This window comes from Protopterus annectens, chromosome 1.part0 (assembly GCF_019279795.1).
Source record: "Protopterus annectens isolate FY-2018-M chromosome 1.part0, PAN1.0, whole genome shotgun sequence".
Classification (NCBI taxonomy): domain Eukaryota; kingdom Metazoa; phylum Chordata; order Ceratodontiformes; family Protopteridae; genus Protopterus; species Protopterus annectens.
In genome coordinates this window covers 792,923,533-792,995,621 of record NC_056725.1, presented here as the reverse complement: position 1 = coordinate 792,995,621, position 72,089 = coordinate 792,923,533, and positions in this window count along the sequence as shown.

The window sequence follows — 72,089 nt, the reverse complement described above, 5'->3', positions numbered from 1 at the left end:
TGTGAAATCCCCATCATATCACCAGTTGGTCTTTGGAAGGTACCTGTAGCTAGTATTCTTAGGCCAACACATACCTTGGCATCCATTGGGATGGGTTCCCCTCTGTTGGTTCTGTGTGTGAGGCGTGGCCAACACAGCTCAACAATTTGCTGCATGAGGTCTCTGTCCACCCTATAGCGCTCCACTATCTCCAGCTCATGTAGCCCCTGGTAGGTTACCCTGGGTCTGTACACTCTTCTCTGTCTCCTCACTGTGGATTGCTAAGCAGCATTCACAACATTACGACCCTCAGCACCTTGCACATGTTGGTTTATGATAGCAGGAGCAGCCCCTAACATTTTGTCTGACTTAAGCTTTTTAAGCTTTCCTTCTTTGTATACTGTAGTGTTGCAGAGTTCTTGGGAAAAAACAGGGGGGGATGCTGTTTACAGAGTTTAAAGTGCTGGGCTGTGCTGGGCTAGTCTGCTGCCTGTGTAGTTGGCTGATTCTGATATATTTCAACTGGCAGCTCTGCTAGTTCTCCTTGGTTAACTTCCTACTACTTCTTTTCCTTCCTTTTGCCTTTCTGTTTCCGCCCGGGGGGAAGCGCCGCACAAACAACTGCAAATGCGCACACACGCTGTGTGCATGTTTGCAAGGAGTTTCCTATCTTTTAACATTGTGCACCTTTCGTTTGAGGTTTTCAAATAGGACAACTGTAGACACGCCTCTTGCAATCCTGAGCAATTCAGGGCAAACACAAACCACTGTGCTCCAATTAGCTTACAGCCTTTCTGACACACCCCCTCATGATGTCACCTATATTCTACTCTACTACTCACCTACTCCTACTCTTACACTCTTGGAACATGGCTCACATGCTTGGGAAAATTGGGAATCACTATCCTTATCCTCATTTGCATAGGATTGCCTACTAATGCATGGTTACTTCTCTGACACTGAGCTTTCCCCCCTTAGCAACCACTACTCAGTGGTCATGTTGTCTTCAGCATGCCATTCACCTGCATGGCAGAATAAGCTTTTTAGTGAAAATGCCTATTTTTGGCTTTTTTAAATTATTTTCTTGTTTTTATAAGCACCACATGTTTGTGTGGTGCTGTGCAATGCCTAAAAATCAGAAAAAAGTGAAAAAAAGTTTGATTTTTATATTTTTAAACATTTCTAAATGTCAATGGCCTTATATTTGGCCATTGGCATGCCTCTTCAACTGTATGCATCCTTTATTTGGAGCTGCCATAGCTCCATTTAGCTATTTGCAGAACGGTACTCCATTACCAACGGAGTACATTTCTGCAGCTAACTTTAATCTTCCACGGACAGGTTAGTGTTTCCTGGATTGCAAATTTACCTCATTTGCATAGCTTTCACCAGGAAATGAGGTGATTTGCATAACATGATACTGTCCGTGCAAGAGTAGCTTTAGCAGCTCTCGTGCACGCCCCTGCTGGCTGTTCCTGGATCGCATGGCAGACATATTGCCTGTTTGACATCATACACTACTTTACAACTCTGTACAAGCTTTTGAGAATCCGGAGGATTGTATAATAGCTTCACCTTCATGATCAAACCACGCAAACCATGACTAAATCCTGATCTACCCACACCCACTCAGGGATTATTGCTTAATTTTAGCTACTACATTGTTAGTGTCTCAGTGCATCAGACATCTTCTTGTTGCAACTGTTGTGCTACAAGTTCTTTGATCACACAAGTCATAGAAGAAGGAATAGATAATATTCTTAAATAAACAATCTTAGTCATCTTTGAGTCTTTACAATCTCAGAGGAAAAAAAATCCCCAAACAAAAAAGGCAGAAATGGAAGCAATAACATACCATTTCAGAACAGTTACATAGAAAAACTGCATAGGTACACTATAGTAAACAAACAATAGTGTATCATACAATATTTACATTAATTTCTAAAGTGGGTGTTCTCTTATTTGTTTAATTTTCAGATGACAAATTACTCACTCAACTCTGCAGACTCCAGCTTCAAGATGGCATGAGTCCTATAGGCAGTTATTCCTTCCACTCAGTTATTCAGACTGCATTTCCCATTACTGTGAATTATTTTTTCTTGTGCGGTTTCATTTCCCATTATCTCAATTTAGTGGAGTCATCGTTTAATTTTAATTTGTGCAGCCTTAACCACCTTGAAACCTTCTCCCCTTTAGCAGCCAAATTTACAGAAAATAAATATCGTCCTACAACCTGAGATATTGCTCTAGCACAACCAAACAGCAAAATACGATCCTCACATTAGCTGCAGTACTATGGCAATCTCTTCACATCCATCTAAAAGGCCTTTCCTCATTCTCTATCTTCTGGCTTCAGCTAAAACAGTGTTTCCACAAATGATCCACTTGCACCTGTCTACACAGGTGGCAGGTTACCTAGCCGGTCCCACTCTTTCTCCACCCTGTACATCAACGCCAGCCTACCTGATTTATCTTGCTTACCTTTAAACTATAATGTATATATTGTACATATGGTTATATTTCACTAGTTAGCAAAATAAGTATCAATGGTGGTGCAACGGTAGTGTTGTAGCCTCACAGCAAGAGGTTCTCCCATTCGATTCTCGGCTGGAGTGCAGGGAATGCCTTCTGTGTGGAGTCTGCATGTCCTTCCCGTGGTCAAGTGGCATTCCGAAAGACATGCGTGAATGGGCATGCCTTTGTTGAAGGTCGGGCTGGCAACTTGGCACTGTAAAAATCTACTGCCAATCATTAGCGGACCGGAGTTCTGCTGTAGTGACCCCTAACCGGGAAAGACAAACAACAACTAGTATTACTTGTGTAATTTTCTGCAATGTTTATATTTTTTCCTTTGCCGTACTTTCTGTGTAAGAGGTTGTGATACCATCATTAGGTGGTGTCTGAAATTGGTAAGTTTTTATCAGTCAGTGCTCTTCTAGCATAAACAAACAAACTAAAAAGCAAAATAAATAACAATACGTCCTCCTCAGGAACTCTGGTTAGGGGACTATGCAAGACATCTTCCTCAGTAGATTTAAATTTTTTCAGCCACTGCCATCTGCCTCATCTTCACAACATGCAGACACCCATGAGCAATGCAGACTCTGTGCTGCTGGGACTAGTGGGACGACAGCTACAGACACATTTATCACATGAAGTCTGTTTCATGCAGTTTAATGTGCCAAGCTGTTAATGAGCTGTTTCCTGTAGTCAAAAGGGGGTAAGCTAACCATTTGAAATGTCAGGACCCACTAGAGCGAGTCCTGAAACATGGAGACTGAATGGCCCAAAAAAACGGACTTACATATACGAATTCTGAGATGTCCGTTTCTTGGAATATGACCATCTTGGAGTTAGTATGTATGCATGCATAAGTATATATATATATATATATATATATATATATATATATATATATATATATATATATATGGGTCCATGTTAGATGGACGAAAAGCCACATCAACGAAGACAATTGAAAAAAGAAGAGATTGCCGACAATGGAAATGCCTGACAATGGTGAGTAGTGCGGAATGGGATGTATTCCCATTCCCACAATGTGGTGCGATCTCAGAGTTGGAATATTTAAGTTGAGGGGTGTGGGGGGTGCAGGGGGGCTTGCCCTCCTCCTATAAAGGTATTTATGATTTTGCTTTGGTGTTTTATGGAGCTGAAAGAGGTTTTATGCTGTAATTTGTTTACTTACCTTTGTCGGGCATTTCTGTTGTTGGCGATCTCATCTCGGCAGAATTGTCTTCGTTGATGTGGCTTTTCGTCCACCTAACATGGACCCATATATATATATATATATATATATATATATATATATATATATATATATATATATATATATATATATATATATCTATATCTATATCTATATCTATCTATCTATCTATATATATATATATATATATATATATATATATACTATGGAATAGACTTCCCATACATGTCAAACAGAGCACCTCACTGTCCCTTTTCAAGACAACTCTTGAGTGGATGGGAAATAGAAAATTCACCCCGGGGATCACTCCAGTGTCTCTAATCGACAGAGGCACTGGGAACTAAGGTTGGGTGGCATGATGCCAGGGTAATGGAATGGCTAGGCTTGTAAAGGCTCCAGGGCCATTAGCCTAGTACACACCTATGAACCTATATATATATATATATATATATATATATATATATATATATATATAAAATGTGTGTATATATGTGTGTGTGTGTGTGTGTGTGTGTGTGTGTGTGTGTGTGTGTGTGTGTGTGTGTGTGTGTGTGTGTGTGTGAGTGTATATGTATATATATATATATATATATATATATATATATATATATATATATATATATATATATATATATATATACATACATAGGGAGCTTTCACTCTTCACTTGGATTTTCAATCTTTTTTACATTCTGTAGACAGTCAGCATTTACAAATGCCAACATTTCAGTAGGGAGTCATCAAGAGTACAGGATTTAATTCCTTCCACCTCCATATGCTGACTCTGAGCAAGTCATTTAACCAGTGATTCTGGGTCACCCTTGAAAAGAGACTCTTGTGTCCAGTGGACTTTCCGGTTTAAAAAATGAATAAAACTAAAAGATAGACAAAAACATCTTACCACATATTTGTAGATGATCTGCCTCTTGGCCAAGAAAGTCCTATCTTTCCTAATACTGCTACCAAAATATTCAATTAGTTTCCCACATCTACGTGACTTAGCACACAAAATGGCAGTGTGCCATAGAACAATTCCAATTTATATCTCTTTGCGTAACTTGCAAGTAAATTAAGCCAGGTTGATGAACATCTATGAATCATTTCATTTAGCTCCCATGAATCTGTGACTTGATCTGCAGCTTGTTGCCTTTGTTCACCATTGACTGCTCATGGTAGAAATCATGTGTTGGAGTCATGCACAAATTCACGCATCCACACTACTTCACTGCTACACATTGTACTATGGGTGATTCAGAAATTATGTTGTTAGTATGACTCATAGGCTACCATTTCATTCCTCATGAATAAGTGCCTGGGTAAGTGACTTGCTTAGAGTCAGCAAATGGAGGAGGAAGAAACTGAACCCTGTGCTGTTGATGGCTCCCTATTAAAATATCAGCACTCATAATACTTACTACAGACAGAATGAAGAAAAAAAGATTGAAAATCTAACAGAAGAGCAAATCTCGGGCATTTCTCTTCTCCTTCTTTAAACTTCTTTTTTGCCACTACTTTCTCAGGAGAAAGGTGATAATACCGTAGCTACTGCTAGTGCCCATCAAAGATCACCTGCATGGTGCTCAAAGGAGAGCAACGTTATGTTCTATCTTCTTCAGTGGGTGTTCAGGGAGCATCTGCTGTGCCACCATGATTATTCATTCAGAAAAGTAGATACATGGTATGACCTAGGTGAAATACTGTCCTCAGCTACAGGCATCACAAGGTTATTGGTTTATAGGTAATACTTGCTGCTCCTGCAAGCCATTTTAAGCCTAGCCATTTTCTGTTTATTGTACTCAAATTATTTGGTTAGAGACTGGCCTTACCCATCCCATGGTGAATAATTATATATTACCCCTAATGAGAATAACTGGGATCATAGCATAGATAATTTGAGGGGGACCCATTCCTGGCTTAAAGCATTTAGAAGCTGCCTCTGTCCATTAGTAAGAACATTTTCTATTATTTCTCATCCATAGAGTGATATTGTGCTTAATTATGGTCAGGAATGAACTTTGTTTTATGTGGATGGGTAGTCTCTTCTGTTTATCATCCGATTCTATTCTGTACACGTTCTCATTCACTTCCTTGCTTTTATAAGCTTCTCTGTCAGTATTTGTTTCCATTTTTTACAGTTAACTCATTAAAGATAGTTAAAGTTTCTGCCTCGTATGCTCAAAGCCACACCAGAACTTCCTTGATTTAGTAAATCTTAGCCAACCTGCAGATTTTCTGAACCTCACTGGAGGCTAAAAAAAAGATACTTTTGCAATAAATATCAAAGTCATAAAACAATCGTCTACAATTACTGCACTAAAGAAAAAACATGTAGCTTTATTTTTTTTCTGGCAAGAAAGTACAATTCTGTAAGTAATCTTACCATAACAGTAGATGTTTGAACGATCACAGGGGCAAGATAACAGGGCAAGCAGCAACATGATAACCTGCTGGCCCTAAACAGTGATGATGTCTGTGCAGGCAAAGAGGTGGTTAAGTGACAGTGCCATGAAAGGGTCAGTCGACAGCATGTTTCCTTCTTTTATGGGTGAGAGTGTTCTTGCTATTAACAGGTCCTTACCTAAGACATCTTAGCAAATACTTGTTGGCTACTGTGTCATGCTTTTATATCACATAAACCAGCACTTAATGCAATATGCCAGCTTCATTTAATGTGTTTTTTTCTTTAGGGGCCTCATGATGTGGGTTTGTGCTGCACCATCTCAGTGTGCCTTCGTAGTACATTGAATGCTCCCATGTGTAACAGGGCCATATTTCTGTGTAACTAAATTAGCATATGCACGGGGGAAATACACTCGCCTACAGCCTGTTACAAAGCTAATGGGACATCTGTTTTGGACTCAGACCTGTATCTGTTATTCTGACTATTTACCTTATACCTGTTCAAGGTCCCTGATGTGACTCTTTCTCTTTCACTTTCAGGAAGAACAGAAAGACATAGAAATTGTGTCATCTATCAAAACAGGCAGAAGACACTAGCAGACAGCCAGGGTTGTTTCTAGTTACATATTATGTCATTTGCTTTAAATATAGTCAGACCATTGTCAGAACAGATTAACTTCTGAAAAACTTTCCATTGTATCTTTTCACTGGAGGTCTGGATGATAGATATGCTTAGCAGGTGGCTCCATTGTGGCCTGCCCCTGCAGTGACTGTAATGGTAATGGAGCTTGGAGTCCCTCAGTGTATGGATGACCAGGCCTCTCACTAGCTGGTAGCACTGTTAGTAGGTGCTACAGATTGTGATGAAGAGAGCAGTGGGCAGACGTGTGATCTTGATGGAGAGCTTCCTGGATGAGATATAGCAGATTTTCTCACCCAGCCAGCTATGACCACTGGTTTAGCAGGGGAGGGTGGGGACCATACTACAAGTCAGTCTCTGCATTATCTGCTAATGGATCACAGAAATGTCCCTCTTGATGAGTGTAGCAGATAATATGCACCTATCGTATCCTCAGTTAGATGTACCTACTCTCTTTTGTGTCACACTCCATATCTCTGCATTGTCTAGTCATTGTTATCAACATTTGTTTGTTCTGTTATCTCTGTTTATCACATGTCCATATCCTAATGTATGCCAATTTTAAGCTGTGCCATGTGTGTCTGTTTATCCATGCCCTCTGGTCTGCCTCTCTTTCCCATCCTGCTTTTCTTTTCACCCTTCCGCTCTTCTCTTCTGTCTGTATAAAACAAAAAATGGAGCAATACCCCCACCCAAAAATGTCACTCTGCGCCACACCTTGCGCAGTCCTATATATAGTCCTTCTGTGTGTCCTTCTGCTTGCTGCCTTCTTCCTTTTTCCTACTTTTTTCTACACCCCTTTCCTCCTCCTCCTCTTTATGCATCTGACAGGTGTCCTTGACTTCACACTTTCACTTCTTGAGAGGCGGGCACAAAATGATGTATTATCAGTTTGTGGATTCTGTCGTGTTGCTGTGTATATATTTCTCCTATGGATATGTTGGATTGCAAGTGTGCTGAAGTCCTGACTAATGCACCCTGATGCAGCTATCTGCATATGAGCACTGTTTGTTTCACTTTGCATCTATCACTACTGCATACTTTTCTGTGCAGTGCCACCAAGGTGCACCAGTCTTTCGCAGAAGTGCAGTGCATTTCTATGAAGCCTAGCCAGTACAAGGCTGTTATACTGAGCAGAATCTGAGACATATGCTAATGCTTCAGTGTTACATTTTAGTTATGGCTGCCAGTGGAAAGGAGCTACATTGCAGGGTTTTACTTAACGTGTATTGTAACACTTTCCATAGCAAATGTAAATAATCATGCCACAGTAATGGAAGTAATCTCCTTACTATATACAACATCGGATTTTATAGTGTTTGATGCAAAAAGTGTGCTATTTTTGCAATTAGCTTTGTTGATAAGTATCACCTCTTGAAAGATTACTTGAAGCTGAAAACTCCTTTCATGACATCATGAAAGACTGAAGCCACAGTTTGTGTATAAGCTACTATTTTTCCATGCTAAGTGCAGCAATAGGAGAGTCTTGCATCCTTGTAAGACAGTTTGTTAGCTATAGCAACAGGTAGAACCTTATACACTGACAGTTAACACGTGATAATCTATTCATAAAATCATAATGTAAATAATCTGTTTATCTAATGAAATATGGCAGCTATGATTACTCAGAATGTTTTTGTGGTATATGTAAACCCTTGTCAATACCTAAGCTGACATCATTATGTGGGTGTGGTCATTAGGAAAAACTGATTTAACAGTGTAGCTAAAATATCAAAAAACATGTCATAATCTTTGCTTTGTTTGCAAACTACCCGTAACTTTAACATTAGGAGTATATCCAGAAATAAAATTAACTGTAAAATACAGATGTGTGAAAAGTATAATAATGCACTTTAATTTTGACTTGCCACTGGTGTTATAACAAACAGTTCATCCGGTGAACACAAATGTTAGCATGTAACAGCGTGTTCTGTGAAAAGCAGCACAAGGGTGTACCAACAGAAAAGGCTGTACCTAGAGAAATAGTTTACAGTTAATGTAAAAGCTTAGCTAAGGCTACCATCAGAGGTACGTGTGAGTGTGAAGGCGATGTTATGTGTGCTACAGTGCAAGAGTCAGATCCCAGGTTGTGGTATGAGATTCAGGTTATGGTTTAATTTCTCCAAATCTTTTGGGTTTCTAATACAATGATGCAATCAACCCCAATCCTAAGTCAAAGTATGATTAAAATTCATGAAATTGGTATTGTTTCAACCTTTGATGTTAGCCAAAATTGCTGTTCACAGTGTGCTCAGAACTGACTCCTTCTGCATTTCATATATTACATGTGTCAGTAGAATATCTAAATACAACTGTAAATTATTTGTTTATGAGACCCATTGCTCCTACTAGAACTGTCTGCGTATCCTTATTCGACATTGTCCTCATTTTTTTGTCTGTCTGTATGAAAGACAATGTAATCATTGGGTGTACCAATTTCAAGGATCAATGTAACTTTTGTCTTCTTTTCCTGGACCACTATATGTGGTTTTCTCCCATCTGTTTTTTGAACTGTTGGTAATGGGTGATCCCATGTAATATAAACATCATCATTTTCTATGATACTTCGTGGATCATTTATCCAATGCTTCTCATCTACTTCAGTATTATTTGCAAAGTCCATGATGCAGCAGTCTTGCCACATTATTAAGGCTTTCAGTATATAGGCCCTTCTGCCATTAGTGTATCACATCCAGCAACAAGATATGCAGCTGTTTCCAGTTCTGTTTTACAGAATCTGAATTTGTCTGTTTCTCCCACACGTTCAATGGAATTTATAAACCAATGTGTATGCAGTCCATTCTCCTGGCCTGCCAATATTAACCTTTCATCTTTGGATTTAAATTCACTTTCTCCTTAACCATTCTTGCATCAACATGAGTTTGTTCCAGGAGTTTTTTGTACTTGCAAGTATATTTATGCCTTTTCCACGTTTCTTGCCTTCTAATCCGATCCTTCTCATGTTATTTATTTTGATTTCTGACAAAAAAAGCCTGATTTTTGTCTACTTCTGGTTTGATTTCCATTCCAACTTGAGATCAATATGTTTCTGCTAAACTAAGCAGGGAAGTCAGCTTAGACTTGTTCTACTCATGTTTTAAAGTCAACTGGTGAAGTCAGTAGATATGTATTCAGTCCTATGACTGCAGATACATGCATGTAATCTTGGTTTATACTCATTTTTATGTATCATCTGATAAGCATGAAGCGTGTTTCTTGTTTTCCTGTCCAGTGCATCCAGTACCTTTTGGAGCCTGTCAATCACTCCAAAAATGTAAGTTAGAACAGGATGAGCAAATTGATTTATAGCTTGGATTTTGCAGTTGTTGTGTTTTCAGCTCCTCATAAGATAAACTATACAGTTTTAATTAATTCACTAAAAGAAGATGAGAAGTCTTTGCACTTTGTTGTTATCGAGGAGCCAAATTGTAACCATGACCTAATCTGGTAAGTAGACAGCTTAATGGATTAAGGGCAAGACAACAGAGCAGCAGTGAAGAAAGATTTACCCTGGAAAATCCCCCTTTGAATTTTTATCCCACTGATAATAATTTGACCTTTAACATGGCTTAGCTGTTAAGTGGTTTGCCACTGTTTCATGGTCACTGTACTGTAATTAATCAATGTTGGATAAATTGCATACAACTATAATAGGTTCATAGGTAGGTACTAGGCTATCTGCCCGACGGCATTTATAAGCCTAGCCAGAGTGTGTCAGCTTTCGCCGCCCCATTGATTAATTAACTGAGCCTCTGTCAAGAAGAGCCAATGAAGTCATCCCAGGTGTGTATTTTCTGTTACCCATCCACTCGTCAAGGTTTCTCTTGAAGAGTGTTAGTGAGGGGCCCTGCCTAATGTAGTTAGGAATTTTGTTCCAAAGCATGGGGAGTCTCTGTGACAGGAATCTATCCCTCCAGCATGTTCTATTTATTGTTGTGGCGAGGTTTATCTCACTAGAATGAGTGGCTTGCAGTGACTTGGATTTCTTTAGGTGGAGCATGTCCATCAGTTCTGAGTTGGACATGGCTTTGTACATCAGGCAGAGATCAACTCTGAGTAAGCGATATGCGACTGAGTACAGCTGGAGTTTTTCCAGTCAGGCTGCATAGGACATATGTTTGAGGCCAGTAATCCTCTTGGTGAGGTACCTTTGTGGTCTTTCCAGCTATTGGAAGTGCCTTGTAAGGTACATCTCAAATGGAGCATTGTACTCTATGATGGATCTGATGAGTGATGCGTAGAGGGGCACTATAACCTCTTTATTTCTAGATGCGAACCCTTTAGTAATTAGAAGGGCTACATAGAAGGGTTTCCTTACTACTTTGGCAATATGATTGTCAAAGGAGAGATTACTATCTACCTGGGTTCCCAGATCTCTTATTACTTCTTCTGTATTAAGGGGGCTGCCACCTATGTGGTAATTCATGGGTGATTTGTTTTTCCCAAATGGGATGACTATGCATTGCTTGGCATTTAGCTTGAGACCATGACTTTGACACCAGGTGTCCGTCTCAGTAAGGCCCTTTTGGAGAATGTCCGTGTCAGCCAGAGAGTTAATTCTGGCTCCCAGTTTGCAGTCATCGGCGAACTTGGTTAGCCATAGTCCTCCTGTGTTTGACTGTACTTCTGAGAAGTATTTGCCGAACAGTAGGAGTCCCAGGACCGAGCCTTGTGGGATACCACTTGTGACTGGTTTAGAGTCGGACCTGGAGCCCGCTATTCTTACCGTGTGAGTTCTGTCTGTAAGCCAGTTGGCAACCCATCTTGTGATCTAGGGGTTTATGTTCAGGCTGGTGAGTTTTTCTATAATTCTCGAGTGGGGAATGCTGTCAAAAGCCTTGGTGAGGTCAAGGTAGGCTTTGTGAACTACCTTCCCCTCATCTATGGCCTTGGTGACTGTCTCGAAGAAGTCAACCAGGTTTAGTAGGCATGGTCTGCCCTTAACAAAGCCGAACTGGGTCGAGTCAAGTGTTTGTAGGTTCCCAATGTCTTTGTTAATGAGTTCCATGATGATGCGCTCCATAGCCTTGTAGACCAGGCTAGTTAGGCTTATGGGGCAATAGTTACCAGGGTCAGTTGTGGCCCCTAGTTTGTGGAGCGGAATAACCATTGCTGTGCACCATTCTATGGACAAGTAGCCTGAGGAGAGGCTGAAGTTGAACAGTGTGTTTAGGTGAGGGGTTAGTTTGTTCTGTAGTTCATGCAAGACGCAGCCTGGGACACCATTTGGCCCCATTGACAATGTGCTTTTGGCTTTTGAAAGGGCTGTTTACACCTGTGTGTCTGTGATTTCCAGGATGCTACACTTTTCTGGTATTGTTGTGGGCCCTTTTGGGGGTGAAAGGGGGGGTGAAGTTTGCACTGAATCTATCTGCCAGGATGTTGGCAATATCAGTGGGTTCAGTATATTTTGTGCTATTTTGCATTAGCTCAGAGCATATCTGCGAGTTGCCACTTAGACTCTTGACATAGCTAAAGAAGGCTTTGTGGTTATCTTTCGAATCCTTGGCTATTTTTCTTTCGAAGTTAGCCTTGGAGGATTTTATGAGGGACCTTAGTTTCTTACTGATACTGATCAGGGATGTCTTTCCTTCTTGGGATTTGCTTTTTTTCTGAACTAGTGTCCACCTTCTATTGTATAGCCTGTTTATGGCAGGGGTCCACCAGACTGGTTTCCTTCTCTTAGGGGAGTGAGTCTTGGTTTTGCTAGGGATGACATGATCCATGTATCCTTGTAGGTGCTCATAGAATGCATTTGTAAAGGTTCCTGCCTCTTGGACACTGTTATCCTTTAGCATGGGGGCTGTGAAACTTACCACTTCTGTCTTAAGTAAGGTGAAGTTTGCTATAGAAAAGTTGTTCACTGTGGTTTCCTTGGTTGGAGGTGGTGGTGTGGTGTGGACATCCAGAGTGATTAGTTTACAGTCTGATCTAACCAGTCATGGGTTGGCCTCCGGTGTGGAACACCTGTTGCCCATGGTGTTGATGACCAGGTCCAATATGTTTTTACCTCTGGTAGGGCAGTTTACCAGCTGATCCAGGGCATTTGAGTTGATAAATTCCAGGAAGCACTGTATCTGGGAGTTTGTACTTGAGTAGTTTTCCCATTTAATGGTAGGGTAATTGAAATCGCCCAATATCAGGGTGTTTGGTAGGGCCTTCATATTTTCCAGTGTCTCCAGAAAGACGGAGTGGTGGTCCTGGGTCATGGAGGATGATCTGTAGCAGGCCACAATTTGCATTGCAGATTTGCCTGATGTTAGTTGCACATGGATGATCTCAGAGGTATTATGCTGTGCCACTAACCTGGAGTTGTAGGTATCATTGATGAATATGGATACACCCCCTCCTTTTGTGTTTCTGTCCATGTTCTGTCACCGAAATGTGTAGTATGAGTTGTAGCCCGGTAGTGCTGGGGTGCTCTATGGAGCCTTGACCAGGTTTCAGTTACTAAACAGATGTTGACATTCTCCATACTGAGGAGTGCTTCGAGCATGTGCATTTTGAGATTTAAACTCCTGGCGTTGAGTAGCATAACCCTCATTGTTTTATTTGTGCTGTTTAAGGAGGTGGGTTTGACTTTTGAGCCTTGCCTAAAAAAGGCACTATGAGGGCAGCAAGAGCCTTGGCCAGTATTTGAAAGCCTAGGAGTGACAGGTGCAAGCCATCTCTTGTGAAGCAACGCAGCTTGTTGAGCATGTCGTCCCAGGCTGACAGCCACTGAATCCCCTTTGAATGACACCAGAAGCTTAGCCAATTGTTGAAATTGATCATTTTTTCTTTATACTGCGGTATCATTCTTAGTGAGGGCAGGATGCTACTCAGGGTCAGGGTCATACCCGCCTGGGCTACATGATCACAGAGCTCTTCCATGTCTCTTTTCATGTAGTCCAAGGAGGTACGTCTCAGGTCATTCACATCAACATGAACAATGACAGTCATATTTGTACTTGTTCTGGACTGACCTGAGTGCTTGTATTATGTGGTGGATTCTGGCTCCTGACAGGCAGCTAACAGTAACCTTCTCCTTGTCCAGTCTAGTGAGTGGTACATCAGTGTGTCTAACTATAGAGTTGCCTATTACTAGTGTGTTAGGTATATTATTTTGCCTTAAGGGCTGTGATTGAGTGGCACACTGATTTTGTGTTTTATGTGTTGTCTGGTTTGTGACGGGAGGTGCAGGTTTTTTGGGTGTCTGCTTTGGAGATCTGTGATGCTTTTGCAGGTTTTTATTTAGAGCCTCTGAGTATGATTTTGTGTATTTATGTGTATTTATTGGCAGTGCTGGTTTAGTATGTCTATGTGAGGCTGGAGGTGTGGTGCAAGTGTTAGCCTTCTCCTCATCACTGCCTGTTCCAGTCTTGGGTGGAGAGAGCTTAGCCTCCAATTTAACTATATAATTGCATCTCTTGCATATGTTAATGTTTTGTGGTAGGAAGAGTGGGTTGTCTGTGTACATGAGGCAGTTATAGCATTGCCTCAGGATACCCAGGTTCACCATCTGGACTGGACAGTATACCTGAAATTGCCCTTTGGTCATGCCTGAATAGTAGGGTGAGCTGCTTAGTCGCTTGGATGGTGAGGGGTGAATAATGAGCCTTGCCCTGCTGGGCAAACAAATATCGGGGTATATTAGTGCTTGCTATTAGGTCTGAGCAAGTGCTGGACTGTAGGATGCTTTTTAAGTGCTTAGGTTGAGAGTTAGACTACTTTCAAGGGAAAAACTGAAGAGGAGACTCTGTGGAGCCAGGATAAATTTAGCCCTAGCTAACTGGCGCTGCCCAAACATGCAAAACTGTGCAAACATGTTTTTTACAGCAGGGAAATGAAAGAGATAGAAATTATCCCAAAATGGCCTATAAACTACTAACTTTTGGGCTGGAACCACTCCTCCAGGGACAGATGGCTGCTCAAAGCTCCCTCTCTCACAGGTGAACAGAGAAACCTCCTTCTATCCAAGTAAGGTATGGGCAACTCAGAAAATTGTAACACAGCCCTGAATTCAGCAATAGCCTGAAAACTGGACTAAACTAGCTTAGAAAGGTGGGAAACAAGGAAACATTTTTTTTTAAAGATAAGGCAAAAACAGTAAAAAATACACTTAAAACAGCTTTAAACAACTACAAACAGTAAAAAATACACTTAAAACAGCTTTAGATGACTACAAGCAATCAGAAAAGGCTTTTAAACAAATTGCCCAATTAACCAGTAAAACAATCTCAAAACTGAGCCCTGTTCCTGTAGTCTTCAATCAGATAAGTTCTAACTGTACACTCATGCCACTGGGGTGCAGGAGAACCTTCTCCAAAAAAGAAGGCCTGGATTAGTGCTCAAGTTATACAAACAAAGCTGGATTCAGCAGGCCTGGATCTAGTCTATGCTACAGCAAACAAGGCACACCAATTTCAGTAAGAAACAGTTCAAATATGCAGGCACTATAAGCCTTTAACCAGAAATTCTCAGCTCAGAAGGGCAGAGCCCAGCCTCTCCTCCCACAAGAGTGCAGACCATGAATCTTCTTAATGTAAAATAACTGGCCTGAAGCCCAAGTGCTTAAATCAGAACTAATACACTTTTAGAATAACAGACACTGAGCCTTCAATCAGCAGTTTCTAACTTAGAAGGATTTAAGCTACCTGTCCTGCCACAACAGTGCAGACCACAAACCTTCTTAATGTAAAACAACTGGTCTGAAGCCCAAGTGCTTAAACCAAAAGGCTTAGAATGATAGCTACACTTTAATCAGGTTACTACCAAGCAGTAATAAATACAATTGAATACTTTTAAGAAGGCCTGGATTAGTGCTTAAGTTATGCAAATAAAGCCAATTTCAGCAGGCCTGGATCGAGTCTATGCTACAGCAAACAAGGTGTACCAATTTCAGTAAGAAACAGTTCAAATATGCAGGCACTATAAGCTTTTAACCAGAAATTCCCAGCTCAGAAGGGCAGAATCCAGCCTCTCCTCCCACAAGAGTCACTCCTTTATCCATGAATGTGGGATGCTATCAGATGCTTTTATGTACTCTAGCCATGCCATACTCAGATTCTTCTCCTTTTTACAGTTCTCCATTATGACTTTATTTAACAACAAATAATCCTTCGTCCCATATAATTTTCTTTTGTTGCTCTTTGTTTTATTGCCATGATCGTTTTTTCTTCTAAATGAGTATAAACTCAGTTGGCATCAGTTTCAGGATATAGTTTATACATTGCTGGCAGCCAAGTTATTGGTCTATAGTTTTTAAGATAGGTTACAGTTCACTCTTAAGAGGAGTATCATTTTTTCCTGTTGTTAATCTGGTTGGTGTCTGTTTGAGATGCACATATAAGTAGTTCTTAGTCAAGGATAAATCTTGGAATAAAGATATTAATACTGTTAGACAAAAATTGGGTACTGTATCTTGCCTGGAATTTTCCGTTTAACAGCTTTTTTTTAATTTCGATTCAATTTCTCTGGCTGCTACTTCATACCATTTCATATCACATACATTTGAACTTTGTACTATTTCTTTTATCTTTTCTATCCATTCAGGATCTTTGTCATGATGCACAGAGTCTTCAATGATTTTTCTCCACAATGTGTTGTCTTTTTTTTGGTGGTGTTTCTATTCCTTTTGATTGGCTTCACAGTCCTCTGTAAAACTTTTTTGGGTCATAAATGAATTGCTTATTTTGTACTTTTCCTTTATCCATATCTTCTAAGTTTTTCTGCCTGTGCTCATATCTTTAATTTATTATGCTATTTGTTTTTATCATATCTATTTTTCTAAATATTTTTGTTGACCTGTTCCCTCTACTGTACTCTTCTAACAGTGACATTTGTCTTAATTGCGTTACAGCTTTTTCTATTCCATGCTTCCATGGAGGCATTGGATTTTTCCCCTTCCTTTCACTTATTGCTCTGTGTTGTTGTGGTAAGACTTTATCTGGTATTAACTGAACTGCACAGTAATATATCCTATTTACTTCTGCTGTAACACCTGAATTTCTGTTAATAGTCTTGATTACTGTGTTCATCCATTTTATCACACTTCTAACATTTTGGATCTTATTGACTTTCTGTAATCTATTTCTTTCATCAGTATTAATATGTCTATCCATCTCTATTAAATCAAGCAACTCTTCCCTTAGATAATTTTCTTCTAAACAAAGGGCATATTCTTTATTCCTGTGGGCATTCTACCAAAAGTCCAAGAACATCTTCCTGTGACATATTTTCTTCAGCTGCATCTTGTGTCATCTGTTGCTCTTTCATATGGGAACTCATTGGCCTATCACTCCACAACATTGACTGTGTCAGAGTTGCTACTCGTTCCTGCTCCTTCCCTTGTTGTGCAGCTCTAACTGCAGAAGGTTCCAGAGTATCTTCATGTGGCCAGTGATCAGATGCTTCCCGTTCTGTTTCTCCTTAACTAGGAGACTCATTGTTCCATCATGTTTTGAAGTTGCCAGAAATGGATTGTCTACACAAAAGCCTTCACTTCACAGATAATCCATAACTTCAGTTTCTATTTCTTTAACTTCACCGTTAGTAATCTTGTTTTTATCCTTTGCATAAGTATTGCACCATATCTCTTTTTCTTCCCCATGTAATTTTTTTTCTCTTTTTATGCCTTTCAAAAATATCTTGGTTTTGTTTTTTTATATTTTTGTACTTCGGCTGTCAGCTCTTTTTCCCAGCAGTTCAAAGTTCCTTTGTCTATATAATATTTTCATGGATCTGTTGCATTAATGAAGACAAATTTGCAATTGAAGTTTCTTTTGACAATTTTTCTTGTGCAAGTATTTTTCTTTCCACTAATTTTGATCTTAATCTTTTTGAATATCTTCTATCTGGAAAGTCTGGGCGTCTTGTCTAATTAGGGTTACCACCTGTCCCACTTTGCGAGGGACAGTCCCTCTTTAGGCAGTTGTGTCCTGCGAATAAAATCAACAAATAGCAAATGTCCTGAGATTTCAGGACAAAAATATTTCCCAAGTTTTCTTTAATAGTTGCATAAAACAGTTATTTTATATATGAAACGTCTATATGTTATGTGAAGTAGCATAAACAATTCAAATGTTAGTAGAATAAGCTTTTATATGTGCAAAAAAGTAAAGTTCTGTACTATGCATGGCTGTAGGTATGTTTTGTCCTGGAAAATCTGACATTTCCTCAGAACATGTCCCACTGTGGGCATTTGAAAAGGTGGCAACCCTATGTCTAATACTAATAATACAACATCTCTTCCTTATCCGCAGTAGGCCACTCTATCATCTTTATAATTTATTTGTTATCCTCAATAGTTCACTCTGTCAACTGTATGGCTCTTTTTTGGCTTGTCAGTTTTTGTGGTTTTTACAGACTACTACTTCCTTCTAAAATGGGGGGGGGGGGCATCCTCACTTGATCCTGACCTAACCCCATTGTAGGAATATTTCTGTGCCATTTTTCAAGTCCTCGCACCAGTGTACACACCAGGTTTGGGCACTTTTTATCCGGGTACTTGAGCACACCTGCCTTTTTTTGCCTACTTATGTTTGTGATATTTACTATATATAATACAATCTCTATGTCAGTGTCATCTTGGTGAGATTTTGTGAAAACAAGATCCACCATGTGAAGGCACTCAGTAAGACATGAGGATGAATTAAATTCCAGAAATACTACTGTCCTTTTTCTTGCTGATTTTATCATCTCTCCATTTGGACCCCCATAGCTGATGTAACATAAGTCCTAGCTTATGCTCAGTAATAGTGAGAGATATTTATTTATGTATTTATTTATTTATTTAGTTATTTATTTATTTATTTAATTTACTTTTGTTAACCGGGAAAGTCCAACTGGACACAGGGACTTTTTCAGCGGAGGCCCGGGGAGAAAAGCTCCAGATACAGTACAAGTTAGGATTTCATTACATGTATGAATACAATCCAGCATGCAATAGTCAAATATTAACATCATGTTATCGGTACTATATACAAGTATATTATAGACTCATTTCAGCATGTGGTAGGCAGTTGTTTAGATTTTTGGTAGTTGGTTAATAAGCAGTACAATGTCAGATATTAACTTCTTGCTATTAGGACTATATACAAGTTTGTTTCAGAGTCATTTCAGCATATTGTTGGCAGAGTTTTATAACTACTGGTAGTAAGTATATCTGCTGTACATTGAGAGATTGAGAGTAGTACAGTATTGGGAAAAACAGTACAAGAGTTTTTTGTAGCAGTGGTGGATGTACGTTGTATATCCAGTTGTTTGATGGATTTGAAGTAACATGGTATCTGAGAGAAAAAGAACAAAAGGTTTTAGTAGGAGTACATTAAGAAAAAGTCTGTGTGCTTGGGGTAAGCAGGTACGATGGTAGTGTATGACTCAGTGTGTAGTTACCATCAATAAGAGATGCCAGCATAATAACACTCGGGTTATTCTCAAAACAGTGCATCACATAAGCATGACATGTTTAGAATGGTTAGATTGATATTAGTAAAAGTGAGTGGTTCAGGTTAGTGGCATCAAGAGTAAAAATGACAGTGAAAAATGTAATTACAGCTAGCATGAGCAGAGGCAAAAAGTGAGCTTAGTAGTGCAAGTCTACAACTGTTGTGCATCTCTAGTGTGCATGTCACAGTGACTACCACTGGCAGTTGCCTGGTGGTAATAGGGGGAGCAATGTCACGTTCAAGAGCTGGACAGCAATAAAAACCATCAATAACAATAAAATCTGATGGACAATGTACAGCTCATCCAGTCAGCCCTTCATCTAGTCCCTATTACAGGTTTGTAAATATTTTTTTAGTACTCTCAGTCTGCTAAGAATGTGATGAAGAGGCATTTTCATATAAAGCTATATTTTTCTGGCTGTTTGTTTATTTTATGAAGCAGTTATTTAAAATTTGAAATGCCTGTCTGCCAGTGGACTATCAGATTTGGAAGAATTTTGGTTTAGTTGCCTGTGTATTTAGAAATGTTGTAGGGTATGTACATTCACATCATTCTACCAGTTAATAATAAAAAATAAAAAAAGGTCTTGTTGACTAAACAATTACACTGATTGTTTAACACTGGCAATCTCTGAAGCTTTGCTGTTTCAAACTAAAAACCACACAGGAAAAGGAGGAAGTTATGTACATAAATCTAATCAAAATCAGCACACACAGCAAAAGTTAAAAATGAAAAATGTACTTTTGTTATAGAGACAAGAGACTTTAGAGAAGTGGTCACTGATAGGAAGTTAAAATTCAATGTGCAAGAATTTAGGATTATGCATCAGATGACAATTCTGCTTTTTCTTCTTCCTTTTCTGAAAACATGAAAAGATTACAAAACTCCAGGCTTACTTAGTTAAAGTTTGAGGTAAAAGAAACTGATGCTAGGGGCTTGTACTGCAGGACAAGGAAACAAGTTAGAAAAAGCTGCCCGAGGTTGGCACTGCTGCTGGATGAGATAATCTGTGAGAGATAACTATTATATATTAAGCAAACTGTAAACTGGTGGTGGTGGTGTATGGTATGACTGATATTTGCTTTGGGGGTGGAAGCCCTTACAGTCATATTACAATGAAGAATCTTTTAGTGCAGGGTCAGGGTACAGCTGTAAACTTGGCACACCTGCACTGCATTCAGCCACAAAACAGAAAACATTAATTCAAGTAACAGTGACATGTGCCAAAGTCTGAACGGTTGTATCCTTTTGTCTTGGAGAACTTTCTTTTAAAAACTTGGGCTATGGTTTATCTTTTCATAGAATTCACCTATGTAATGAAAAAAGACACTGCACACAAGGCAAAAGGCAAGATGTGAATTATGACAGTTGAATATACAAATCTGTCAGATAACATGCCATCCTGCATTCTCATTAGTGCTAAGTATGCACTGTCTGTTGCCTGGATGACAGCCACTGTGACTGCCTTACACAAGGTTAGTCCCTCTACAGATCAAGATAATAATAAGTCCGTCAGCCTTGTCAACCTTAAATACAAAGGCATGTAATACAGCATAGCAGAACTCATTTCTGCTGATGTAAGCAACTTAACTGATCTAGGCCTGTGTTTTTCAAGCACAGGTCCAGTCTCCTGAACCTAGTAATCATCTTTGAAAAGGTTACAGAGGCTGTGGACAGGGTTCATGCTATGCATGCTGTTTATATTGGCCTAGACAAGGATTTTGACACCATCTCCATGCTGGTATTATTGAAAAATTAGACAGACTCAATGTAAAGTACTGTATTGTCTACCATATTGCAAACTGGCTATCCAACAGATCTCAGGTTGCAAACATTGCTGGTTCATTTCTGAATATAAAACATTAACTAATGGAGTTAATCAGAGATCAGTGCCGAGCCCTGTTTTGTTTGGCATTTATTTTGCAGACATCTAAGTCAATATCCCTGAAGTGTCGTTGACCATGTTTGCTGATAACTGTAAGCTGGACACTGTTATCCACTCATCCGCTCATCCACTGATACTAAACAGCTCAACCAGGGCAGGAGTATGCTCTTACCTGATGAACTGAAAATAGTCTTAAGCTAAATACAAGCAACTGCAGCATGATAGTGTTCAGCAAAAAGGCTGCTCTTACCTCCTACGTTAAAAGTGGTACTTCTCTTCAGATATGTATGGTCATAGGAGACCTGGCTACTTATATGGATGACTATCTTTCATTCAGTCATCATGTTTCCACCATAGACAGGAAACACTTATATCTGTTCTACTTAAATTTCAAGAGAATATCGTCAAGATCCAAAAAACGTCTTCTTACCTCTGTACTCTTCTATTATTATACCCATCATTGAATACAATGCCACCTTTGATATGTACAAATCAAAGCATATGCTCAACTTGAAAGGCCTTAACAATTTTAAACAAGTACATTAACAGCCTTAAATCCTTCAACTATCCCAATCAAATAGCACAGATATCCTTATACTCAGTGGCCTGTACTGCCTTCAGCGTGGCTTGTGTCTCATTTTTTTCTAGCCATAAAAGACTCAATCCAATATGACCTCTGGTTTCTTTGTAAAACCACTGAGTCTATAAACACATTAACTTGTGACCTAAATCTACAACAACAAACAAATAAGACTCATTGGAGACACAGGTTCCTAACTCAGTGTATTCCCAGCCTATGGAATAAGTAATTTCTACAAGTCTTTTGCCTACCTTTAAGGCTAGTCTTGATAACTGGATAGGTAGACAGGTTTATAACAGGGTTGTCACCTACAAATGCTTGATTTTGGAGGTGAACTCTATTAAGTGCTTGTAAAGGCTGGTACGAACTCTGTGTGTCTAATTAAAAGTGCATATAACTTCTTTTTCTTCTTCTTTCAGCTTTTCCCGGTTAGGGGTCACCACAGCGGATCACCTGTCCACTCATGATTGGCAGTTGAGTTTTAAGGTGTTGAGTTGCTAGCCCAGCGCCCAACCTTCCACAGAAGGAAAACACAGGCATGCACTCACACCTAGGGCCAATTTAAAGTATCCAATCCACCTACAGCATGTCTTTGGGATGGGGAGGAAACTGGAGCACCTGGAAATAACCCAAGCAACAACAGGGAGGACATGCAGACTCTGCACAGAAGGCACCCCAGCCAAGGATCGAACTGGAGAACCTCTTGCTGTGAGGCGGCAATGCTAACCGCTGCACCACCGTGGCAAACCCTTAAAAGTGTATATGACAGAATCCATCCCAGTATGAAATAACACCAGGTGGCAACTTGACCTTGAACATAGGAGCATAGTTCAATACTGGACAATTTATCACAGGAACTATACGATTCATATTCACATTCATAGTTAAAAATGTATATAACTACTAGGCAAATTATCACAGGCACTATATGATTCATAGTCATATTCATAGTTAAAAGTGTATATGACTATGAATTGTATAGTTCCTGTGATAATTTGCCTAGTATTGAGCTATGCTACTATGATAAGGTCAAGTTGCCACCTGGTGTTATTTCATACTGGGCCGGATTCTGTAATATTCTTGGAGTTTGGTGCATTATGTTGATATCAGCACTAAACTTGCAGATAACGCTGTAATATGTAAATGAACCACAATAAACTTAGAATAGTGCAGAAAGGATTATCGCAGTAGCAACGTCACACTAAATCCCTCAAGTAATGAGAAATTATCAAAGCAAATTGTACATTAAAAATGTTATGAAAGATTATCACAATTCAAGCATCTGTCCAGTGAAGTTAAAGAGAACTACGGGAGTATAACTGGCTCCATTATAATACCAAAACAAAAACTATCCAAATGTGAGCTGTGTGGCATTTGTAATACACATTTTCAGAAAATTTTCCAGAAACATTACAGACAACTCTGGATATTTGGATAATTCATTCACTAACAAAATGTACTAGCTTCAAAGCTCCATGCCAATTATAATATATATCATCAGCAAGCTTTGAGTAAGCTCAGAGATAGCTATGGATATCTCTGTAAGGTATGTACAAAAAAAAATGCTTGTTTGCACTTATGAATTCAGACAGAACCCGTAAAAGTTTTAACAAATAAATTAATACAGGTGAAGTGCAATCATAGCCGAGTTGCTACAGCTAACATTTGCAAAATAAAGGGTTCAGGACTTGTGTGGGAAACACTAGCAATGCACACACAAAGAAAGTGGGAGATAGAAAAGATGTGGGGTATGAGTGAAGAAGAGGGAGACACAAGAGGGATGTTGGAAGAGGAAAATCTGAGGGAAAGCTAGAGGGGCATGGGCTAATTTTTTTTGGTGTGAATAGGCCCATTTTTTTAAGACTAGAAGAAAAGGTAAAGACACAGAAAGAGGAGAAGAAGGACATAGCAGCAGGTATACCCATAGAACAAATATCACAATACATGACAGAAAAAGGTTGGAAAAAACAGTAAGGACAGGTAAGCTACACAGATGGCACACTGTACAACACGGGCAATGGAAAGTTGTCAAACAGGATGGGGATGCATACCAGGCATAGTTAAATGCAGAAACAACATATCTTCCTATATGCTACTGCATTTTGACATGTTGCAAACTGTGTGGCAGTCATACCTGGATGTGTATGACTAACGGTAAATGTGTGTTGGAGGTAATAAATAGGGATCACAGTGTAAATAAGCACATTTCCAAATAATCTGTCAGCAGTGCAGGTGTACATCAACCAACATCACAACTGAGTAAATGCAGGTATAACAATGCTAGATAACTCCAGCAGAGGACAGAACCAAACCTACAACCATACATGTGAAAGGCAAACAACGGCACACAGTGCCAACAGAAGTCCTGCAGAAAAGCAACAAAATGTCATACACAAGTAAGTGTACACAACGCAAACAACCATTTAATAGACTGGTATATGCTATGCACATATGCCATGTCAAAGGCAGCACACAGGTGTAGATGTGTATGCATGACTGTCAGTGGCCTAAATGGAATGTGCATGAAATCAAGGTCAACATGCATGTGCACAACAATGATATATAAGAATATTTAAAAATATAACACTACAGGGTTAATAAATACAGAGGATGTGCAAGGAGTGCACACAAAGTACACTGATTAACACACAAATATAATGAGAACAAGGATGTATTGCAAGCAGTAGCCAGTGACTTGTGTGTGGATGTCCCACATCATAAAATGGCTGTACATTCAGCACATGTTCACCATGTCAAAGTAATACATGGCAATGGTTAATACTTGCAACAAAAGCAAACATATCTGTAAAATATAATTGGGAAATGTGAAGGTGGAAGGGAGCATGACAACCTGAGCCCACATCAGGGAAAAGCAGGACAGGGTAGGTTGACATACTGGCAATGCATGTGTACAGCACACAGGGTGCTGTAGAAGCCAAATCAAAATACATTTAGCTAAATGGAAACCGTATGTCACATGGGCAAAATGATTGCTGATGTCCACAGAACTGGCCATTTATAAAACACACATACACAGTAATGTGCAATCAGGTAACATCAACATGCATAGGTAAGAAAGCTAAGAATTTCAAGCTCACACACATATACTGTCATGAAAACGTTTAGTAAACAAACACAGGTGTATGTCACCTGTCCTGCTCATTAGTGAGGAAAGGACACACTGTGAGCATCGATACAGTATATCAGCAGTAAGTAAGTGAATGCTCACATGTCAAACGTACAATTGTTTGCCAGTAAGGATCCAACTATGTGCAAATACATGTACAATCATTTAATATGTGCAACTATTTATGGACGGTGTGAACTTATGTAAACAAGAAAAGGCTGTGGATATTTAAGACACAGCAAGCACAGTGTAATGTACTGTTAAAGAATAAATTATCTATAACACTGTGTATAGATTAATGCTAGATTGCAATTTGATGCAGCCAGAAAAGTAGGGTGTAGACATGATATACCTGTATATGATCCCACATGGCATCAGTATTGCCAAAGTATGGCACACAACACCACATCATGCCAGTGGGACATTATAACAACTCTCATCTAAACACATGTGGAATGTCACATATATGATATGGCAATACACAATTCCAAGCCATACCACAGTGTTATTAATGAACTATGGACAACATATGTTGTATGTTATTTGCCCCAGTAAAATACATGTTTACAGTCTATGTCTTGCAACACTAGCTGCAGCTTAACTGCCACAATGCATGGAGGAAAGTGTAATGTGTTAATGTGTTTCATGCACACATTGAAACAGAAGTAAATGCCATATGACAATGACACATGAGCATGACAGATACATGGTATGCATGCACAAGAGTGCATATACAATCCAATCAATTATATGGCATTCAGCATGTTGGGAGCATAACACAAGTGGTGCACACAGACAAAACATACGGACTGGAGGGACCAGACAGATAGGGCTGAGACTCACAAACGACGTCACAAGCTATGTCCCTGAATGAATTGCACATAGCCCTTGCCATATCTGAGAAGAATTTCCCCAGTTGTCCCTCATCTGTGTTTGGAACACATCGGTCACAACCTCCCAGATCTCCTTCTGATAGTCATCTCTATTCTGGCCTTGGCATTGGCTCCCCTGGGCTGCAGGCATGGTGTCCTGGGCTGAGGTGGGTCCAGCTTCCTGATTATCATTATCATCATTGTCTCATCACCACTGTCATCATCTGAGGTCTCTGGCAGTGGTCTGGCATGTACTTGTCATCATCGTCTGATAGGAGAACATCCACGGGTCTCACATTCTCTCAAGATTAATTACAAAACACAACAGAACAGAAAAGAAAAGCAAATGTCTACAATGCAGAACATTCCCACGAAGATCATAGCAGAACTTAGCATGAAAATAATGACAGTTTACGCAGGGACTAACACATGTCCTTTATGGACAGAGGTACCTTATACATGCCTGACCCTTCATGTCCTATTCATAAACAGGGCACCATTATTCTTTTGTGTGAAAACTTGTATAGGCCTAGCGACACCCACTCAGGTTATTAGCATTATAAAATGTATGAATGCTCAAATCTAGAGATTGTACTGACTGAATCTAAGGATTTATATGAACAGCCACCAATTGTTATTGCTAAAATGAGGAGAAAGTAATATGACAATATTGTGGATAATAGGCAAGCCATGTAACAAGCCAGGCAACATGATAATTGGCTGAACACACACATCAAGATAATGAATATAACAGTAACAAATACTTTACATGTTCAATCACCATAACCTGTGACATAAGAGAATGTCATATACGTTGTACTAACAGTTGTTGTTGTGTCTTTCGGCTTTTTCCAGTTAGGGGTCGCCACAGTGGAACTCCGGTCCGCTAATGATTGTCAGTAGAGTTTTACAAGCTGGCTTGCCGGGCTTAATGCACAACCTTCAACGAAGGAACGCCCATTCATGCATGTCGCCACACAGAAGACGGTCTAACTGAGAATTGAATGGCCAACGTCTAACTGTGAGGTGACAGTGCTACCACAGCACCACCACTGCAGTACTACCTAAAATTAGTACCAATCAGTAGCCTGTGAAAAGTAAACATCCTGATGACACTTTCTGGTTATGAACTGCTGCAAAGAAAACTGTGCTTTAACAGAAACACCCAAGGTGTTGTAGGCAGATGCAACACCAATGTTGATCTGAAGGGCATGCCACACAGTCTGCAGACACTGAAACAACAGACACCCATTCAGACTGTGAAATGGACAGCTATGCACAACAGATTAGTCACTGGAAAACACAGCCAAACATACAAATGTTCCAAATCATGCTTTATAAGCAACAGTCAAAACACTAAGACTTATATGCAAATCAGTGCATTTTTTGTAAAAAAAAGTGCGGTATGCATACATTGCATTTGGGTCACCCCCCCCAAAAAAAAAATAATTTCATGAAAAAATAAATAAATAAAATCTTCTTCTTAATAATACAGCAATTGAGGTCAGTTCTCACAGCAAATTATTAACGATGATAGTGGATAATAAATAACATTAAACACATGACATAAACCAAATAGCCAAGTTCCAGATGGTCCCTTAAGAAGACTGTATAAGAACAAACTACTTTCAAAAAATCCTTACAGGATCAGCCAAAATATTCTGCACTGCAAAAAAAATCAACAGCAGTTATACAGAAATACATATTGCAACACACCTCCACTATCTGGCTTTTGTCATCACGTTTAAGTTCTACCCCTTGAGCATTCAGCATGATCAAGGCATGGAGAAGCCTGCACTAACAAACTTAATGAAAACACAATGGCTCATTAACACAGTACCATGTACACTATGCAAAAACAACATGATGTGTCCCTGTCACTGCGAATACTACTAAATGGCAAATATTCAAAATAATCACTTACCCATGCTGGTGTCCATCAGGCGGTCAGGATACTGTCTGTACTTCTTTATCTGCTCCCAGTGTGCAGCTCATTTCCTCCTTTACAGTCCAGGTGATGATCAGTAATCAGGCAGCAATGCAGATAAAATGCTGAAATAGAGCGGCAAAAAATCATAGCGCTTTGCACAGACGTATATGAGCAAGGGAACTACTGTGTGTTGAAGGTTTGGATCCTTACATCCCACAAGGATAAAGTAATGTAGAGACAACTTCATGTGGTTCCATAGGCTGTTAATCTGAAACTCAGTGAAAATACTTCTGTGTAAGAATGTTATTGGAGTGCTTGTTAAGGTGCATAGGTTAAGGCAATACATGTTAGATGTCTTTAAGTTCGTAGAATGTCTAATGTTTTGTCTCATATGTTGGTTTGTCCCTCCTAATTGTTTTGCTTTTCTGGCAAATGCCATGTGTTTCAGTTTCAAATGTTATATCTTTTTTTTGCCACAGCCAAAGTGCCAGTACGCCATAATGATACATACCGGCACAAAATAATCCCTGATGCAAACCATCCACCTGATGATGTCTGACAGATACACCAACCCAGATATTATTGAGGTTGTGGAGTACAGTTCAAAAACTATGCTTAAATAATGTCTTAATACCACATGATAGCTCAACATGTTTGGATTTCAATCACAGTTGTAAGCACAGCTATAGTGTAATAATTTCACTTGCCTTACTGATACATGATAGGTATTCCTGCATTCTAATTAATATACATGCTATTATGAAAAATACCGGCCTGTAAAAAAGATCAGATTCATTTAATTTCTTAACACAGAAAAAATAATCAATATACCCCTCTCCCTTTACTGCTCCTGGGGTATTTCTGCTTAATATCTGAGCTTTGGCCGGTGGCTTAATATCTGAGCTGTGGCTGGTAGTGAAACTACCCCCCATTGCTAGAAAGCCTTAAACTGATACAAACCTTCTAGTTTAGAAGAGAGACTTTGGAGTGATTAAGTATCAGTTTTCTGTATTTTCTTGCTGTTCTTAACTGTTTTCCGCCTAAATGCCGATTTTCCAGCATTTATTGTGATTCAAAAGCTTGTTTTTTTTTCACATATTGTACTTATTTGACTGCCTGCACTTTTAAAAAGTAAATTTTTGCTTAAATAATTTGTTTAACTGTTGTAGGCTACACACAAAAGTGCGATAACCTTTTCTGATTGTTTGTAGTTGTTTAAAGCTGTGTATTTTTTAATGTTTTTGCCTTATCTTTTCAAAAAAAAACAAAAAATTCATTGTTTCCCACCTTTCTAAGCTAGTATAGTCCAGTTTTCAGGCTAGTGCTGAATTCAGGGCTGTGTTACAAGTTTCTGATTTGCCCATACCTTACTTGGATAGAAGGAAGTTTCTCTGTTCACCTGTGAGAAAGGGGAGCTTTGAGCAGCCTATCTGTCTCTGGAGGAGTGGTTCCAGTCCAGAAATTAATAGTTTATTGGTCTTTTGGGGCAAATTTCTATTTCTTTCATTTCCCTGCTATAAAAAATGCATTTGCATGGTTTTGCGTGCTGGACAGTGCCAGTTAGCTAGGTTTAAATTATCCCGGGCTCCACTAAGTCTCCTCTTCAGTTTTTCCTGTGAAACTAGTCTAACTCTCAACCTAAGCACTCAAAAAGCATCCTACAGCCCAGCACTTGCTCAGACCTAATAGCAAGCACTAATATACCCCAACACTTGATTGCCCAGCTAGGCAAGGCCCTTTATTCACCCCTCACCAACCAAGCGACTAAGCAGTTCAGCCTAGTATTCAGGCATGACCAAAGGGCAATTTCAGGTGTACTCTCCAGTACAGCTGGTGAATCTGGGTATCCTGAGGCAATGTTACAACTGCCTGATGTACACAGACAACCCTCTCCTCCTACCACAAAACACTAACATACACAAGAGATGCAATTATACAGCCAAACTGAAAGCTAAGTTGTCTCCACCCAAGACTGGAACAGACAGTCAAAAGGAGAAGGTTAACACTTGCACCATACCTCCAGCCACACATAGACCTACTAAACAAGCACTGGCAAAAAATACAAATAAATACACAAAATCATACTCAGAGGCTTTAAATAAAAACCTACAAAAGCATCAGAGACCTCCAAAGCAGACACCCAAACAACCTGCAACTCCCATCACAAACCAGACAACACATAAAACACAATCAGTGTGCCACACAATCACAGCCCTTAAGGCAAAATAACATAGCTAACACACTAGTGGTAGGTGACTCTATAGTCAGCACACTGACATCCCACTCACTAGGCTGGACAAGCAGAAGGTTACTGTTAACTGCCTATTGGGAGCCAGAATCTGCCACATAACACAAGGACTCAGGTCACTCCAGAACAAGTACAAATATGACTTTGTCATTGTTCATGTTCGGGTGAATGACATGAGATGTACCTCCCTGGACTACATGAAAAGAGACATGGAAGAGCTCTCTGATCATGTAGCCCAGGCTGGTATGACCCTGACCCTGAGCAGCATCCTGCCCTCACCAAGAATGATACCACAGTATAAAGAAAAAAATGATCAATTTCAACAACTGGCTAAGCTTCTGGTCTCATTCAAAGGGGATACAGTGTCTGTCAGCCTGGGGCAACATGCTCGACAAGCCTCATTGCTTCGCAAGAGATGGCTTGCACCTGTCACCCCTAGGCTTTTGAATACTGGTCAAGGCTCTTGCTGCCCCCATAATGCCTTTTTTAGGCAAGGCTCCAAAGTTAAACCCACCTCCATAAACAGCACAATTAACAAAAAACTGAGGGTTATGCTACTCAACGCCAGGAGTTTAAATCTAAAAATGCACATGCTCGAAGCACTCCTCAGTATGGAGAACGTCGACATCTGTGCAGTAACTGAAACCTGGTTCAAGGCTCCAGAGAGCACCCCAGCACTACCGAGCTTCAACTCATACCACACATTTTGGCCACAGAACATGGACCAAAACACAAAAAGAGGGGGTGTATCTATATTCATCAAGGATACCTACACCTCCAGGTTAGTGGCACAGCATGATACCTCTGAGATCATCCATGTGGAATGAACATCGGGCAAATCTGCAGTGCAAACTGTGGCCTGCTACAGATCCCTCTCCATGACCCAGGACCACCACTCCACCTTTCTGGAGACACTGTAAAACATGAAGATCCTACCAAACAACCTGATATTGGGAAATTTCAATTACCGAAACATTAACTGGGAAAACTACTTGAGTACAAACTCCCAGGCCCAGCGCTTCCTGGAATTCATCAACTCAAATGCCCTGGATCAGCTGGTAAACTCCCCTACCAGAGGTAAAAACATATTGGATCTGGTCATCACCAACATGGGTGACAGGTGTTCCACACCAGAGGTCAACCCGTCACTGGTTAGATCAGACCATAAACTAATCACTATGGATGTCCACACCCCACCACCACCCCCAACTAAGGAAACCACAGTAAAAAACTTTTCTAAAGCAAACTTCACCTTACTTAAGACAGAGGTGGTAAGTTTCACAGCCCCCGCGCTAAAGGATAATGCTGCCAAAGATGCAGAAACCTTTACACATGCACTCTATGAGCACCTACAAGGTTGCATGGATTGTGCCATCCCTAGCAAAACCAAGACTCACTCCTCTAAGAAAAGGAGACCAGTCTGGTTTACCCCTGCCATAAACAGGCTATACGATAGAAGGAGGAAACTAGTTCGGAAAGAAAGCAAATCCCAAGAAAGAAAGACATCCCTGATCAGTATCAGTAAGAAACTAAGGTTCCTCATAAAATCATCCAAGGCTAACTTTGAATGAAAAATAGCCAAGGAATCAAAAGATAACCACAAAGCCTTCTTTAGCTATGTTAAGAATCTAAGTGGCAACTCGCAGATATGCACTGAACTAGTGCAAAATAGCACAAAATATACTGAACCTACTGATATTGCCAACATCCTAGCAGATAGAAGCAGTGCAAACTTCTCCCCCTCTCACCCCAAAAAGGGCCCACAATACCAGAAAAGTGTAGTGTCCCAGAAATCACAGATGCACAGGTGAAAACAGCCCTTTCAAAAGCCAAAAACACAGCATCAGTGGGGCCAGATGGTCTCCCAGGCTGCGTCTTGCACGAACTACAGAATGAACTAACCCCCCACCTAAACACGCTGTTCAACCTCAGCCTCTCCACAGGCTACATGCCCATAGAATGGTGCACAGCAACGGTTATTCCACTCCACAAAGGAAGGGTCACAACTGACCCTGGTAACTATCGCCACATAAGTCTGACTAACCTGGTCTGCAAGGCTGTGGAGCGCATCATCATGGAACTCATTAACAAAGACATTGGGAACCTACAAACACTTGACCCAACCCAGTTCAGCTTTGTTAAGGGCAGATCATGCCTAATAAATCTGGTTGACTTCTTTGAGACAGTCACCAAGGCCATAGATGAGGGAAAGGTGGTCCACACAGCCTACCTTGACCTCGCCAAGTCTTTTGACATCATTACCCACTCGAGTATTACAGAAAATCTCACCAGCCTGAACATAAACCCCTACGTCATGAGATGGGTTGCCAACTGGCTTACAGACAGAACTCACATGGTAAGAATAGTAGGCTCCAGGTCTGACTCTAAACCAGTCACAAGTGGTGTCCCTCAAGGCTCGGTCCTGGGACCCCTACTGTTTTGCATATACTTGTCAGAAATACAGGCAAACACAGGAGGACTATGGCTAACCAAGTTCACCGATGACTGCAAACTGGGAGCCATAATTGATTCTCCGGTTGACATGGACATCCTCCAAAAGAGCCTTACTGAGATGGACACCCGGTGTCAAAGTCATGGCCTCAAGCTAAATGCCAAAAAATGCATAGTCATCCCATTTGGGAAAACAAAACACCCACAAATTATCACATTGGTGGCAGTCCCTTCATACAGAAGAGGTAATAAGAGACCCTGGTAGATAGTAATCTCTCCTTTGACAATCATAATGCCAAAGTAGTTAGGAAATCCTTCTATGTGGCCCATCTAATTACTAAAGGGTTTGCATCTAGAAATAAAGAGGTTTTAGTGCCCCTCTACTCGTCACTCATCAGACCCATCATAGAGTACAATGTCCCATTTGGGATGTACCTCACAAGAAACTTCCAACAGCTGGAAAGACAACAAAAGTACCTCACCAAGAGGATTACTGACCTCAAACATATGTCCTATGCAGCCCGACTGAAAAAACTCCAACTGCACTCAGTGACATATCGCTTACTCAGAGGTGATCTCTGCCTGACTTACAAAGCCATGTTCAACTCAGGCTTGATGGGCATGCTCCACCTAAAGAAATCAAAGTCACTGTGAGCCATGCGCTCTAGTGAGCTAAACCTCGCCACAACAATAAATAGAACATGCTGGAGGGATAGATTCCTGTCACAGAGACTCCCCATGCTTTGGAACAAAATTCCAAACTACATTAGGCAGAGCCCCTCAATAACACTCTTGACGAGTGGATGGGTAACAGAAAATACACCCCTGGGATCACTTCATTGGCTCTGCTTGACAGAGGATCAGTTAATTAATCAATGTGATGGCGAAAGTCGACACACTCTGGCTAGGCTTATAAATGCCCTCTGGCAGATAGCCTAGTACCTACCTAGGAACCTATGAACCTAAGTGTGAAGTCCATGGCAAACTTCTACTTCTCTGTATGTGTCTGTCTTCATGCCTGCAGGGAGGTGACAGTTAATATGCTATTACAGTGGTACTTAGCGAGGTATTAATTCAGTGAAATAGATGAGACTCATCACAGCTTGTCTTGTTTTATCCATATAGTATGGGCCTGCTAAGTCATGAGAAATGAAGTGAAAGCTTGGTAAATCTAATTAGACTATGCCAGTGGCCACAGTGTTTCCTAAAATTCTTACTTTAATGTACTTTAATGTATATAGTGCAATTGTGTTTTATATCATAGGAACTTGTAGAAGCTAGTTAAGATTAAAGATACTGTTACTGTTTGAATCTTAAACATACTGTTGCTGCCATCAGTATACATAACTATGGCTCAATGAGCACGTATATCAAGGAACGCTATAGAAATTACATTATATTGCATTACATTTTTTTGACTCCTGAAAAAAGATATTTAAATCAATACAGCTGAGTGCACTCCCAGGCATTTATGGCACTACTTCCTACTGGCGCCTCTAGGTGTCAAATATTGCTTGTTCATATTTGCATTAAAAATTCCAAAACCAAGCTACATACAAGGCATCAGAAGATTTCATCTTAAACCATGCATGATGGCAAACACAATCTTTCACCTCTGTCTAATGCATCTAATGAGATATTGAATATTATTTGTATACTGTTTATTTGTATTGTAACAAATGTCATATTTCTCTAAATATCTCAACATCCAGGTAACAGAAAACTACATAGTCTTACATGAAAGCTCACAGCTGTATGAAGAAGCTCCAGCTGGCAGTATGTGTTTTGCTTGAATGGTTACTGAGATATCATAAGCTGTTTATACACATTACAAAATTAATATTCACTGTCTTTATTTTGACTTATAAAATCCAGAGTAAAGTATCAAACTGAATGAACAACACTAATGTAAAGATTAATATATCCTGAATAGTTTGTCATTTACAGTTTGGTAGCTGCACTTACGTTTCCAGAGATATGAATATCTGTTTGAACTTTAGGCTGATAACTTAATTTTTTAAAAGGCTCAAGTCACACCCACTGGTAGTTGCAAGTGCGCACTCAAAACAACTGTACTGGAGGGAATGAGTTCCTAAGCTACCCTTTAAGTACATTTCACATTTTACCTCCATTCAGTTCCTACCTTACCCCTCAGCTTTTCTCCATCTGTAACATGCTAACTTTAATGGTTTTGTAAATTCAATGTCGATCATCAGTTGTGATAGTATATTACCTATGGGCTGACAGCCCTCTACATGAAGAAGTACTTTCAGAAAGCCAGGGATTAGTGAGGCCTATAATCTGCTGCTTGAATCCCCTCCTCTTTCTGTCTCATTCCTTTTCAGGATGACACCCTTAACACCTCCTTGACAAGAGTACATATTCATATCTTTTTATATTTGTTATTTTGGGACTCCATTGAAAAGATCTCCAGATCTTCTAATCACTGGTCATAGCCTTTCATCACCATCTCAGACACCTTTCTGGTGGCTTTTCTTGATCTCCTTCAGACAGTACTTGCTCAGTACTTAAGGTGTAGCTTGACCAGGGCTTGATAGAATGGAAGAATTATCATCTTGTCTCTGTAATCTGTCCAGTAAGAATACACTTCAAGATTTTACTGCCATCATGCCCCACAAAGATGATCTTGGTGATCCAAAACAACTGTGATCAACCCTTTGTACCTGCTCTGTTGTGATTAGCTCCTGTCATCCAGATGATACTTCATACTAGGCTGTGGCCCAAATAAGTCATCCGTGCTTTTCTACAATGAAATGTAAATGACAACTTTCTATCCCATTGGTCTGTGATTCCAAATTCTTCCCTAGACTCTTTCTCATCTGCTGAATTTGTTTGAATGTATTCAAGTAAAGACCAGACCAACAAATAACAAGCAGATCTTTCATAAGGACTTGTCTGTCCTTGTTTATCTGTTGGTTTATTAATTAGAGCTGTTGACCTAGATTCCATCTTCACTTGTAATACACATATGCTTTTTGTCCAAGAGTAGGTTAAGTGAAGCACATGAGATGGTTAGTACAAACTGACATCAGTATGACAAAACTATGAGGCTCTATTAATATTTGATGCATGAAAAGATTGTGCAACAATATTGGGATTATTTGTATAGATCTGAACTCAAAATTGCAGAAATTTGACAAGCATGTTTCTGTTCCTGTTTCGTGAACACATAGTTACATCAGAGTGATGTGTTCACAATGTCTGTGAATGGCCTTTTAGAAAAAGTTTTGCTGCATTTTTTTTTCTGAGATGCAGTTTATGTTACAAGGAAGGATGTTGTCATTTTGCCAAGGAAACAGAATAACTTACACTTAACTAGTTTTTGTTTTAAGCTTGTAGTCTAGCCTGTCCTAGAAGCTCTAAATCCTCTTGGAGTATTTATCCACACAGGAGTATTAGCCATTCCAGGGTACTTACATGAATACTGAAGTTTAGGCGCAAATTTTAGATGAATAAAGGAGAAATTCTGCTTGAACTCCAGCTATTTAGGTTGTGAAGACAGTTGTTGTGTCTTTTGGCTTTTCCTGGTTAGGGGTCACCACAGCAGAACTCCAGTCCGCTAATGATTGGTAGTTGATTTTTACATGCCGAGTTACCAGCCCTGATGCACAACCTTCAGTGAAGGTATGCCCATTCACGCATGTCTCCACGCAGAAGACGCTGTAGCTGAGAATCGAACCAGACAGCGTCTTACTGTGAGGCGACAATGCTACCACAGCACCACCACCGCGGATTTAGGTTGTGAAGACAGTAAGCTTTATTATATTATTGTAGACCTACTCTAGTTTGTGCATAGTGGAAATGATAGAAAAGATAAGAAGCAGGAAAGCAATTGCACATCTGAAGTAGACATTCTAGCATTACGAAAGAGGAATGCATTAGTTTATCACAGTATCCCAAATTTTCATTACTTTTCACCATTGCATTGTTTACTTATTTATCAGAGATCAATTATTTTTGTTGAAGTTACATCCTCAATAAATAAATTATCCTAGGATATAATAAAAAGACATTTATTGTGATGAGACAGAGGTACTTAGATCAATCTCTTTCTGGGATGTTTGTGTTAATACTACCTGGATCTGGTGTCTTTTTTATTGAGAGAAGTATTTATTTGATCATTTTTGGGAACTATGATGCAGTCCTATAGCTATGAGACACAGGCAAATAAACAAAATTGGGATTAGAATTGGAAGTGACTTTAAGACTTGACTAATATGCAAGATAAATTTGAGAATTATTGTACTCGACCACATTTCCATTTTTACAGAAACAGACTGTCGCATCTGTTTGTATTGCAAAAAGTAGACACAGTAGTGAATTACTAGTGTGTTTCCTTTAGACAACTAGTGAATGACTTACTAGTACTGACAAAGACACCAGAGTTACCACAGCAATGGTTTGGAACAACGAGTCCTTTTTTACCATATACTGGAAAATAGGCATTCCTTGACAAATGTATTACATAGGATTCATTACCACTAACACTGACCTGGCTTTCAAGGTTCTTATCTCTTCTCTCTCCTCTAGACAGTTAGATTTCAGAGCCTGCATATTTATGTAAATCCTGCTACTCTGTGAACTTTTTATAAGTGATTTATAGTAATATTTAAAATTGTCATCACTTTTTTGTAAAAGTTTTTTATTAGATTTTAGCTAGACAAATTGATCATGACAATAATTGTATTTAGAAATTTGTGAGCATAAAAAAAGAGCAATATGAACATCAACAAACAAGAACAACTATTTACAAGAATTTCTACTAACAATGAAGATTCTCAAAAAAATTCCTGTACATTACAATTGATATGAGTATAGCTATTTTTGTTTATTAAGCAGTTCCTTGAAATGTGTCCACGTATTATAGTAGGAGGTGATTCTGGTAGATATTGATTTAATGGTGATAACTTCCAGATGACATACTTCGGTTGCAATATTTGTGAATTCTTTGAATGAAGATGTAGCTTCATTCTTCCAATTCTTGGTTATAACTTTCCTCACCATTAATAAAATGGACCATAAAAGATCGTATTTCATTCTTTTAACACTAACAGTAATAGGGTATTAAAAATATTTAATGACTTAGATAAAACAAAATTGTCGCCAAATAAAGCCTGTAAAAAAAGATGAATGATATTCCAATAAGTTGCAAGTACAACACAATCAAAGAACATGTGTTACCAATCTGCTTTAAACTCATGTTTACATCTCCAACAAACTTACTTCTTTTTAAATGTTAATTCAATTTTAGGAGGTCTGAAGAAAGGTCTATGTAAGAATTTCCAAGTAAAAAGTTTCTATCTAAGAGAAGTCTGTCTGAAAGATAGAAAAATGGTTTGTTTATCATCTTCATCTGAAGGTCTGTTATTAATGTGAGTACAATAGTTCCATTAATTGTCATTGCAACTTTTTAGTTCTTTCATCACCGCTCTATATAATTTGGATAAGAAACCCACTCCCAGTATGTTTTGTTGTATTAATAGTATTAAAAAGTCAGTTAATTTTGAGATAAGATCTCTTACCTTGGCTGCATTAACTTAATTTTACCTTCTACATATTGTCTGCAAGATTGTACATCCCACCACATATCTTTGCTTAAATCCTATTTACTTATGATATACTCAACAGAATGCAGTTTTCACTATTCATTAATTGAAACCAGTATATCAGATTTTCTTAAGCAAACAGGGTAAGTGCTATAGACTGCAAACAAGCTGTGGATGAAAGCAGCTTGCTGTTTGCTGAACTTGAAGTCTGCTGTAGTTTCTGAATGTTGTTTGTGAGTAAACAATACATCCCTGATTTTACAGACCAACTCTGCCTCATATTTTGGTGACTACAGTCACTAAATAATGACAGACATTTAATTTTTCAGAATCCCTACACTTCAGAATATGCATGCAAAATTGCAACTTTTTAAGTATATGGCAGCAATATTTAAATCTATTGTTGATTTCTGGCTTTGTCCCGCATTAGCTGGTAGGTCTATTGCTTATTCTTGTGCTAAGAGGTTGAAAGATACTATTTTTCCATCACTGAGATTTAAATGATACCAACTGTGTTAGGTAGGTTTGAGGGTTGTTTGTAGAAGAAATGCTTTACCCTCTGGTCATTTGTGCAGTTATCCAGTTGACTTTGCAAGATTAAAGTGCATTGGTCTGAAATAAGTTGGAATACTTGTGGCTAATTATGTAAAACAAAACTTTCAACTGTCTCACATTTCATAGAATTCCCCTGAATTTGCAAATATTTTTGGTCTGTTCCTCATAAAATATGTGGCTTCTGGCAAATCATTGAGGATTGTACTCACTAAATAATTAAATGATAACAGTGATGTGAGTTTCATACTTTATCTCTTTGAGAAAATGCATGTTAATGCAAAAAAAAGTGTTATTCTAACAACCTTCTGCATCAGATTCTGGTCCTTTGTCATCATTATATTTTGGCTTTATCTCTAATTCATGTGCTAAAAAGTTGAGAGGCATCGTGTTTTATCAAAATCAGATGAGGTGTACATAGCAAAGTTCACATACGCCACCACAGTTCAGACATACCCAGTTTATGTTTTAAACACACGTTTCTAACTCTCTCATTTGCTGCCTGGATGGAAATACACACAGATGGCAGTTTATATACCCTGAATATAAGATATCCAGAAGTAGAAGGGAGGAAAGGAATTAGCCAGTATCATGAGTATTCTTAAGATTAATAAAACAGGGAAAAAAAGATACTGAGGGTATAAACAACCAACCTGAAAGGGGATTACAACCACATGAATATAAGCAAATTATGTGAGCTACTAAATGTGAAAGCAGCTTAACACGCAATGACTCTTGTGATAGTTAAAACTATCAGTAGCTTATGTTCCCTAATTTATATATGCCATGTTGCTGTGAATATATATCATGTTCAGACCAGTAGGGGGAACATGAAGGTTCTAGACCTGTAAGCAGGGCTATCTAATGCTGCATCCATATCAGTGAATTTTCAGGGTTGATCTCAGCAAGGCTTTCTACACCATCCCCCACTCTGGAATTATACATAAGCTCACTAAACTAGGTATAAATCCCTATGTCACAAGATGGGTTGCCAACTGGCTCATGAACAGAACCCACACTGTGAAAGTAGCAGACTCAAAATCCGACTTCAGACCAGTGACAAGTGGAGTACCACAGGGTTCAATCCTGGGTCCTCTCCTGTTTGGTATCTACTTTTCTGAAGTACAGGCTAACACAGAAGGTCTTTGGCTAACAAAGTTTGCTAATGACTGCAAACTAGGAGCCATAATCAAAACTCCTAATGATGTGGACATACTACAAAAGGGCCTCACTGAGACAGATGCCTGGTGTCAAAGCCATGGCCTGAAGCCCAATGCCAAAAAGTGTATTGTCATCCCCTTTGGTAAAAACTCTGTACCCATGAACTATCACATAAGTGGTAGTCTACTTAATGCCAAAAGTGTGATAAGAGACCTTGGGACACAGGTGGACAGCAATCTCTCCCTTGATAATTACATTGCCACAGTGGTCAGGAAATTGTTTTACATGGCTCACCTCATCACAAAAGGTTTCTCATCCAGAAAAAAGAGGTCATTGTTTCCCTCTACTCATCACTCACTAGACCCATTATAGAGTACAACACCCCTTTTGGTATGTACCTCACAAGACATTTACAACAACTGGAAAGGCCACAGAAATACCTCACAAAGAGGATTACTGGCCTCAAACGGATGCCCTATGCAGACCATCTCAAAAAACTCCAACTTTACTCCGTCACATATCGCCTACTCAGAGGCGATCTCTGCCTAACATACAAAGCTATGTCAAACCTAGACCTGTTGGGCATGCTCCACTTAAAGGAATCCCAATCCCTCTGAGCTACATGCTCTAGGGACCTAAACCTTGTCACCACAATAAACAGAACATGCTGGAGGGATAGATTCCTGTCCCAGAGACTTCCCATACTCTGGAACAGACTACCTATCTATATCAAACAGAGCTCTTCATTAGCACTCTTCAAGAAAAATCTTGATGATTGAATGGGAAATAGGAAATTCACCCCAAGGATCACTTCTGTGGCTCCGCTCGACAGGGGCACAGGAAAATAATTTTCTTGGGTGGCGAAAGCCATGGTACCTTTTTAGCCAGGCTTATATAGGCCCTAGGGCTAATCACCTAGTATCTACATATGAACCTATGACCTGTGACTCATTTTTATTAGATAAATCCCTGGGTTTTATGACCAAAATATTAAGGTGAAGCAGGTTCACTCAGCTCATAGTCCATAAGTATGCAATGTTTTCAGTCTTTCTGCTACTAGTGTAGCTAGTTTTATGTCCTACAATTACAGGTACTTGTAAAATCATCCTAAGGGTAATTTGCATTTTTTAATCAAAAAGGAAATTCCTATACCTGTTAAATTCATCTGTGTAATATCTATTGTTGTATAGTTGCTATTCTCCTTGCCCTGTTTTTTCAAAACCTCACTTAAACCCTCCCTATAAAGAAATATATCTGGTCAACTGATTTAGAACATTTCCTGGTATGGTCACATTTTAATAAATGAACTATACATGTGGTTATGCAATATTGTTTAATTAACAGGTAAAGGGCAAATTAATGAAGTACCCCATGACAATTAAATCACGTTGTTAAATGTTAGCGGTAACCTATAAAACATTACAAATTTAGATAGTGTTATCTTTGATGTTCTATGCCACTGAGTTTACTATTAAGGACAGAAGTAGAGTTCAGGATGCATATGTCTCAAATACAATGGGAATAGAGTGATGCAATTTTATATTAATTTTATTTTCCCCATTACCTTATCTTTTTATTTATTTATTTAAACAGGAATAAAACTGATTTGACTAAATGTATTGCCCAATTAAAAGACATGATTATAAGTGGATGACAACAAAGGTCAGAAAGAAGAAAAGCATGGCCATGATGGAAATGACAGAAAGGACATTGCACCTGGTCAGCTCCATGACCTCTCTATGGGCTTTGACAAAATAAGCCATAACTGTCTCATTTTTCATTTACCAGAACTTGAAACTAAAAGACAATGGTGTAAGTGATTTTAAAGATTGATTGTCATCATGAAAGCTGGATGGTGAGCTGCTGTGATGTTGTGACCTACTTGATGCAGGTGATCTTGCAATGATTGAACTGTCAGAGCTGTGGGAATGTGATTGGGTCCTTGAATGAGAAGTTCTATTAAGTGTAGATGAACATAGATGGCGATGGCATGAATTCCCTTGTGCTTCTTCCCCTGACTAATTACAGTGCTTTCCTCAGAGGCCAGTCTAATGTCATGTGTTCTGCTCCCATATGTCTGGAGAGTACCCTGTTCTCTTTCCTTTCCATGACTGACTCAAGTCTGAGTCTGGTAAGTCCTATCTAGTGTCTAAGCATCACTGTGATCATGCATTGTACCTTTGCCATTTCCAAGTAATGCTAGACATCCTCACGCATACACTTGTGGACTCTGATCATTTCCGGCTGACTCTATGTGCCAGTATTCTGAGACCTAACAATGTCACAGCAGATTTGCTACTGGAAACATGATGTATACATTTCCTGGAGTAGCTGTAAGAAACCCCTGAGCCCCCTTTGTAAAGGTGTCACTGTGGACACTGTTTACTCTGAATGTCTGCTATCATCCTGAAAGAATTCTTCTTGGTTGGGAGATACAGGTGTAAATGCTGATGGGCTTTCCTTCTGTACAGGCATGAGTGTTATGTCACCATGTACCTGACTTTGTGATGCATTGTCACTACACTTGGGGACTGCATGCCACTATCCTCGGGCTGCCTCTTAAATATAACTATGTTATCATCATCATCATCATCATCAGCCATTCTGCTGCTAATATCCTCTGAATTTATTGGCATAGTGGAACTGTTTTTTTCTGCAACTGACCATGTAAAAAAATAATTTGAGGATATTACCAACAAAGAAGTAGCTTACATTACTGTGTGCTTACTAAGAGGAGTGGGGGCACTTACCATGCACACTACCTTTGTTGTCATTCTGAAGAGATGTAGAAAGATCACTTATTAATAGGAGTTATCATGTGTTTATTATAAGTATTCCTTGTCAGCATTCAATTCTGTAATGAAATATATGTCATTGTTTTATACCAACCTTCTTGAGCAGATGAGTGTTGCTGTTGCAGACACTGGTAATAGCCAGTGTCCATACCACTTCTGATTAATTCAGTGCCATCATGTTCTGATTCATAAACATCTCAGTGGGTGGAGAGAAGATATTCCTCATCTGGTGTTAATGGGATAATTGTCAGAGGTCCCCTTCAGTAATGGTAGAGGCAATTGCATTCTGCCTCGCCTTGCGTCTAGCACACCCTACCATATAATTTGTCCTCTTCTTGCTCTGCATTAATGTGCAGTATCTGCCACCCACTGCATTAATGTCAAGAACAACTTTTCCAGGGCTTTTGTCCTCTCAGCTGGTTTGCCCCCCCCCTTTACCAAGTAAATGTTTTTCATGTGTCGTTAGGGCTGCCATGAGGATGCAATTTTCCTAATAGCGGAAGTTGTCCTTTCTCTGCCTTGACCCTTTGCTTTGCATCACTACTGCACATTAAACAAAAGAGGCCACGGTCATGCACAAAAAAAAACTGACGTAACCATTAGTCATACAACACAACAATGACTGTACACCTTCCATTTCACAACAAAAAGTCAACACAAACCACATAATTATATACACATGCAAAATCTCTAACAAAGTAAATTAAGATATACTTATGTCTGCAAAATAATTCTCAACAGTACAACAATCACTTGTTTAACAGATTTCTTCCCCAGCCCCTACCATTTTCATGTGCTATAATTTTTCATTCTTCAGTGACATTCAAAGATCTTCCAGTAAATACGCATGTTTGGTCTCCCAAAAACACATCCTTACCACTTCAGTACTTCACAATTAGAACACATATGTATGCACAAACACTACATGACACAAAACTAATGATTTTAACAGTGATCCCTAATCATGTCCCAAAGCTGCTTAATGATTTCTCACTTACAATGACAGCTTTACATTATTCATTAAAGGCATGATAATATGCCCATGATATCAGTAAAGTAAAAATTTCTTCAATGTAACTCACAAATTCTACATCATTTTAAGTGTTTTGTATTAAATTATTATAGTATTGTTAGTATTTTTTCTTTAAGAAGTCTGCAGTTTCCTAAGACATTTGTCACCACACTCCGGTAATCACATGTTAATATGGCAGTATTCAACTATTTTACATAAATTCAGGTCCATTTACATGCCTTATATGAAAATTTGGCCCTTTCATGTTTATCTGTGTGAATCACAGTAATATGCGAACATGTACAGCCATTTATGGCTGCTCATAAATGCAACTTTGGGTTCACAAGAATACATTGCAGACACAGGCAGAGTCTGCAGTACACCTCAGCAGTGCCAGGCATGTCACAAGAGTGTACAGATAGACTTATATTTGCTCAGATTTGAATATATTAAAAAAAAAATGGTGAGATGTATTATAGTTTGTACAACCATAAAGTGTAATCTCTGCATCTCTGCCCATCTAACATCAACTGGTACACCTTCTCACCTCAAACCACTCAATACTTAATAAAATTTGGTTGTCACACATACATAGGAATATGCGTTTATACACCCCCCTGAAAAAAAAAAAAATATATATATATATATATATATATATATATATATATATATTATTTTACATTTGTTGACCGGGAGTGTCCGACTGAGCTGAAGCCCTTTTTCAGCGGAGGCCCAGGAAGAAAAGCACAAATATAGAAAGCAATTTATTAACAGTTTTTACACTCATAGCAATATACAAAAGGTTAGCATTCTGGTAAAGTAGTTGGCAAGATTAAACAGTACAAATCAAAAAGATAAAAAGTGTAACACAAAGGGAGTTAATTGTTTTAGTTTCAGTAGGTTAGGCTACCTAACAATACTAAACAGTGTATAGACAATACTTAAGGAGAATTTCTTAGGAAGTAAAGGGAGTAAGTTATTATGTTAGGTGGTGAGTAATTTTTATACATTTCAGAGAGTTGGTCATGGTCAAGGTGGTTGTGAACCATGGCAGGTCCAGTGTTTTCTAAATGAGTCTTTGGTAGCTAATTTAAATTGTTTGGGGTGATTAAGGTTCCTTATTTCTAGTGGGAGTTTGTTCCATGCAATAGAGGGATGATAGCTATATAGATTACAGCCTACCTTGGAATTGGGTTTATGAACCTTTAACAGATCTTGGGTTGCACTTCAGAGATGCCTGGTTGGGCAATAGTTAGAGATGAGAAGTGCTAGAGCAGGGCAGAAGGATGGCTGATATAGAATGGAGTGAATGATTTGTAGCTGAGATTAAATAAGCAGGTGAGGTAGTTCTAGCCAGTTTAGGTATTTTTGGGAGAGACAGTGGTGAGATTTATGTTTGTTGAGCAGCAAATCTTGCTATCTTGTGATAGGTTGGTAAGTAGGGATGTATTTAGATTAGTGAGTATTTGGGAACAGTAAGTCAAACATGGTAGAAGGTGCACATGAGTAAAAATAATTTTATATATATATATATATATATATATATATATATATATATATATATATATACATATGGTTTCATTTCAGAATCCGGAAATATCACAATCCTGAATTTTAGAAAACTTCATAATCTGGAAGCCCAAAATCCTGTAAACTCAAAATCCTTAATCCCAAAAGAACGATAACACACAGGATACATATAGTGACTATAGAAAACACAAACCAGATTACATTCCACCAAATATAAGCGGGGGCAAGCCCCCCTTGCACACCCACATCCCCTGCTACTTAAATATATCACCTCCAAGATTGCACTACACTACACTATCATGAGTTATGTTGTACTATAGAAAGTTAAAAGGGAATGTTACTAAGGTTACAACAGGCAGTCATGAACACATGTGATGGTATATTTGCCATTTCTATCTGTGGAGGTCCATCTTGGAGTTTATATATTTAATTAGCAGGGGGTGTGGGGGGCTTCCCCCTCCCCATACTTGGTGAAAAGTGCTATCCTTTGTCTTGTATGTGTTTCTCTGTGCCCTTGTACCAGAATATTGTCATTCTTTGTGTCCTGTATATGTTCAGTATTTGGTGATTCAGGATTTTAAGTTTTCAGGATTTTGAATTTTCAGGATTTTGGGTTACGGATTTTGAAGTTCAAGATTCTGATATTTCAGGATTCAGAAGTTAAACTATACATATATATATATATGTATATATATATATATATATATATATATATATATATATATATATATATATATATATATATATATATATATATATATATTTTTTTTTATTTTACATTTGTTTACCTGGAAAGTCCAACTGGGCAGGGTTGCCTGTTTTCAGGGGAGGCTCAGGGAGAAAAACTCCATATATATATATATATATATATATATATATATATATATATATATATATATATATATATATATATATATATCGCTGCTACAATGAAGGAATAAATGGCATTCAGCTGTAATACTTACAAAAAGTTAGCTAAGGCAAGGTACAGGACCAGTAGAAATTGCACATAATAAAAAAGAAACATAATTGTTGCATACTGTTTCTTTTATGCACCATATAAGAGAAAATGAAATGTGAATGTATTCATTAAAAAAAATCCATGTGACAGAGCATTTTTGGTGAAACCAAACTTGCCGATAATAATAGTATATATACTCTAATAACCCTGCTGATTAACTGGGTTTGGTAAAGGTTGTATAGTACCCAGAGGGAGTGGTTCTAAACATATAAAACACTGCTTTGCTCATACCATTGTAATTCTGTTTCTGACTCATCTAGTCACGTAAAGGCATGAGGTCGCAGTCCAAGCTGGTCTAATAAGGAGACAAAAATTATGGTCTACCTTCTCTTGGGGTCTTATCTGGAAAAGATAGAGGTATGCACAAGAGGTTCATATTGGAAAAAGTTTGATAGCTGGCAAGAGTTGAGTGAACACTGAAATCCTTGACAGGAATCACACACTGCACAGCAGTGCTGTCACAGGTGCAGTGACCTACAGAAGCATAAGCCCAAGAAGCTGGCTGAGAGGCTTGATCTGGTAGAAGCAAGAAGACTGTAGTTCTATAGTAAGTGTAATTTTTTTTCTGTGGGTCATACGAAATATAGATTTAAAAATATATATAATATTTGATAACTGAAGGTATTTGCTAAAATAAATATGTGTATCTGCAAATATGTACCTATGATATGACTATAATAATGGAAAAGAAAGGATAAACATATCTGTACACAGAACTGCATCTCTGCACAACTACATTAAACATTTAAGTGATGACATAATGTTCATATAAATACAAATGCAACATATGTTTAAGTAAAATAATAATCTGCATATATGTCGATAATGCATTAATTCACAACAGGGCAAGCCTCCTGGCAGTGTAAACCTTGGCTCTAGATGATTGTCACTGTTGAAGTGACACCATGACCCCATGTGCAAAAATGGGAAGAAAGAGGTTGTGGATGGATGGATGGATGGATAGATATGTATGAGTACATTTACAACTATTTGTCTGCGTATTTATACAGAAAGTAAAATGAAAAAAAAAAGAATAGAAAAAAAGTTTGCATTTCCATATTTACATTTAGTATTGCATTAACATAGGTAGGTTAAATTCTATACAGTCAGTTTGTATAGGCCTGGAAATATTTATTGGTATAGTAATTACAGAAGAAAGTAATTTCTTTCACAATTATAATTGCACATACAAGATGGATAAAGTCAGTGAGACATCACACCCTAGTCAGAGAGGAGATTGGGGGAGGAGTTGCAGTGTCAATTGAATGTTTAGCACATATGTTAGTGAGACATGACCACCACTATTACCTCTCTATTACTTCTGCAAATGTTTACATCATCCCCTTATATGCTTAGAGTCAAACACATACTTTTGTACGGCTAAGGAAATGAAAATTTCCATGACGTGATACATTATTTTCTGTCGCCAAACCTTCTGTCTGAATACATTTGACAGACTGTTATAGGCACGGCATAATTAAAAAAAAAACATCCAACCAAAAGTGAATATATGTTTATAATACTGCCGTGAATGGAATGGTTCAGAAATAATAATCATATGCTTAATGCTAAGGGGGGAAAAGTGAAACACAGGAAAACAAGAATTATCTTATTTTCTCTTTATAGCTGAAGAACAAATTTCCTACAATGACAGACAGCAGGAGAAATGTATAATGGGATTGCCTGAATCTGCTGGTAAGCCTAAATAAACTAGTAAGTAGTATTACTGCCTTACCTCATTTTATTACTGTAGATAAGGAAATAAGTAATACAGAATAGTAACTGAAGCACTAGAGTACATTCAATACATTACTGTAAGCAAGAGTGAGATACGTTAGTATATAAGTACAGTATTTCTGCTAACTCATTTTATTACTGTATGTAAAAAAATAATAGAGAATAGTAGATGAACTAATGGAGAGCATTCAGTACATTACTGAAAGAGAGCATGAGAGACATGTCAGAATACAACGCTCTTGATGTCTTCTTTTCCTGCTCCTCTCTGCATGTCTTCCTTTTTTCAATCTTTCCTACCTCGCCTTTCTACTTCTTAATGAAAATATCAGGCTGTCCACATAAGGATACCACTATATAAAACATTTTAAAGCCTTTATTTTTTCCAGTATTAGAAAGGAAAGCTGCACAGTCTGCTGCTTGCCTTATGTCTTTCAAGAGTGACTGCTTATACCGAATCTGTTCACAACATCCCAAAACATACAGTTATATGACATCTATGGGTTTTATGTAGTACTTCACATTTGCTTAATGTTTAATTTTAAGGTACTTTATGCTTTTGCTGTAACTGAGCATGTTTTTCAAACCACCTTCGCTTTTCCATTTTCAGCACTAATACCCTGCACTTAGCTTATTTGCAAATACATGTATTGGCACTTCCTACAAATAAATGATACTTAGCTACAAACTCCCACACTAGGAATACCACTGATAATTTCCATCGGGAATGGACAAAATTCCTAAAACTGGATACATTAAAGAAAATGAGATTAGCAAGTCTTCAATTTCTATTGTTTGCCAGAAATGATTACCTAAATATGCTCAGTACACAGTAATAGGAGGTCTGTCTCCTTCTATAATTCATATTGCGCTATCAACAATGACAGCATAGCTAGATAAGCTTAAATTATCTTGGTGCTGTTGTTATTGCTGAAAATATGTTTGTTAACATCTTATAAATGGGTCTTAGAAAATGGAAGAAATGGAAATAGACAACAGTGGAACAGGACAGGAAATGAGATCCCAATAAGGAGCAGATAGGAATGCAATTTTCAGACATGCAATTGTCAGTTCCTGAATTAATAAAAAGACAGAAACTAAAGGAGACCATGGAAACGTGTGAATTGCTGATCTCTTTGAAGTTAGCCACCACCTACTCCCGCCCTATCCCATCACAGCCGGCCTTAGTCATAAACAAACTAGCCAGCTGCCTAGGGTGCTGCTCTAGCAGGGGTAGTTTTCCACTAATATCGAAGTGTAGGTAGACCAGGATGGGAGCACCAGGCAGTGTGGGGGGGGGGGGGCTGCTGTGGAGACCTTTTACCTAAGGCACCAGTTGTCCAAAGGCCAGCTTGGCTTCCCATTGCACCCAACCACACACACACACACACACACACACACACACACACACACACACACACACACACACACACACACACACACACACACAATCTATCTATCTATCTATCTATCTATCTATCTATCTATCTATCTATCTATCTATCTATCTATCTATCTATCTATCTGTCTATCTATCTATCCATGTAATCTGTCTATGTGTGTATCGATTGCTCTGAGGTTTTGAGCACTTGAAATATCAGCAGAAGAGTTTGAAAATGACATTTTCAAGCTATGCCCGTGTTTTGATGCACAAGATTGTGCTATACTGAGGATTTTGTAATTTGCTCTTTTCTCAATGTTGTGTAATCTCAGAGTTGGTATATTTAAGTAGCAGAGGGTGTGGTGGACATATACACCACATCAGGGGTGCAGGATGGCTTGCCTCCATGCAAAAAAGTTTATTGTTTATTCAAATCTTTATGATTCAAGGCATTTTGCTTTCAAATCATTTTGAATCTAACTGTTTTTGTCTATGTCTTAGTGTTCAAACAATTTTAGTTTAAATTTTATATATATATATATATATATATATATATATATATATATATTGCTGTCAAGTGCTCAGACAATCAAAAGTTTGATTGCTTGAAATACCTAAAAATTGTTAGAAAAAGTACTTTTTGAAATTTGCCATTATTTGGATGTGCAAGATCATGATTAACTGGAAATAGAAAATTTGTTCTTTCTCTACTACAGTGCAATCTCAGACTGGGTATATAAGTAGCAGGGGGGTGGGGGTGGGATATCCAATACAAAAAAATATATATATCTTTCTTTTGTCTTTGATACTTTAAGCTTCAATTGTTCTTTGTCAATGTTTAAGCGTAAGTGCTTAAACTTTACAGACTTTGACCATTTTTCATATATATATATATATATATATATATATATATATATATATAGGTAACCTTCATTTGACCTAAAGTTTATTTGTTCGACAGAAATTTAAGGCAGCCCATTTGCCCGAAAGTTAATTTGCCCGACAACTAGAAAAAGGCAAGTAAAAGATTTTTCTCATTTTCCCCACTGTAGTGCGATTCTGGAGTTAGAATATATAGTTGGGGGGAGGGGGGAACGTAGCCTCTCAATTACTTTGGTTTTATAGTGTATAGTTTGTTTTTTTTATTGTTCACTAAAACTAACGTAGGTGGGGGGTTTGCCTCATACACCCGCAGTGTGGGGAGCTGCACCACCCACACCCTCCCTAATATGTATTCTAATTCCAGGATCGCACTACAGTGGGGAAAAGGAGAAAAACCTTTTACTTGCCTTTTTCCAATTGTCGGGCAAATGAACTGTCAGGCAAATGAAGGTGACCCATATGTAGATATATATATATATATATATATATATATATATATATATATATATATATATATATGTGTATATATATGGGTCTGTGCTGTTTTATTGAAGTTTCAAAACTTCAAAACCCATATGGCTGAGACCATATGATCGAAGTTTTGAAACTTCAAAAACACAACAAAACCACCAAACAAAAATAAAAAAACTTTAACTTTACGTTTTTGCCCCTGCACCCCCCACATCTCCTACTACTTAAATATACCAACTCCAAGCTCGCACTACAGTGAGGAAAATGGTAACTCTCCCATTCTGCGCTGTACGACAATTTCAATTCACAGTGTTTGAAGTTTCAAAACTTTGATCATATGGTCTCGGCCATATGGGTTTCGAAGTTTTGAAACTTCGATAAAACAAGGTAAACCCTATATGTGTGTGTGTGTGTGTGTGTGTGTGTGTGTGTGTGTGTGTGTGTGTGTGTGTGTGTGTGTGTGTGTGTGTGTGTGTGTGTGTGTGTGGTACTATGTGCTAACTTAGCTAAAATCACTCATGCCTATAGCATATATTCATTTGTGTCAGTGGAAATGTGACATATTTTAGCCAAGAAGAGGAGTTTGGATGATTTTTCTTTGGTGATATTGATATAGTACTGAAAGTTAAGTTATGCATTTATACAAATTCCTAGTTAGTGGAGCAGATTAAATCTATTATCTGGGGTACTGATTGCTGTGTATTACTTGACAATTGGATGGAACAGTTACTAGCTATGCTTGACTGCTGAGTAATGTAGTCTTTGTTTTCTTTAGGTTGACAAGCAGGTCATCATTTTACAGCCAAACAGATAGAAGGCTGGGGTATTCTGCAGTTCTGCTTTAATTGTAATAAGCAATGCATTAGAATAGCAGAAAACCTTATTGTTAGCATATAAGATGATTGTAAAGTGAGATATGTCTGATGGGAGTCTTTTGATAAAAAATAGAATAGCAAGGGTGACAAAATGGGACCTTGTGGGATCCCTATGGAAAGCAATACAGTTAAATAAGTATCAGGGCCTATTTTGACTGAGGAGTCTCTATTGCAAATGAAATCATTGAATGATCCCTCTAAAGCCCGCAACCTTCTCCTACTCAACATAAACTTCCAAAGCATCTGCAGTAAGACTCTAGACTTCCATGCATGCCTGGAGCATTACAGCCCTGCCATAGCCAAAATTTGTCTGAAACTAGAAATAAGTGATAATGAAATACTTCCCCATGGATATAATGTAATCAGATGTCAGCGAGAACACAAACATGGGGGGGGGGGGCATTGGCACATTAGTTACATTCAAAAATTTCATAGAAATATAAGTAATATTCACACAAACTCCCAAAGTCCCAAAATGCTTAAGACCTAGCCTCCTGACTAAAAACCAACAGGAACAAACCCATTTGTATTATAGTTCTCTACATTCCTCCAGGAAATAATGTGGCCACACTTGAAGATATCCTGTCCTGGATAAATAGCAAAATAGTTCAGTAAATCATAATAATGGGAAATATAAACCCTGACTAAAAACAAAATGATCTAACCTCACCTTACATAAACTTACTTGGCTTATCATAGTTGATAACCAGTACTACCCCAGTACAAAAAAACATAAACTAGATGCCATAACCTCCAGTTTAGACCTGGCAGACACTGTTAGTGACCACTTACCAACTAATATAATAAGACTGAAAAAAATATTCCTAGACAAGTAGTCCCCAAGTCCCCAAGTTTTCAACAAAATAAAATTCACCATAGAAAAATGTAACTCATGCCTCTCTCAATACAAGTAGAACTTATTAAAAATGATACCCCTAGTTGAAGCAATCATGCACTTTAACCTGATATTTCTAAAGGTACTAAATGAAACAGGCACCTCTCAGGACCAAGCTAAGCAGGTCCAACTGAGCCCCATGGTTAACACTTGATACCAAAGATATAATGACTAAAAGAGTGGTCCAAAATCAAAAAACAAAGAGCCCTTCAGGAATATAAAACTCTACAGTAGCAGATACCCACCAATAAAAAATCTTATTTCTCAAATCTCACATCAAAACAACTCTGCTCTCTTCTGGTCGTCCATTAAAAAAACTATTACACCAAGGGCAAACTTCCACTCCCTCTCCAACTTTCAATAAGGACTCAGACAACATTCCTACTAAGTTTAACCACCAGTTCATTAGCTTAGTTCTAGTAATCACTTAACAAAACTCCAGCCTACCATTCACTATCCCAGAAACCCATAATAATGCACAGCAATTTATGCCCACACCTGTTCCTGCTGCAGCAATAAAAAATATTTATTAAAATTAAAGCTGATAATCCTGGCAGCTGATGACCAAACAAAAGAATACATAAACACGGCAGCCACATCCATAGCATTCCCCATTCCTATCCTAATCAACAGATCCATACATGAAAACTATGTCCCAGCAATCTGGAAAAAGTCATATATAGTCCCCCTCCATTAAGGCAGCAGCTTAACAAACTTGAGTAATTACTGGCCTATAGCAATCCTATCACCCCTAACCAAAATGCTGAAAAGATATTTACACTCCCAACTAATCAAATTCCTCAATGACCATAGCTTTCTTTTTCCCAAACAGCATAGATTCCAGCCAAATCATAGCACCGCAACCTCCCTCCTCAGCTTTACCAACACCATCAGAGCTTATCTAAACAATCCTATCTTGGTTTCTGATTTACTTTGGAGTTGACTGGTAAGAGAAGTTTTATTTGAATTTATATTTTAGTTTTACCACTGTTTTTCACAGTTTGTAGGAAGGAAGGGATAGCTTGCAGCAGTGGCGGCTGGTGACTTCAAATCAAAGGGGGGGCTGCAGGAGACAGCTGAATGGGTGGGGCCAATGGGAAGAGGTGTGATCAACTAGAAAGGGGCAGGGCTATGCTCAAAACCACAACTGGAACTTTAATTAAATACAGCTGCCCTGTGTGCCAAACTGTCATTACAAATGTCCTATCAAGACAAAATGAAGTGTAGAAGAAAAAAATATTTCAGTGCATTGGCTACATGACAGCTTACTTAATATCTAGATGGAAACAAAAAGGTTGTGAGGCATGAAAAAATATATATTTTTAAGTACATTACTGGAATGCCAGTCAAAATCAAGTATAAAAAAAAAAAAACAAGCAGCGCTCAACTCAAACCACTTCTCCTTGCACTAAAGTTCTAATTATAAATTTATATTCAGCTTTATAAACGTACCAAGTAACATGCTGAAAGTAGCAATCTCTGTGATACCCTCACTTGTAAAAATGTTTCTTATCCAAAAGAGACCTGCTGCCTGACAACTATCTACTTGTTTCATGGGAAAAACATGATCAAAATAAAAAAATGAACAGCAAACAAGAAACAAGCTCAAGATAAATTGCTTAAAGGATTACTGCACAGGTTATGGACCACACATGATAGACTGGCATTCTGTTTAGTTTATGAGTAAAGCCTGCAAGTCTCCAACAAATATAATGAGCTTCTGAAAATACTGTAATACTGTCCTTTATTACAAATACTTGTCATATGCATTTCAATACCCAAGGCTTATACATTATCTAGTTATGTAAATGTTCTCTGCATGGCAACAACAAAAAGGCTTTTAGTGTTGGTAATTCTTTAACAGTATGCTTATTAAAGCTTACTTGCATCTTATAATCACAGACAAGCTTATCTGATGGTCATTAAAGCATTACTACTTAAACACAGAGTAACAGGGCACTGCAACAGCATGCATTTTCTGAATAATAATAAGAAGCATAAATCAACAGTATAAAAATATGACAGAAAACCAGAACATTCTGCAAAATCAAGGACAGATGAAAAGCCACAGTCATACTTGTGATCTACCTTGGATGGGGGAATACTCTGTACACTTACACTGCATAACTGCTCCTTGCCTTCCTTGGACACATCCAGAGCCACTACAATGGGGAGTGGGGTACAAGTATGTCATAATTTGAAATGTCTCTGGCTGACAGTGATGGCTCTGACACTCATACCTCTCAACTTCAGAGCAAGAAATCTGGACAAAGCCATACATAGAACTAGAAGTGGGACACAGGCCCAAAAATAAAGACAATTTTTAAATACTGCTCTTATAAACTTAGAAAGATAATAGAGCAGTAGTAGGTCTTGCATTAGTATGAATTTTCTGAATGGTATGAAATCTGAAACTCAAATGGCTGTCATTATTTTTTAATGATTTGCCACTAATTTGCCAGAAAACCACAATTTTATGAAAAAATGGACCAAAAATGTAATGCAAAAATGTAAAATTGCCACACAGTACAGCTGGGAACCTATCAAAGAAGGGACACTTTTTTAATATTAGCACTGTTAACTCGAGCAGCTGACAAAATAAAATAATCTACATGCATTTCTGAAATAAATGCAATCTATAACTCTGATCATTACAGTTGTTTATAATTGTAAACTCTTCTTTTTCTTCCAAAATTGCCATTTTGCGGAGGGATTATTAGGGGGAGAGCAACATTTTGAGCCAAAAATCGGGGGCAGTTGAGAGGTTTGGATATTCCTAATTCTATAAAGCGATTTATTTGCATGTACCGCTCAACCTCTTAATGCAGGAAATCTGGACAAGGCCAAATATATTGGGGGAACATACAAACAGTACTAAAAATTCCTCTTGTCTGAATTTAGACAGTTAATTGAATAACAGGTCTTGCTTTAGCATGCATTTTTCTGAAGGTTATGAAGGCTGTGTTATTATTTATTTAGCGATGTCATTCCTAAATGATTTCCCAGAAAACCACAAATTTTATGAGGGACAAACCAAAAATAAGAAGCAAAAATGTATTCATTCTGAAAAAATCTGGACAGTTGAGAGGTATAGTTCAGCTGGGGCTGTCCTTGAGTTTGCCGCCCCCCCCTCACAAATTCATGGTCAAATGGAGCCTCCCCCCTGCAGCCATTCCAATGTCCCATTACTTGGCTATTTTGCCCCATTTGCCATAAACACTATAATGTGCATACTGCTTTACTTCTGTGATGATTTGGATTTTATTTGAAAGTTTTATTTTGCATTTTACAGCACAAACACTAATAGACAATCTGCTAAACAAAGCAATGCAGTTTCACAATGAAAATACTTAGTATTAAAACTTATCTGCTCTTGAAACTCACATTGATTGAAACAGCATTGAAACCCACATTCAAAGAAAATATATTTTGCCAGTGGCAGATAAAGATTAACTTTGGGCTGTTTTCAAATCATAAGCCCCTTGCACATGAAACATACATGTGTTCTTTGATACAACTTCCTGATTGTATTAAATAATATTCCTTGTATAATACAGTACAGTTAGAGGGCATTTTAATTTATTGTTTTGAACATTTTTCCAGTAAACAATGAAACAAAATGCATTTACCAATATTGACAAAACTGCCCAATTCAGAACATTTCCATCATAAAAGTCTACTCAAACTTCTACAATCCACCAGTATCAGTAAATATGCACAATCTCTGAAGAAGTCAAAGTCATCTAAATAATTCCACAAAGAGATCTGTAACTAATGAAGAGGTTGCTGCTAGCAAACAACTTTATATTTCATTGTTTCATCTACAAATAAAGTACCTATTGCCCTTGAGGAATAAATTGCCTATGTTAAATTAAAAAAAAAGATAAGCTAGTAATATTGCAATAGGGGACGGATAGCAAACTGATAATAGGTTCATAATTACTAGGTATCTTCACCAAAAAGGACTGCAGCAACCATCCCCTTTACAACACAGTACAGTATCAGCAATGCATCCACATACTGTGGGAGTAGAACCCAAAGCCTTCTGCATCAAAAGCAAGTACACGACCTGCTGTGCTATTAACAATGCAAGCAGACTCAGCATAAGCAGCACTAAACCTCTCTTCCCTGCAGCTCTCAGCTCCTTGTAAAATGTACTAGACACTCAGCTGTATTTCTCAACTTAGCAGCACAAGAGATCTGGAAAAAGCCAAAATTTATTGGGGGGAGGGTACAAAAGCCCAAAAACCAGGGACACATTTTAAACATTGCTTGTATAATCTTGGAAAATTGATAGAATAAAATACTGTGTTGCTACCATACATTTTACTGGCATGTCTTGAACCTAGGGCCTCGTGCAAAACAGTGAAAGCAACATACAACTATGCCAAATCAGGTGTTTTCTTAAAGAGAGGAAGACTGAAACTGAAATGGCTTCTATTTAGTGAAGTCAGTTCTCACCATAGCTGTCAACCTCGTAGCACAAAACAACTGAACAAAGCCAAAAACGGGGGAATACAGCCACCAAACATATTCAGTGAATTCACAAGCCATTAATGGGGGTATAAAGTCCAAAAAATAGGGATAAATTCCAAAAATAGGGACAAATTTCAAATATTCATCTTATAAACTTAGAAAATTGGTAGAATAAAAGGATTTGTGTTACCATGTACTTTCTGAAGAATATAAAGCCTGAAATTCAAATGTTTGTCATTTATTTAACATTTGTTAACCAAGAAAGTCTGACTTGGAACAAAATGCAACTTTCAGCAGAGGTTCAGGGAGAAACACTCCATACACGTCTTTGTAACATGGGAGGACAACAGAGCAAACTCATACAAACACAGGGAGGATATGTAGGCTCCACACAGAAGGCACCCCAGGCAAGAATCAAACCAGAGAACCTCTAGCTGTGAGGCAACAATGCTACCACTGCACCACTACACCATCAACAACTATTTAATGAATTACATCCATTCCAGGAACAGAAACCACAGATTTTATGAGGAACAGAAGAAAACTAAGAGGCAAAAGTCTCAAGAGTTGTCACAGATGGTGGTGGGTAGGGAATTTAGGCTCTTGCTACCTGACTCTAAAGTACTGGGCTCAGGCCTAAGGTATTCTCTACCCACCACAAGATATGAACAGGGTCATTATACACACACACAGAGCTTTCTCACCTGCAATAAATAAATCCACACTTTTCTTTGCCCACACGACTCTTTAGCTTCACTTGCCTGCAACAAATAAATCCACATGCTTCTCTTCACCCGCAAGTCTCTGTAGCTGCACGTGCCACACACACATTTCTCTTCACCCGTGAGTCTCTGTAGCTGCACTTGCCTGTAATAAATAAATCCACAGCTTGTCCGTAAAAGCTTACACTTAGATGAAGCTTTCTCACCTGCAATAAATAAATATACGAGTCGCCTGCAATAAATAAATCCACAGCTTGTCACTTAGCTGAAGCTTTCTCCTCTCCTGCGTTTGCGCCAGAATGCACACTTCCAGTTTCTCAGCTTGGAATTCTCACATCTGGTTTCTTGGCTTGTTCCAAGACTGCTGACTCTGCAGTCTGATCCCCTTCCAGTCTATGCGGTTAGCACCGCAAAGACTTCCGGGGAATCAGCAGTCTGCCTCCTTCTTCCTGAATCTGGACTGGAAAGAAAGCAGTCTGGATTCACTTTGTACGGAGGATCAGGATTCCTAGGACTGTACCATTGTGGTTCATAGCTGGGGGGGCTGCAGTCCTGCAGTTTGATATCACGAGCCACCACTGGCCTGCAGACAAAACAATTTACTTTGATTTATTTTTTTGTTGTTTTACCTTTAATTTTCACTGTTTGTTGTTAGAAAGGAATAGGTTTTAGACAGGGAAGCTGTAGCCACCCCAAAGGGCCTAGTAAGCTAGAAATTTACACAGACTGAAGAGAGGGCAATCCAGAGCTTATCCAAACAATCCTATCTTGCTTATGATTTATTATCTTTACTGATAAAAAGAAGTGTGACTGTGAGTGATAGTGAGCAGCAGCTACTGCACGCATTTCTGCATGACATAAAGGAATTACAGAATCCACAAGGACTCAATGATTATTACTAGGGAACTGTACTTTTTACTAATCACATATAGAAAGGATAGTCAGGTTACAGTGAATGAAAAGATTTTTGGGGTAAATACCTACATGGAAAAATTGTCCCTGTGTAGAGCATCCAAGCATAGTTTTGGGCACACATGTGTTCAGCCAGGATGGTAGGCATTTGTTAAGATCAGGGAAGAGAATTTTTGCAGCAGACGTTTTACAATATTTGATGAAGACTAAGGAGGATTTTTGCCAGGTAGAAAATTTCACAGTTCGCAGACAGCAACATTTGATGCATCCATGATGGTTGTTAATGCTAGGAGCATTAATAAAGTTTTTTTTTTAAATGGAAAATCTGCTAAGTTTCTGAAGGATTGATGTCGTTATTGTGTATGAAATGTAATTAAAGTTCAATGATTGGACACCTGTTCTGTCATGGCATAAATGTTTTTACTGTAACAGAAATTCTAACAAAAAAACAGGCGGAGGTGTTATGATGGGGATTAAAGATAGCTATGAGACCTGTGATTATTACATGTTTAATACTATAGACTGTGTAACTGTGACAATAAAGAATTCTGAAACATATAACAATTGTTGGAGTGTATAGACCATCAAAGTCAAGAGTTGATGACCTAGGGGAATTCATTCATTTCTTGCATGAAACACAGGAGGGAAGAATATTAGCTGGGGACTTAAATTTACCAAAAACAGACTGGAATAATATTGATTCAATAACATTAGTAAGAAAATTATTCACAATGGATGTTCAAAAACAACAATTGCTTCAGATTGTAAAAAACCTGCCAGGGAATGGAACATACTAGATATTGTTTATGTTCCTTAAGAAATTACTGTTACTTCAAGTAAAGTTTTACCACCGATTTTGGACAGTGATCATGGGGTTATAAAGGTTAATTTGTTGCTAGATAATTCTACCAAAATGAAATCTAAACCAATGCACTGAAGACTAATTACTGATTATATGGAAGCAAAACAGTCACTATGTAAAACTAACTGGAGTGATGTGTTCAATGGATAAACTGCAGATGGAATGTGGAAAGTTTTGAAAGGGAAATTGAGTGCAAAAAAATAAAAAAAAATGTTCAACATCAGGATTAAGGTGAGAGACAAAAAATATAACAAATGGAAGACAGGTCAAACTACAACTTTGAAAACTGAAATAAACAAGCTGGACAAACAAATTAAGCATAGTATGAGACAAGATCAAGAAAATTTTGAAGAAAATTTATATAAAGATATTGAGCATAATAGGAAACCATTTTATTGATACATAGGATATGGAAGGAGTAAAGACATACAAATTGTTAAACTGTGTGTAGATTATAAAATGTATTCTCAAACACAACAGGCTATAGATATATTTACAAAATCTTATGCACAACAGTTTGTCTCTTCAAAGCGGGTGATAAGTTATCCTAGTGACATCCAAGTAACCTCAGATATTGGAATCAAATTAGATTATATTGAAAAAGAGCTGTGCAAACTGCATCTAAACAAATCACAGGAAGGAGATGGAATTAGTAATAATGACCTAAGAACACTTCAGCAGGAACATACAGTACCATTATATTTATTATTTACTAGGTCATATAAATATGGGGAGATTCCTCAAGAATGGAGACATACGCTTATTAAACCTGTCTTTAAGGGAAAGGTGAGAAGGACAATCCCAGAGTCATATAAAGCCTTAAGTCTACTTTCATGTTGTGGAATAAAATGGAGATGGTAATACTGGATGATTTATTAACAGAATTGTATAGCTTGGGACTTAAAACCATACATCAGCATGCATATATTAAAAAAAGATCTATTACCAGCTGTAACATGATGTTCTATAACAATATAATAACAGCTATGAATGAAAAATTGTGTTCTGATATAATTTATATAGATTTAACTTCAGCATTCGACAGGATCATACACAATACACTAATCAATAAATTAAAAGAAGTAGACATTGATGTACTCTTTATAAAATGGATAGCTGCGTAGCTTACAAATAGGAGATGGCAAGTATCATACAACAAATGGACAGGTGAAACTCTTGATTACAGTCAGGGTGTCCCACAGGGCTCTGTCCTAGGTCCTTACTTGTTTAGACTGTATCTTTCAGATCTAACTTTTTCATCTGTGATGTTTTGCAGTCTATATGCTGATGACCTGGAGTTGGGTAAACTGATTACATGTGTTACAGATAAGGCATGTCACCAAAAGATCTTGACTAAATTGACCATGTGGGCACAGGAGAATAATATGCTGATAATTACATCAATAACTAAGCATATGAGATTTGGGAGACATAAAGTGAAAATGAATATTTAATACAACCCACAGTGATTGAAACTGTAGGTTCATTTAAGGACCTGGGTATATGGATAGATCCAGCTTTGAGTTTTTCTAACCATTTCAATCAATTGGTTAATGATAGTTATAGAACTGTAGGTTGCATAAAAAGATTTATAAAGTCTAAGAAATCAGAAATGATGCAGTCATTGTTTGTTAATCACATTAGAACCAAACTTGAGTATGGAATAACAGTATGAAAACTTTATAGGAAACAAGCATGAGTAAATTGGAAAGTGTATAGCAGAAATATACCAAGGGCATCCACAGATGTTAAAATATAAGTTATTATAAAATACTAAAATATCTGAACTTGTGCAGTGTCTCTTATAGATATCTAAGAGGAGATCTTATTAGGGTATATAGGGCATTTAGAGACAACTACTTCTGGGAATGCTTGGGGTTATTAAAAATTAGTACAGAATCATCAGACAACCTGTATAGAATATTCTATAGGAATGAGAAGTGTCCTAATTGGTTCTCTGAGTGAGCAGATACTGCACGGAACAGACTATCAAATTACATTAAAACAAGTACCAGTTTAGATATTTTTAAGAACAGCCTGGACACTTGTTATGGGAACAAGTGTTTTGATATGTTGGCAAGCTAGAAGGGCATTAATGCCCGTGCTAGAAATATTTGTATGCATGTATGCATGTATGTATCATTCAACACAGAAACAACAGGAACCAAGTTTCATCTAGTTTTCTCAACCTGTCAAAAGCTTTTGACATGGTATTGCATCAGAAACTATTATTTGAACTAGCATCTCTTGATCTAAACAAATCAGCCCTAACCTAGTTCTATATTTATCTGTTAAATAGATAGCAAGCAGTTAAGTGGAAGCAACCCCCTTCAACTTTCCTACTATTTACAGTTGGGGTTACCCAAAGTTCAGTACTTTGGCCTCTTCTTTTCAAAGTATTTATCAAGAAAATCCATACACAATCTTCACAACAAGCAACCCTTACACAATATGCAGACAATACAGCACTCATCTGCTCTGCACAATCACTGCACACCCTACAAGATATCACTCAACAGGATTTCCTATCCACAGAATCCTGGCTCACTAAAGCAAACCTACTCCTCAACCCCCAAAAGACAAAATGAATGCTCTGTACCCCCAAAGGTCTCATGGAATAAAAACACAAATTCCACATCCTGTTGTACGACAACACAAAAACTGAATGAGTACAATAAATTAAGCTACTTGGATTCTACTTGACTACAAAGTTAAATATGACCATCATCTGCCCCAGGCCATCAAAAAGAGTCACTGGAAGCTAGGATCACTGTACAGAGCAAAATGTTTTTTCAAAGAATCCACAAAAAAATCCATAGCCACTGCCTACCTAGTTCTATCCCTTTTATAGTCTTCTCCAGTCTTTACAAATCTCAATACCACCCTTAAAACTAAACTCAGTACATGTTACAATAAAATAACCAAGTGTGCAGCAAATATTCCACTAATAATGCATCACTGAATAGCCCTTAGATATTTACACCGGCTACAACTCCCCAATAGCTTATAGACTCACAACTCAACATAGTCACCAGCTTAATTCATTTCCCCCAAAAAATGCCCATCATTGAAAAATATGCTTCAACTATAATCCAGTTCCAGACTATTACAGTCAGATAACAAGTCTCTCTTTTCCATGTCCAAAACAAGCAACTCATCTGAGGATTCTCTACATTCCCACTCAGCCACTAAAACTTGGAACTCTATCCTTCTGCAAAGAAAACAGACAGACAGGACACATACCTTTAAGTTACCACTAATATAATATCCAAGCAAAACTACTACTAAAATAATATTAAGCACAAATTAAATTCGCTATCGCTCAGCTCCTGGCTAAATTCAGTTTTTTGGCCACACCTGCTACCATTTCACCAAGTACTTGTCTTTTCCCACTTCCCTGTTTTGCCCAACAGGCCAGAAAGATACTCACTATACCACAAGGAATAATATTGTTTACTTAAATTATGTCAGTCACGGGTTCTGATTGACAAGAAGCAATCTCATTTTCTCTAATTAGATCAACCACTATCCCCCTCTGTCACATTTTATCACTATCTCTCTCTCCTCATTGATCCAAACTTAATACTATGGACATACATCATGGGGGGCACTGCCTGAACCCCCTCACCCTGACAGGAGCTCTCCAACCCCTGCTGCCATTATCATGCTGCTCCCTTACAGACATCCATCATGCGGGGCTCTGCCTGACCTCCTCACCAGGGCAGGAGCTGTCCAGGCACTGCTGCCATCTGCCCAGTGCTCCCTTAAATATTTCCATTGTATAACAGTCTAAGTAGCCCAAACCATTCTCACTTTCCTAATTACTTCACTTCTCAGTCTTAAATACAATGATACTTTCATAGTTGCTTTACTACTACCATCATACTACATTTTATTATCTCCTACCTTCCCCCTTTCTAATGTTTCTATAGTTAAGCTGCCTCTTCATTATTGTAATTGCTAGAAATCACAGGTAATATTACAGTAGTGTTTGCAATGTTATATCTCTCTTTACCATATACACACATATGTCTTCTTTTTATAATGATGTACAACAATACCTGTGCAAGCTACGAACATAGTCTGTTTCTAAATTATGTTTATGCAAGCTATTGTAAAGCTTTTCTTTCATATATGTACACTTTCCTATAGTTTTATTCCTTCTGATATCATGTAACTGTATTTTATGTATATGTCAAAACTCGTGTTAAATGTGGAGCTTTTCTCCTTGAGCCTCTTCTGAAAAAGGATTGTAGCCAACTCGGACTTTCACAGTAAAAAACATATATATATATATATATATATATATATATATATATATATATATATATATATATATATATATATATATATATATATATATATATATATATATATATAGAGGGAGAGAGGGAGAGAGAGAGATACAGACAGATCAATAGATAGATAGATAGCTAGATAAATCTGGGGCTGATTCATTTGATCAAGAGAAACAGAATCAAAGATCAATGTGTGATCATCAAGGTCAAATGTCTTCTTAGGTTTATGAGTGCTGCCCCAGTAAGATTACCCTTGTCCATGTTAAAGTGAATAACATCTATGCATTTGTAAGTAAAGTGCAGCCATTGTGCTTTGGCTGGACCAGAAACCATGTTATTGAACTGAAAACAGGGAGCATTTTTAATGTAGACGTATAAGTAGATGAGAAATAGTTTTCTAGAAATTTTCCAAAAGAAATGGAATAACAGGTATTAGACTAAATCTGGTGAATCATGATAGTGACTGTCTTTTGGCATGGCAGAAACAAAGGCTTGTTTCCATACCGTGGGTGTTATTTAGTTGTAAAGACTGAGAAATTAAACATGTAGTAAAGTGGGAGCAAGAACTATTTGTGGTGCATAGCAATAAATCAAGAGAGGAGAGTGTTTGTACCTGGGAGGGTGAGAAGGAATTTGATTTAGTTGTTGCTGATTCACTCATGACGTTTGGGGGGGGGGGGTCTGTGTAAATCTGTTAAAGAAGTTGACATGAGAAAGGCATCCAGAAGAGGTCATAACTATGCCAACAGTATTGATGAACAACCAGTAAATTGATTTATTAGTGTCCAGAAATGTTTGGGTCAGTGGAATATTGAAGATTGCTGTTTTTGTAGGAGGATTGCTTTATGTTTTCTTGTTGCTTTTTTAGCTAGCTATCTTAATGTTATGAAGCTATCTTTATTTTCTGAGATAGGTATTTCTTTCTATTGATGTCAGGACAAAATCCCTAAGCTGTAGCAATACTTCAAGCCCAGTAGTGATAGAAAGTTTTTGGAAAGACTTGAAAAATCTAGATATAATGGAAAATTGATTTTCTGATAGTTATAGTAGGTTATTTGCTAGCATAGGGTGGCCACGGTGGTGCAGTGGTTAGCATTGCCACCTCACAGCAAAAGGTTCTCTGGTTCGATCCTCGGCTGTGGTGCCTTCTGTGCGGAGTCTGCATGTCCTCCCTGTGGTCGCATGGGTTTCCTCCAGGTGCTCTGGTTTCCTCCCAAAGACATGCTGTAGGTGGATTGGATGCTCTACATTGGCCCTAGGTGTGAGTGTGTGCATGTGTGTGCCTTCTGTGGAAGGTTGGGTGCCGGGCTGGCAACTCGACACTGTAAAACCTCACTGCCAATCATGAATGGACAAGATGATCCGCTGTGGCGACCCCTAACCCCTAAAAGCCGGAAGAAGAAGATCTGGTGTGTCCAAAATGCTAAAGATTGGAGACTAATTTGAGTAAAATGCTGTTTTGAGATACTATTTATCTGGAGAGTATTTATTTTATGAGATGCAGTAAGTTTTATAGCAGTTTTGATTTCAAGGAATGTTGCATGCTTATCTGTTGTACTTAGTATTTAAATTATTATGTTACTGTACTGGTAAATGAAGATTGAACACAACAGCTTCTGTTGCCTGGAGCTTAACCCCCCCCCCAGCAATTAGAGTTCCTTAATAGGAAATCATTGTTGGTGTGTTGTGCCAGCGGTGATGCCCCTACCTCCTTGTTTGAGTTGATGTGACCATGGAGTTGGTATATATATATATATATATATATATATATATATATATATATATATATATATATATAAGTTTAGAAGGGTGTAAGGAGGTTGTCCCATGCAAATAAAAATACTTAAAAAGGTGTTTTTTGTCTGTTTTTTTTTTTTTTTTTGGCAAATGCAAGTCAGAAATTCTAATCATTGGTTCATTCGCTTATGTCCACTCATAGTGGAAGCATATCGTTATTTCAATCTGTCTTATGTGTTTCATTAAGGTACTAGCAAGCTATCAGTACTAATCTGGAAACATGTACATTATTTGATATACCTATCCTCAATAAATCCAATAACTTTTCAAATTGCTTTATAACTTTAAAAATGCATATTATAGCATCTGTTTCTACACACGGATTCCTAATATCATTGACTCAGTAGTCATAATAAACTGTCCTACAGCTTAATGCAAACATTATCCCACTAGTTATCTTCATGAAGAACCTTCAATGTTGCCAATACCATTTATAACAAAAACATTCAAATACTTCAGCCTTGTTAGTATAAAAGCTTAAGCTTAATACTAAGTGTAGTGCACAACATAAGTTTTGTTTTAACTAGTGATGAAGAATACCTCATGTCAAACTGGATAACTTCAGCAGGTTCCATCATAGTATTTACATAGCATTAATACTATTTAAGACACAAATTATAGTTATAATAATTCAAAGTTATCAATGTAAAGCATTCTAGTAACTTCTTAATTTATCTTTGTAGGGTACCATTTTTAATGTCCATGTGGACAATTCCAGATCTGCAAAAAGAAAAAAAAATAATTCAGGTATAATCAAATAACCTCAAGTAATATTTACTCTGGTCAATATACAGTGTTGGAAATAATAAAAATAAATTGTCAGTTGAGAATAAATATTTTACCCAATTTGTTAGACTTTAATTCCTGGTTCATAGTTTCTAGTTTCCTGTCATAAGTACTATAAATATTCCCCATTCCAAAGCTAATGAATAAATGATATAAACAAATCTGAATGTTTCTACAAATTCAAGTTGCTTCTTCTAGCCTATCTAATCAATTTAATTATGTGTACATGAATATAAAGAAATCCATTTGACAGAATTCAACTATTAATTCTATTCATCTTCAAGACCATGGATGAAGTATCCATGTCCTTTAAAACAAGACTCTTTGCCTTCTTGTTCAACAAACATTTGCATTAACCACAAAGGCAGTTTCTCAATTTGCTATATAACACTCTCAGCGTCATCTAATATTTTCATTTTAATTCCCCAGAAAACATTCGATGCAACTGGAAAGAACAGCCTAAGTTTCATTTATTTATTTATCTATTTACCTCTTTATTTATTTATGTATTTATTTATTTATTTATGCATGTTTGTATTTATGTATGCTTGTATGTATTTATTTGCACTCTCCTATTGCCTCAATAAAACACATTCTATGTTGCAGTGTCACTTCTGAATAATCATATTGAACAAACACAGGTTAATCTCCAATAGCCATTTTACAACCTTGTTGCTACAGTCTGCGTAAAATGTATTCCTTCTTTATAACAGGTCCAAAGCATCAACAACATCAGCATAATTTCACTTTTCACCTTTCACTTCATCTTTATCAGTGTCACCCTTTAGCCAACTCGATCTCAAGCACTTCTTTGGCAAAATCTGGCCAGTCTGCGGTGTTACACTTAACATATTCTTTCAAGCCCATTTTTTTCTCATCTTATAACACACCATAAATTCTCTGATCTACTATTCGCACATTGTTGTCTATTTATTCCAAACTTTTTTACTTTTGTTATTCTACTTGCCAGGTTGTACAGCTTTGTTTTGAAACTCTTGGCAACTTCTGCCTTATGGTACACATAGCCAGTTTCTGTTCCTGCATATTTTCTGCTTTGCCATCCCCAACAATTACCAAATATTTAAATTCCACAATTCCACCTGTGATACTTCCAAACTGTTTACAGCTTCTTTGATATTCAGTTTCAGCACTTAAGGCTCTGTCTGTACAAGGTTTGAACCTGAACCTTGCAGTGACTCCATCCCAACTCACTTGCAGCACTTCCTCTCTTATAAATCCCTATTCCTGCCACACAATTGCTCTCCTGACACATCTTTCCACTTAAATATCTTTACAGCTTTCTGTAATGAAAGCTGTGTCACAACCAAGTAATTTAGCAGTTTTAAAATGTCATGTGTATGGAGCAACTGAGCGGGTTACCAATTACCAGCACCATGCAAGTGCACTTCTGTAATCACCTAACTTTTTAAAGGACATCTGCAACTGTATGACAAAAACAGTTCCTACTCTATGGATCTCTGTTATCCTCTCTGTTTTCGAGATGTGACAGTCAGTGTCTCATTACCTACCATACTTGGACCTTCCGGATTGAGAAAATGATGTTTGTAAAAACAAACTACTTGTACTTGGCTTAGTTCCTCTGCGCTCCCTAGTGCCCTTTTTCTTTGTGTTCATTGAAACACGTGGGCTAAAGATGTCTCGCACTTATTTGTCCATCATCTAACTCAGACCAAGCAAACATAGTCTTTTTTTGTGCACTATTACCAGCTGTCAGGTGAGAGTTCCTGAAATTAGTCATGCTTTGGTTTTTGATGTTTTCCAGGACTGCTTTACTCACGCACCCAGAGTGTACTCACGATTATCCTCCTGAGCTGTTCATATAGTGCCACCTTTTTATAACAGATTTATACATGCTCAGAAGTTGTATGTATTAGTCCACTTGTTAACAGGAATGCAGGAACTAACAGGGTGTCTTTGTTACACATCTCTCTAGTTTATTCATGGATATCTTCAGGTTTTATTGTTTTATGTCCATGGTAAAGGATCTTAATCTTTTTCTACATACCTGCCTCACTTACAGACAATGTCTAATGGCAGCTGCTGGATGGAAGAGCTTGCACTGAGTATTAGTGAGCCAGTGAGCAAGGTCCACAGGTCCACTTTTAGATCCACAGATGTTTTAAGAATGTATCAGTGATCTCTAATGGCAGGGACTCTCCCTTGTGAGGCTACAACTAGGACCACCAAACTTGAAGGACAAGAGTGAAACCAAGACAAACAGTTCAGATGTCTGAGATGAGATGCACTCAAGTATGAAATGCAGTCAGATTTTTTGAGGCAAGATCCAGGGAATAAAGCCTGAATGTGTCACTATACAGTGGTACAAATATCAGCACTAGAACTATTTTGAAGCAATTACTAGAAGTAGCTACACCAGTGGGAGGATAGCCTTTGATTGCAGAGATTTCTGAAGGGAAGTTTACCACCAGGGTACTAAAGATTATGCAGTTAATAATCAACCTGGAAAGCATCTCTTTAACAACTACCAGCCCCTTTCTCCCTGGTGGAAAGGACACAAACAGGTTTTGTGTCATCCTAAACTTTTGCAAATACTTGACACAGAATGTGAGCTGGAACAGATAATCCAGGAGGGAAAAAACACATTTTCCTTCCAGCTTTCTATCTCTGTAAAAAAAAAAAACACTCATAGGTTCATATGAAACACCAGATTAATTTCGATATAAGAGACTGAAGCTCACAAATCCTTTGATGGGAGGTGATGGTCACAAGAAAAAAAATGTTTTGTAGGGGATGATCTGCAAAGTTGCTGAACCAACAAGCTCCAATGAAAGACAAGGTAATATGTCAATTGTTATGTTCTAGTCCCTGGAGGGAGGGTTTTCCATAATAGGTTCATAGGTTCATAGGTTGGTACTAGGCTATCAGCCCTAGGGCCTGTACAAGCCTAGCCATAACAATTCCCTGGCTATTTCTTCACACAATACTTACTTCCCCAGACCCCTGTCTAGCAGGTTGACTGATGTGATCCCCGGAGTAAATTTCCTATCTCCCATCCAGTCTTTAAGGTTCCTTTTGAAGAGGGCCAAGGAGACCATCTGCTTGACGTGTATGGGCAGTCTATTCCAGAGTATGGGGAGTCTCTGGGTCAAGAACCTATCCCTCCAGCATGTTTTGTTCATTGTGATGACAAGGTTTAGATCCCTGAAGTGTGTGGCTCTGAGGGATTGGGATTTCTTTAAGTGTAGCATATTCAACAGCTCTGGGTTTGACATGTTCTTGTATGTTAAGCAGAGATCGCCTCTGCGTAGATGATATGCGACAGAGTATAGCTGGAGATTTTTTAGTCGGTCAGGATAGGGCATCTGCTTTAGGTCTGTGATTCTTTTAGAGAGGTGTTTCTGCAGCCTTTCCAGTTGTTGCAGATGTCTTGAGAAGTACATACCAAATAGGGCGTTGTACTCTATAATGGGTCTAATGAGGTATTATAATGAAATGGCATGTGAGAGAGGATACATGGAGAGAAATTTTATAATATACCCCATCCTTCACATAAATAAACAAATGAATCAATTAATAAATGAACAAACTAGAGGTGGTTACTGAATGATACAACTAAGTCAGCATCCATCCAGTGGACTTCTGTTTTCATTTAGTGGTTTGGATCTTTTGCAGACGCATTTCCATCCATACCAAATTTCCTGCTTACCTACTATGGTGCACTTCTGCATCTATAAGCAGTATCAGTAAGTGGCTGGCTACCCTATATGGAATTATGTGCTCCTGTACTCCATACATTGTAACTTTAGCCATTTTTACAGCACATCATTTATTATGTTCCTTTTTGGTGGAACAAAAGTGTGGCACATATAGCAAACTACATGGGTGGTAACTATGAATGTTTCATATTCATAATTTCTGCCTTCCCTTATGCACCACCCATTTGTGATACATTTAGAGATCACAGAAGCACATTATACTTCCATCTGAACTGAATATAATTAGATTACCAGTTACATTCAGTAAACAAAGACATTAACATTATTTAAATATTATATTATTATATCTAGTTATTTAGGGTGGCACAGTGGTGCAGTGCTTATCATCGCCTCACAGGAAGAGGCTCTTCAGTTCGATTCTCAGCTGCAGTGCCTTCTGTGCAGAGTCTGCATGTCCCTCCTGTGTCTGCATGAGTTTCCTCCGGGTGCTCCGGTTTCTGCCTACATTCCAAACACATGCGTCTGCAGCACTGCTCCCTGGGCGTTTGCTGAAAATGGGCTCTGTCCCAGTTGGACTTTCATGGTAGACAAATGTTAAAATAAATAAAAAAATAAATAAACTGTGTTGTCAAATAACAAACTATTGATAACAATAGCAAGTGAAAACTGGATAATCTTCAGAAAAGGCCCCAAAGACATTTTACATAGTTACCAACTACTCTGCATTTAAAAAATGAAGAGTCAATGGAAAGGATTTCAAAATAATTTACTCTTTGTGTAAAACATTATGCAATGCTTGACATGTTTTGAAAATTATAGGTGATGCCAAAATATGGCCGCCATGGTTTTGGATTTCAGACATAAAAATGAGGAATTGTACAGGCCATCATGGGCAGTATTGTGATTATGGGTAATTCCACCATAAGTTATGTAATTGCAGAGCCTACCTTTGTGGCAAGTACAAATTGGTCGCTCATACCTGAAATATCTGAAGTGCTCCACTCCTAGACTCCATCTACATTCCACTGGCTTGACAGCCGTGATTGTAAAAGATTATCACCAGTATAAGACACTAGTTTCCATAATATTTATTTTCTATATTTCAAGTAGTGTGGCTATTGTAGTAAGAGTTTGATATTGTACTTCAGTTGTGCAGTTAGAGTCTGCTATAAACTGAAGAGTTAAAAAGGTGCTGTGATTTGCTTTTTTCTTTTTGATGTGCATTATTCCACCACTGGGCAGTCACCACCATTCATTTGCAAATTATTGACTCATAGTCACTAATACTATCCACCAGTATATGCCCATAAATGATTGTTGTCCACTTGACTTAATGTTTTATAGGTCCATAGGTTCATTGGTAAGTACTAGGCTACCTGCCCTTTTATGCCATTATAAGGTTAGCCAATTTCCCATTTTGTGCTCAAAATAACCAATCCCATTTGGTTAGAGACTGGCCTTACTCATCCCATGATCAATAATTATATATTAGCCCTATGAAAATAATTTAAATCATACTATAGATAATTTGAGGGGACCCATGCACTGGATAAAGCATTTAGTAGCTGCCTTTGTCTATTAGTAGTATATGGGGCAGTCCTGTAGTAAACTTATTGTTTGCCATCCATAGAGCTAAGTTGTGCTTGAAAATAGACAGGGATGACCTTTGTTTTATGTGGATGAGGAGCCTTCTACATGGGGTTGGGGTATCATGTCACTTGTCATCATCTCTGGCACTGAATAGGTAGAGAAGACGACAAGTGACACGACATCCTGACCCCGTGCAGAAAAATAGGAAGAAGAGGGTTGATGGTGATGATGAGTCTGTTCCACATGAGCAGCAGTATCCTCTGCAAGATATACCTGTTCTTCCAAACTGTTCTGTTGTAGGAGACCAAACATAGTGACAGGGGTTTCGAGTCTGTCCATGTAGAACATGTTGTTTAGGCCTTGTATCCCTGTAGAAAGCTATCTCTGTGGGTATTCCATTTGTTGCATGTGTCTGGACAGATAAATGCCAGAGGAAGCATTTTATTCAATGACTGGCCTAATGAGTACTAAGTAAAGGGGAAGAATGACATCCCAGGATCTAGACACAATCCCTTTGTTTATAAGCTTGCAATATAATTGAACTTTCTTACATCAATTGAAACATGTTGGTCAAAAGTTAGGTTACTGTTATACTATTCCTACTGCTGATATTTGTACCATTTGTTCCAAATCCCAAACAACTGGGTCAACTCTTAGGGGAGTATTGTCAATGTGGTAATTCACTGGGGTAGATGACTCCCCAAAGGATACAATAATGCATTTTTTGACATTTACGTTCAGTCCTTGATTTTGGCACCAGTTATTTATTTCAGACAAACCTTTCTGCAGCATGGCTAAGTCATT